The 55,492-nt window shown below is 46.4% G+C and overlaps 1 pseudogene; it reads left to right on the top strand.

Annotated features, from left to right (window-relative positions):
* Positions 1-44,579: 44,579 nt before the first annotated feature.
* Positions 44,580-53,766, top strand: LOC136318323 (histone-lysine N-methyltransferase PRDM9-like; annotated as a pseudogene).
* Positions 53,767-55,492: the final 1,726 nt, after the last annotated feature.

Here is a 55,492-nt window from a genome sequence, read left to right as displayed (position 1 = left end):
TACTGAACTCTGGCACACCTGATAGCAGCAAGTATTATTACATACACATGATGACATCAATACATATCATTCCTCATCTCGTGGCCAATGCCAAGAAACCTCAGGAACAACCCACCTAATATAAAGAATAGCACACAAGCAAGGTGTTGGTCAAATGAGTTTGTACATATGATATATATGTTTGCTCGCTTGTGATTTATGTTGGGTGTGGGGGACAGGCTATAAGCAGGCTAGGTCGCTGTAGCCTAAGGTTTGGTTTTAGGACTAAGCTTTTCCCCACACCCTTGACTGATTGTATGATCTGGGTGGTGAACTCTCATGAGGAATCCAATTATGCCTTGGATAAGTGACTTTGTATCAGAGAATTCCTTGTTAGTATATTGGATTAAGGGATTTTGGTTTTCTACACTATAAAGTGGGACAGACCAGGAACTCACACACAGTTCCTGCTATCACAATTGCAGGGGCTTCCCTGATCCCTTGCCCTTCATGGGAAAAGCTGGTTTTCTGCTTTTCCCTTGTCTTCTTTTGTGGTTTGCCTGTCTTGGTGAGACACCAATAAATAGGATGGCCCACCATCCTCATATTCCGCCATTTCTTTATTGTCTGTCCAAATCCAATGGAAACTTGCATGTGAATGGCCACAATGGCGATTCCTAGCCTTAAAACTGGCAGGATTCAGAGATTGGTATGGGGCCGCCACCCTTGATGGATGGGACAGAGTACTGGTTGCTGCTCTGGCTCCCCATGGCTGTCCTTTTAGGGGCCATGGGCTACGTGTTTTTTACTCAAGAGGAAACCAGGAATTCTGTGCGAGAAGCTGCCCTAGGTCAAAAGCTTCAGTGTGAATTGCAAATAGAATGGCAGAAAAGGCTGGAATTGGAGCGAGCACTGGAGAAGGAATTACAGGTTCGCGAGTTGCAGTTTACCCTGGAAGCTGAACGTTTTCACCGGCAGTTGTTGGAGAAACAACTGCAGATTCAAGAGCTCGAGTCTCAGCTTCTGGCCAAAAGCCAGGAGCCACAGGAGCCTAAATGTTCACCAAAGGAGCAGCAGCATCCGTGCCGGTTGTTGGTCAAATAAGTTTGTAAATATGATATATATGTTTGCTCGCTTGTGACTTATATTGGGTGTGGGGGACAGGCTATAAGCAGGCCAGGTCATTGTAGCCTAAGGTTTGGTTTTAGGACTAAGCTTTTCCCCACACCCTTGACTGATTGTATGATCTGGGTGGTGCACTCTCATGAGGAATCCAATTATGCCTTGGATCAGAGACTTCTTTGTTTGTATATTGGATTAAGGGATTTTGATTTTCTACACTATAAAGTGGGACAGACCAGGACCTGGCTCACACAGTTTCTGCTATCATGATTGCAGGGGCTTCCCTGATCCCTTGCCCTTCACAGAAAGAGCTGGTTTTCTGCTTTTACCTTGTCTTCTTTTGTGGTTGGTCTGTCTTGGTGAGACACCAATAAATAGAATGGCCCACCATCCTCTGACTCCGCAGTTCCTTTATCATCTGCCCAAATCCAATGGGAACCTGCATGGGCCAGGCGGCTGCTTTGATAGTGACAGCCATGGCTCCTGGCCTTACAACTGGCATAGTTTGCAGCAGGATTCAGAGATTGGTATGGGGCTGCCACCCTTGAGGGTTAACATAGAGTACTGGTTGCTGCTCTGTTTCCCCATGGCAGTCCTTTTGGGATCATGGGCTACATGTCTTTTACTCAAGAGGAAACCAGGAGTTCTGTGTGAGAAGCTGCCCGAGGTCAAAAGCTTCAGTGTAAATTGCAAATAGAATGGCAGAAAAGGCTGGAATTGGAGCGAGCACTGGAGAAGGAATTACGGGTACACGAGTTGCAGTTTACCCTGGAAGCTGAACGTTTTCACCGGCAGTTGTTGGAGAAACAACTGCGGATTCAAGAGCTTGAGTCTCAGCTTCAGCCAAAAGCCAGCAGCCACAGGAGCCTAAACAGTCACCAAAGGAGCAGCAGCATCCATGCTGGTGGATTGGCTTTGAGTCAGCGGGAGCAGGCGCTTGCAACTCCTCCTCTGAGGATGAGAATGCTCAGGCTGAAGCTGCCATACGCACACTGAGAGCCCGAGCAGTGGTTACAAAAAAGGTAAAAACCCAGCAGCAAAGAGTCCCTCAGGGGCAGCCACAGCCTCCTGCCCAGGTAATGGAACACACTGTGGTCCGGCCCTATACCCAGGCAGAGCTGATGAAGTTGGGGGCACAATTTAGACAGAAACCTACTGAATCCCTGGTAGCCTGGTTACTACGATTATGGGATATAGGTGTGGATGGCATCATGCTCTCTGGAACAGAGATGGAGAAATTGGCCACCATTACCACACACTCTTCCTTGAGGCACCATCTTCAGAACTGCCATGGCAATCCAGGAGACCATACCCTATTAGAATGGGTGATGGCTGCCATTCGTATGGTCTGGCAGAATGCTGGAGAATTGCTGGGGGCAATGAGTCAGTGGCAATGCTACAGTGAGTTAGTAAAGGTCCTTCAGGAACTAGGTATGAAGAATGCTGTTTTCAACCCTGGGTCTCGTGGGCCAGACGAGGAAGTGTTTACAGCAAAAATGAGGGAATTTGTCCTCGCTAGCACCCTGTCAGCCCTTTTTGGGTCACTTGTGGCTATATTGAGCCCCTATGTGGGGCAGCCCATCAATGCATTCACACAGATGGTAGCAGATTTGGGAGAGCTGGAGGCCACTCGGGATCATAAAGCAGTGAGGGCTGCTGCCTATATTGCCCCCCGAACTAGCAATGGAAACAGGCCTGTAAAGGTTACCCGAACGCAGATGTGGGTAGATTTGATTGCGGCTGGAGCAGATAAGGGGAAATTGGATGGCCAGTTTAAAAAAATTCTTTTGGAGCTTTGGCGGCATCTTAAACAAGAACAGAAGTTCCAGCCACTGAGATGAAAGGCCCCAGCAGCTACCAATAAAACTTTTGGTGCACACACAGCTCGGTTACAAGATTATATGTTAGAGACGGCAGAGGGAGAGGAGAACTCCCAAGACCCACTGTACCAGTTTGAATAGGAAAAGGGCCTAGGGACCCGTCTAATGGGGGTGGGCGGGGACTGGAGGCCACACGTGGAACTGGCTATCAACTGGTCTCCTTCCAACGTACAACGGGAGTTGGCCTTGTTGGATACAGGTGCAGAATGTTCCCTCCTCTATGGGAACCCAGAGTAGTTTGCTAGGACCCCAGTGGCCATTGACAGTTATGGGGGACAATCTGTTCAAGTGAAGCCAATAACTATTCCATTGGGGATAGGAAGACTGCCTCCTAAGTCATATAAGTTGTATCTATCTCCTACTCCTGAATATATTTGGGGGTAGATGTCTTGCAAGGACTGTGGTTGGAAACTACAGCTGGGGAGTTTCGGCTGTGGATCAGGGTCCTGAAGGCCCTATTGCGGGGACATACATCACATTCCCCTTTGCTATTACCCATCCCTCGGCGTGTGACTAACACCAAGCTGTACCGCCTGCCAGGTGGTTATGAAGAAGTCACAGGGACAATCCTCGAATTAGAAAAGGTGGGGATCATCTGGCCAGCACACAGTCCTTAAAAGTCCCCAGTATGGCCTGTGTGCAAAGCAGATGGAACCGGGAGAATGACAGATTACAGGGAACTTAATAAAGTTGTTCCCCCTTTGCACGCTGCTGTTCCTTCGATAGCTAACATGATGGATCGGCTGAGCCATGAGTTGGGGACATACCACTTTGTGGCAGGCTTGGCCAATGCTTTTTTCTCTATTGATATAGCCACAGAGAGTCAAGACCAATTTGCCTAAAGTTGGGAAGAGAGACAATGGACTTTTACAGTGTTACCCCAGGGCTATTTGCATAGCCCCACCTTGTGCCATGGGCTGGTGGCTGCTAACCTGGCTAAATGGAAACAGTCATAGGCAGTTCACATGTACCATTATATTGATGATATTATGCTAACTATTGATTCTCTTCCAGAATTGGAGCAAGCAGTCCCTACCCTGCTATCCCATTTGAAAGCATGTGGCTGGGCAGTTAACGTGAACAAATTACAAGGACCTGGGTTATCTGTTAAATACTTGGGAGTTGTCTGGTCTGGTAAGACAAAAGTTATCCCTGACACAGTTATAGATAAGATTCACACATACCCTGTGCCCACTACGGTAAAACAGTTACAGGGATTCTTAGGTTTGTTGGGGTATTGGCGAGCATTTATACCGCATTTGGCTCAGTTACTACGGCCCTTATACAACCTTATTCGAAAGGGGGTGCGTTGGGATTGGACTGAGCAGGTGCAAGGTTCATTTGCAGCTGCTAAGTGAGCTGTCAAGGTGGCACAGGCCTTGAATGTGTTTGACCCTGCCAGGCCCTGTGAGCTGGATGTTCATGTAACCTTGGAGGGGTTTGGATGGGGCTTGTGGCAGCGGATAGAGCGCCTACAGCAACCTATTGGATTTTGGTCCCAATTGTGGAAAGGTGCTGAAGTTCGTTACTCATTAGTAGAGAAGCAGCTGGCAGCTGTGTATGCTGCCCTCCTGGCAACTGAGAGTATTACAACCACAACCCCAGTTACAGTCAAAACAACATACCCTATAGCTGGATGGGTGAGAGATTGGGCAACTAAACCACGTATTGTTATGACCGAAATGTCTACCCTGGCCAAGTGGTGTGCCTATCTGCAACAACACTGTGCTCTTAGCACCAGCCCATTGAGGGCAGAACTGCAGGAAGTCTTGGGTCCAGTCACCTATGTGACCTTAGAGTCAGGTGCAACTGGGACTCAGGAGACAGAACCTGAGGTCAGTCCCTACCAAGAGGGGCGGGTGCCTATCCCCGAAGATGCCTGGTATACTGATGGTTCCAGCAGAGGCCAACCTGACAAATGGACAGCTATAGCCTTCCATCCGGCCACTGAGACTATTTGGATTTACACGAGTACAGGCCAAAGTAGCGAATGGGCAGAATTAAGAGCTGTTTGGCTAGTTGCCCATAATGAACCTTCATCTTTGGTGATCTGTACTGACAGTTGGGCTGTCTACCATGGACTGACCCTTTGGAATGCTACTTGGCACATTAACCAGTGAATGGTAGTGCACCATCCACTATGGGGTCAGGCCATTTGGCAGGACTTATGGGAAATAGGACACCAGAAGCAGGTGAAAGTATATCATGTCACAGGGCATGACCCTCTAGCCCATCCTGGGAATGATGAGGCAAATACATTGGCAAGGGTGCGATGGTTGGAGACTGCCCATGCAGGTGATGTGGCACAGTGGCTCCACCGGCGCCTGCTCCATGCAGGACAGAAAACGATGTGGGCTATGGTTAAAGCATGGAATTTGCCTGTGTCCGCCCCTCTTGGTAGGGACTGACCTCAGGTTCTGTTTCCTGAGCCCCAGTTGCACCTGACTCTAAGGTCGCATAGGTGACTGGACCCAAGACTTCCTGCAGTTCTGCCCTCAATAGGCTGGTGCTAAGAGGACAGCGTTGAGCACTTGCAGCCTGTGAGCAATGTGCATTATGTTCCAAGGAGCACCCTCGGAGACCACTGGTGTCACCTGGACAGATCCAGAGGGATCATGTTCCACTGACACGATGGCAGATAGACGTCATTGGACCCTTACCAAAGTCATAAGGGTACCAGTATGCAGTCACTTGTGTAGATATTGCCACTGGGCTGCTTGCTGCTTACCCACTCATAACCTTGACCAGAGGGCAGTCATACAGGCTCTGGACCGCCTGAGTGTTGCATACGGGCGACCGCTGGTCCTTGAAAGTGACAATGGTACCCACTTCACTGGTTCAATGGTGAGGCAATGGGCTCAAAAGCTGGGGGTGGACTGGACGTGTCCTGTTCCCTGCCACCCCCAGGCTGCTGGTATCATTGAGCGTTATAATGGACTCTTAAAGCAGGGACTGCAACAGGAGTGTGGCACCGGCTCTCTTACTGGATGGACACGCCGCTTATGGACAGTACTCCAGATTTTGAATGAGCGACCTTGACAGGGAAGTCCAGCTCCAGTAGAGGCCCTCCTGCATTGGACAGCTGCCCCCATTCAGTTGCAGATACGTACCAAGGACATTTTACTCAAGCCAGGTTTCAGATAGCAGGGCAACATGCTCTTGCCTGCTCCAACAGCCCTTCTTAAAAACAACGGCTTCAATGGACTTGGCCCTGGACTGTACAGGCTCTCCATCTGAGATGGGTGGCCTTGTTGACACCATAAGGAAAGGGGTTAGAGGTGGACCTCCAGTTAACTCCTCCGGCAACCAGCACCTGGCCACTTAAGGTGCCACTGACAGCTCTCTCATTTCGTCCATAGCTTTTGATCTGTTAATCGTATTGCTGTATTTGTACTATCTCTGTTTATGCAATGTATCCCACTCTTTGCACAGTGACCATCATGGAAGATACTTGTGGTTTAGATTGTAAAGTGAGCAAAAGGGGAGAATGTTGGTCAAATGAGTTTGTACATATGATATATATGTTTGCTCACTTCTGATTTATGTTGGGTGTGGGGGACAGGCTATAAGCAGGCTAGGTCACTGTAGCCTAAGGTTTGGTTTTAGGACTAAGCTTTTCCCCACACCCTTGACTGATTGTATGATCTGGGTGGTGCACTCTCATGAGGAATCCAATTATGCCTTGGATAAGTGACTTTGTATCAGAGACTTCCTTGTTTGTATATTGGATTAAGGGATTTTGGTTTTCAACACTATAAAGTGGGACAGACCAGGAACTTGCACACACACTTCCTGCTATCATGATTGCAGGTTCTTCCCTGATCCCTTGCCCTTCATGAGAAGAGCTGGTTTTCTGCTTTTTTCTTGTCTTCTTTTGTGGTTTGCCTGTCTTGGTAAGACACCAATAAATAGAATGGCCCACCATCCTCCGACTCCGCCATTTCTTTATCATCTGCCTGAATCCTATGGAAACCTGAATGTGAATGGCCATGATGGCGGTTCCTGGCCTTACACAAGGTAAAAATTCTTTGTTAACAAATGCCTGACCATGCAGTGGTGCATTGGATAGAGCAACAGACTGGGATGTGGAGGACCGAGTTTCAGGACACCAAGGTTCTCAGCTTGAGCACGGACTCAACAGGTTTCAGCAATGCTACCCAGCTTGATCTCAAGATCGCTGGCTTGAGTAGGGTATCACTCAGTCTGCTATAGCACTCCAGTCAAGGCACACATGGGAAAAAAATGAACAACTAAAAACCCGCATTGATGGAGCCACAATTGAGGATAAGAATTGATGTTTCTCGCCTGACCTGTGGTGGCGCAGTGGATAAAGCGTCGACCTGGAAATGCTGAGGTCGCCGGTTCGAAACCCTGGGCTTGCCTGGTCAAGGCACATGTGGGAGTTGATGCTTCCAGCTCCTACCCACTTCTCTCTCTCTGTCTCTTTATCCTCTCTCTCCCTCTCAGTCTCTCTCTCCTCTCTAAAAATGAATAAATAAAATAAAATAAAAATTAAAAACCATGCAAGAAAATTAGGCTTAAAAAAAAATTGATGTTTCTCATCTCTCTCTCTTCCTGTGTGTCTATCCCTACCTGTCCCTCTCTGTGCCTCTGACTCTGTTTAAAAAAAAAAATTTTTGCTGCCTTTCTTAACTATGGGAGTAACAGCCTCCCCTCCGAACTCATGTATATTGCTGATCCAGTTATATACAAAACCGAACACAAGACAGGAATCCACAGGATTCAAAGCAACACTGAGGAATCTATCACAAGGCAGTTCATAAAACAAACTCTGAAATGCCATAGGAAAGACACATCTACAGACAGAAATGCTCCTCTAAGCTGGAAGCCATCCTCTCATCACTGACAAAAGCTTCCTTTGAAATTTTCAGAATTCCTTCCAGAGGATAAGCCTACAAACCCTATCAAATGCTGCTCTTCCCAATGTTTCCACAGGAGGGCGGCAAAGATGTCAATGCTGTTCAGCCTGAAAGAGTCTGCTCAGAGGCTCACTCGCTTTATGGAGCTTTCGTAAAAATGTGAACATCACTGTCCAGCAAACCTTCCCCATGGGGAAATCTGTTCAGCCTCCTTTCTCACAAGCAATCTAAGAGGAAGGAATGCAAACAGATATCTGCATAACAGCCACAGCACCTCTCTCCACACTGTACACTAAAAACCTAACTGACCTCACTGTTTTCTGCATCAAGACCCTCCTTTTCTAAGGAACGTTTATACATAACCAGCACTCCTTGGTAAAAATCTCCTTCTCACTGAGCACTCATAGTATACTCCCTTCTCAAACAAAACTAACACATTATACTGCCAACTGTCTAAGACAAACAATGTTGCCAAAGATGGCCAAAGTCACCAATTGTAAGCACAGGGAAAAAGCAAGTGCTGACGGCACGACTAGGTTGAACAAGTCAGTATGACAATAAAATGACACTTCTTTATGGATCCCTTCCTTCTACTCTTTTAAATGAGAAATCATAAATGCCCCACAAACACAAGGACATCCTCCTGAGACTGGAGAGCTTTGCCACACACCTCTCAGTATGGCCCACACACGCATGACACTTATATTTCTAATAACTGCACAGAACGACTGTGACACCACACTATAACATAACCACATCACATTCTATGGTAGGACTCATGGAAACATCAAAGTCTATGTTACTCTATCAATCATACCCTCCCCCCCAAGAAATATTCAAAAATCCTCCCTGAGCTTTTGGGGTTATCATAAGGCTAACAGTAAGGGAGGAGTAAAAAATAATGGATGGTGATCACTGAATACAATGCAAACAATGATCCCTAAATTAGGACCCCATCTGACTGAAGAACAGCTGGAAAGGAGTCCATTGGAATACAAAGGAGGCATCATCACACACTCAGGGTGGGAAACAATACCTCCCCCTACAGCACATGCCTCACAGGCTGAGACCTCGAAATCAAGGTCTGGACTACCCTGAAAACAATGAGGACTCCTTTTCTGTGCTGATGTCACACTCGAATGACTGGATGATATCAAATAAGCACAGTCTCTTCAGACAGTACATGACACAATTATAAACCAGAGAAATAGGAAGAACATTACCTCTTTTCAAACCTCACATAGGACTCGGTGACACCGTTCCCACCATGCACCTTTCCATCACACCATTTCCATTGCACACCTCATTGGCTAAAGCATTTCTCCTCCAAACTTAAAACCTTAGCCATGTGGGCCACTGTGTAAGATCACCACCATGGACTACATCCTCTGTGACTAATCTTGCCATGACTTATGACACACCACACAACTAATTCCTAACTCTCTCTTTGGATTCCAAGCAGGAAACTGCATTTTAACTTAGGCATAGAAGGACTCACAACACCAACTTTCTTTCTCAAGTCACCTCACTTCTTCCTGTTTCCTTTGGACACCTCAGCATTCTGAAATCTCCAACACTCAATAGAATGCTCATGTCTTCACCCAACCAAAGCAACATATTCTCCTCTCCATTTTAGCTGCAGGAAATGGAACCTAGACTCAATATCAAGAAACCATGGAAACATACCTCACAACGCCCAGGCTTACTTTTCCTGGTAAGTACTGGAAAAGCTAGTAAAGCCTCCTGAACCCTTCCTCACAAATGCTGATAGGTACAGACTGACACTCCAAGACCAAGGAGAAAGTAACCTCACTCTAGTATCACACAGACCTTCACCATGAGCACTGTGGCCTCTACATAAGACTTCTACCCCATGCACAATACAGAAGCATGTCTGTTGCATCCACCACATTCCCCGGACTTAGCACCCTCTGACTATCAATCGTTTTTGTCCTTACTAAATTTCTTGAAAGGCAAAATATTCAAAAATGAAGAAGATATCAAACAAGCACTGGCTTGAGTTTTTGCATCAAAAGATAAAAAGATTTTTCAAAAATTGGAAACACAAATTGCCCTCATGCTGGCAAGAAATCATTAATAATAATGGCAATTATATTATGTAAAAAGTTTATTGACAGCAAGAAAAATTTGTATTTTGTTTTATACCAGAAACACACAGAACTTTCCATTAGAACTTATATTTTCCATTTCTTCTCCTAGCAGCCTATATGGCTAACCCGCGATGCTACTTAGAGCACCTAAAACTTCTCCATCCCTCCCTAGGTCAGCAACCTGGAATAGAAAAGCTGCATAAAAAGGACAGACAACAGAGCCAACCTAGGAGACATGCCGTTCTATCCAGAACTGTCTTTTTCAAGGTCCCATAACATTCACCCTACAGGAATCAGGGTGTTCAATGCACACAGTCTGGCTCAGTGTGCACACACTTCAAATAGCTCAGCCTAGTCCCTCTGTGTCATCCAATACCCATTCGATTCAAAATCAGATAGAACTACAAAACAACTGAAAACTTTGATAAATTCCTATTTTTAATCCTCAAGTCTTCCACCCCCATTTTCCCCATTACAAACTTAAAATACCAGCACATACTGGAAAGCACTGAAGTCCTCAAGTCTCCTTGAGGCACACACATCTCTACAGACACTCCCTGCTCTCAGCACCACCTCCAGATGGTTCACACGGGTAAACACCAACTGGCTCCCGGGCAAGACAATCCAGTCTCCACAAATTAGAAAAACCCCACAGCAGACACTCAATGGGAGTGATTGTAACTGGAGATGACAGGATTCATACTAATATGGCATAAGAGTGGGAGCCTGGGGTGAGGGCGTTTTCCCTCTATACACACAATGGACTCTGACAGCACCTGAGAGACTCTAACATGAATATTCAAAGCACTGTAATTCCTGCATCACCACAGTCCACATGCATTGTAGCACCAAACAGGTATGATCAAGACCATAGTGGGGGGGGGCATGCACCAGGCCTGGACACACTGAGAAATAGCAATAGAAGGCCCATAGAAGGGGAACCAAATAATATACTATTGTCTTCTCCCATACACCTTGCCTCACAGCAAGCCCCCATAAAACACACCCAAGCAACAAAGATACCACACTTAAATACGTTACTACTTTTTCCCGCCTAAACACAAACCTTGAGAAAGCATAAACTAGACTAACGCCAACCACTGTCACCTAAACGGAAACCATCCTGGAAGAAATGAAGTATCACAGGCAGGTGCCAGCAATGCCCCTTATGGACACAATAGTGGTGTCACTAGCAAACAGTCTCTCACTCATGGGTTTTCAAGCTTCAAAATACATTAGACCAGGAAAGTAGGGGGGGAGGCCCCAGATATACAACTTCCTAAATGAATTACCTATCCTACCTCTAACAGATAACCATCACCACTGATGTGAGTGCAATAGAACACACCTTCCAAAATCCACCTGTTAATCCCCAGCTCATAAGCTATCAAATCCAGCAATCCTCAATATTGTACACCCCACTTTAACACTGGCTCTTTCCCAGCCTCTTATGACCTCCTTTTTGATTCCTCCTCCATTCGCAAAACTTGAAATAACATGCCGGAAAGACAATCTCTCACTGTTGAGATATAAATCCCAAATGGCCTACCCTCACCTTGGCTCCCAGAATCCCTCCTAGACCTTGGGTACAGCCTTCCCAAGGACTCCCTTCTCTGTGACTTTTACAGGGAGACTCACTGCAATAACCAGTGACCCAGGAATCATGTCCTCATCACACCATCAGACATGGAGGCACCTCTGCACAGGAAATATAACTACAAACGAACTAAAACTCACTATGGGGACATGACCACGGGGCCGGAAACTGAGGATCCTGTCTTGACATGCATTCTGGGGAAACTGGAAACCTTAGAAAAAAGATAAACACAAAAGAACCCAATGTGAACACACACAAATGCACAATGTTGTATCCCTACACACAGCATCAAAGATACCATTTCATCAGACCTCCAAACAACCAGCTGACAACAGCCTCCCCAGGGGCTACCTCATTTCAATATTCTATGAGACTCCACCCCAGGACCCGCCCCAGAAACCCAGCCCCTTAATAACCCTCCTCACAGGGATGCACCGCTGCTCCCCTCCCAGGAACACTCACGGACTGCGCGGGTACCTCTCCTTTCCTCCGTCCCCACCTCCCCCTCTGCATCCTCTCTTTTTCCACAGCCCTTGCACCCAGGGCAGCACGGATCACGGAAACTGTGCTCCGGGCTCCCCCCTGACCTCGTTTCCGGGCTCCCTTCCCTGCGACTCCCCCACTCGGCCACGTCAGACCCCACAGACTTCTCCGGGGAAATCCCCCCCCACAACCTAAACCCTTCCTCGCTTCTCTCCCCCACAGGAACGCACTGAACAATGCCCGGGCTCCACCGCAAAGTTTCCACGAGGGGTCTACAACGCTGGCGGGAAACACGGACCCACTCAGACAAGCGGGAACCCATCCTTGTAGGCGAGTGAAGACGCCTGGAAAGGGCCCTTTCCCCCCAAATAAAAGTGAACGACCTCCCTGAAGACTCCATAGCTCCATAATTGAAGGTAAGAGTCCCCATTGTCATGTCAGGTGTTTTCACAGTCCAATCCACTGTAATATTCGTTCAAACAGACCTATTTACCTGAACTTAGACTAAGAACAGATTCTAAGAGCACTAACGGGCACCTCCTGCAACATAACAAATCTATGCCTTCATGTGCACACTGTACACCCTCACAGGCAGAGTGCGACAGATGGCGTCCACCCAGTGGGTTCCAACCGAACACAGATCACAGCTGACAGGAAACCTTGGAACACAGAATGGGAAAATAACAAAAAGTAAAATTGCAATGTTTCTCTCCCCTCACAACCTTCTTGTCTGAATCCGTGGCATGTTTTTTTTAAATACCTTGTCTCTGCCACTGAAGCATCCCCTATTTCTACATTCCAATTTCACTGAGGGGAGAAATTCTATTTCTTCCATCACAATAACCATGAGACATGAAATAAATTTTCTCTCACAGAAAGGCATGAGAAAGCTGTTCTCAAAACACTTCTGAATAGAGTTTCAGACTGGGTTGTGGAGGACCCAGGTTCGAGACACTGAGGTCGCCAGCTTGAGCACAGGCCCATCTGGTTTGAGCAAGGATCACCAGCTTGATACCAAGGTCACTGGCTCGAGCAAGGTATCACTCAGTCTGCTGTAGCCCCCCAGTCAAGGTACATATGAGAAAGCAATCAATGAACAACTAAGGAGCCACAACAAGGAATTGATATTTCTCATCTCTCTCCCTTCCTGTCTGTCTGTCCCTATCTGTCCCTCTCTCTGACTGTCTCTGTTTTTTAAAAAAAATGTCTGCTGCCTTTCTTACCTACTAGAGCAACAGCCACCTCTCCGGCCTCATGTTCTTGCTGATCCAGTTATAAACAAAATGGAACACAACAGAGCAATCCACAGGAATCAAAGCAACACTGAGGAATCTATGACAAGGCAATGCACAAAAGAAACTCTGAAATGCCATAGGAAAGACACATCTACAGACAGAAACGCTCCACAAACCTTGAAGCCATCCTCTCTCCTCACTGACAAAAGCTTCCTTTGAAAGTTCCAGAATTCCTTCCAAAGGAGAAGCCGACAAACCCTATCAAATGCTGCTCTTCCCAACGTGTCCACAAAAAGGCGGCAGAGACGTCAATGCTGTTCAGCCTGAAAAATCCTGCTCAGAGGCTCACTCGCTTTATGGAACTTTTGTAAAAATGTGAACATCAGTGTCCAGCAAACCTTCCTCATGGGGAAATCTGTTCAGCCCCCTTGCTCGCTAACGCTCTAACAGGAAGGAAGGCAGACAGATATCTGCATAACAGCCATAGCACCTCTCTCCACACTACACACTAAAAACCTAACTGACCTCACCATTTTCTGCATCAAGAGACTCCTTTTCTAAGGATCGTTTATACAGAAACAGCACTCCTCGGTAAAATCTCCTTCTCATTGAGCACACATAGAATACTCACTGCCATGAAGGATGAATCCACTTAAACAAGACTAACACATTCTACAGCCAGCTGTCTAAGACAAACAATGTTCTGAAGATGGCCAAAGTCACCAATTATTGGCACAGGGAAAAGGCAAGTGCTGACGGAATGACTAGATTTAACAAGTCAGTATGACAATAAAATGACACTTCTTTATGGATCCCTTCCTTCTACTCTTTGAAATGATGATGAGAAATCTTAAATCTGCGACAAACATGAGGACTTCCTCCTGGGACAGGAGGGCTTTGCCAAGCACCTCTCAGTACGGCCCACACACACCCATGACACCTACATTTCTAATAATAACTGCACAGAACCACAGTGACACCACAGGACAACATAACCACATCACGTCCTATGGTAGGAATCATGGAAACGTCAAAGTCTATGTTTCTCTATCAATCATGACTTTCCCCCAAGAAATAGTCAACACTCCACCCTGACCTTTTGGGGTTATCATAAGGCTAACATTAAGGGAGGAGACAGGAATAATGGATGATTATCACTGGATACAATGCAAACAATGATCTCTGAATTACAGCACCATCTGAGTGAAGAACAGCTGGAAAGGAGTCCATTAGAATAGGAAGGAGGCATCATCACACACTCATGATGGGAAACAATACCTCCCCCTACAGCACATGCCTCACATGCTGAGACCTGGAAAACAAGGTCTGGACTACCCTGAAAACAATGAGGACTCCTTTTCTGGGCTGATGTCACACTAGAATAACTGGATGATATCAGATAAGCACAGTCTCTTCAGACAGTATGTGACACAATGACAAACCAGAGACATTGGAAAATCACAGCCTCTTCTCAAACCTCACATAGGGCTCTGTGACACCTTTCCCAGCATACACCTTTCCATCACACCATTTCCATTGCACACCTTATTGACTAAAGCATTCCTTCTCCAAACTTCAAATCCTACCCAGGGGACCCACTCCTTAAGATTGCCTCCATGAGCTACATCCTCTGGGACAAATTTTAGCAGGACTTGTGAAACACGACACAACCAATTCCTACCTCTCTCTTTGAATTCCAAGAAAGTCACAACAAAATTTTAACTTAGGCATGAAAGGACTCACAACACCAACTTCCTTTCTCAAGACACCTCATTTCCTCCTGTTTCCTGTGAACACTTGATCGTTCTTCAATGCCACACAGTCAATAGAATGCTCTTTTCTTCACCCAACTGTACTCAAGCACTATACATTCTCCTGTCCATTTCAACAGCAGGAAATGGGGCCTACACTCAACATCAAAGAAGCATGACAACCTACTTCACAATGGCCAGGCTTACATTACATGGTAAGAACAGGAACAGCTGGTGAAGCCTCCTCAGGAATAATGACATGTAAAGATGGACAGTCCTAGACCAAGGAAAATGTACCCTCACTCTAGAATCACAGAGACCCTTACCATGAGCACTGTGATCTCTACAATATCAATGTACCCCATGTGTACTCGAAAAATCCCTCAACTCTTCACCTATATAGTCCATGTCCTTCTTTCCCCTAATTGACTCACCAAATAAAAACAAGGAACAATAGGAAGAAATATTCCATTCCTTGGCCTAACAGCCTGTATGGCTAACCCTACACATCTTAGAGGGCCTACAACTTCTCCTTCCCTCCCAAGCTCACCACTGGAATAGAAAACTGCAAAAAAAGAGAGAGCAAGAGAAACAACCTAGGAGACACCTGTTTGTTGGGCGGGTAAAATGTATTATGCTCACTTTGTTAAAGATTATGCTGCCCACGAGGAGGCCATTGCCCAGGTGATATTAATGTGTGTTGAGAATCCTTGTAGCCTGGGGCTTGGTTTTGGGATTAAGCCTTTCCCACCCTTTTTTGATGTGGGGTGGTACAATTCAATCATGCCTCAGAGAAGTGACTTTGTATTAGGGACTTCCCTGTTTTGTATATTGGATTAAGAGTTTGGATTTCTACACTATAAAATGGGGATGGAGCGGGAGCTTGCGCTCTTGGTTCCTGAGATTATCATTAGAGGATAGAGCAGAGCAGAGAGCAGAAGGAGGCCACGTGGAGTAGGCCAGGAGATGCAGCCAAGATGGCAGAGTACTGAGTGAGATGCTCAGTTTGTGTAGAGTTTGTATCTGGGATAAGGAAGGAGATGGGGAACTGAGGAGAATAAGGCTGGTGAGCTAGAAACCTTTGATTCTAGGAAACTCGGATAAGTCAGTGGCTTTGTGAGCACTGAATGTGAGTGGGTTTTGGAGCCCAGTGTGTATTTTTACTTGCCCGCCGGGTGCAAGCTAGAATTAAAGAAAATGGCCTATCAGTTTTTGGCTCCATTGTTTCTTTACTGACTGTCCGAATCCAATGCGAACCTGCATGGGCCAGGAGGCTGCTGTGATGGTGGTAGCCATGGCTTCTGGCTTTACACTGTTCTATCCTGAAATGTCTTCTTCAAGGTTCCACCACATGCCCCCTACAGGAATCATGGCGTTGGAAGCACACACGCTGGCTCAGGTTCCATGCAGTTTGAATAGCTCCACTGTCAGCCTAGTCCCTCTCAGTCAAACACTCTGCATTCAATTCAAAAGCCTATGCAAACCACCAAACAACTGAATACTTTGATAAATTCCTATTTTTACTCATGAAGTCTTCCACCTACATTCCACCCAGAGCAACAAGCTTAAAATACCAGTACATAGGTGAAAGCACTGAACTCTTCAAGTGTCCTTGAGGCACACACACCTCTCTGGATCCTCCCTGCTCTCAGCATCTCCTCAGGATGGTTCACAGGGGCAAAGGCCCACACGCTCCTGTCCAACAGAATCCAGTCTCCACAAATTAGGAAAACCCCACAGTCAGACACTCAATGGGGCTGATTCTGACTGGAGAGAACAGGATTCATCCAAACATGGAGCCTGTTTTGAGGGCGTATTTATTCACTACACAGAATGGGCTCTGACAGGACATGCAGGACTCAAAATGAATATTCAAATCACAGAAAGTCCTGCATCACCACACTCCACGTGCATTGTAGCACCAAACCCTATGATCAAAAACGGTGGGGGGGACAGACACCAGGTGCAGACACAGTGACAGAAACCAGTGAAGGCCCAAAAACCAGGCACAAAGCACTGTATTGTTGTGTTCTCACATACACCTTGCCTCACAACAGTCTCTTCCCCAAAAAGCACACACATGGCAACAGAGTTATCAAACCTAAATACATTACTTCTCTGTGCCACCCAAACACAAAGCTTGAGAAAGCATAAACTTGCCTAACGCCAACCATGGTCACTTGAACAGAGACCATCCTAAAAGAGATAAAGTATCAGAGGCAGGTGCCAGCAAAGCTCCGCTGTGCACACAAAAACAGTGTCGACAGCAAATAGTCTCTAGTTCATGAGATGCCGACCTTCAAAATCTGTCAATAGAAGTAGGCAGCCAGGCCCCAGACATACAATTTCCTAAATAAATTAGCTATCCTCCTTGTAACCGAGCCCTGTCGTCACTGTGGGACTGCAATAGAAAGCACCTAAGAAAATCCTCCTGAGAGTCCCAAGCTCATGAACCATTCACTCAAGCAATCCTCACTGCTCTGGACTCCACTTCAACACCTGCTCTCTCCCAGCCCCTGACAGTCTCCACCTTGCTTCCTCCTCCATTCCCAGGACATAAAATAACCCACCTGGAAGACAATCTCTCACTCTCAACTTCTGAATCCCAATGGCCTACCCTCACCTTGGCTCCCAGGAACCATCCTAGACCTTAGTTGCAGCCTTCTTAAGTTCTCCTTTCTATGTGACATTTACAAGGAGACAAACTGCAATGACCAGTGACCCAAGAATCACGGTGTCATTACACCATCAGACATGGAGGCACCACTGCACAGCAAATATGTCCTCAAATCTCCTAAGACTCACTATGGGGATATAGCCACAGGGCATCAAACTAAGGATCCTCTCTTGACATGCACACTGGGGAAACTTTGGGGAAACTTTTGAAAATAGGTAAATAGGAAAAAACCCACAGTGGACACCGAAATACACAATTCTCTATCCCCACAGACAGCATCAGAGATGCCATTTTATAATCCCGTGAAACAAGCAGCTGAGAACAGCCTCCCCAGGGCTACCTCATTTCAATACTCTATGAGACTCCAGCCTAAGAGCCACCCCCTTGATAGATACATGAATTCCAAACTGCCCTCTTGATGTTCTGCTTATCTGTCAGACCTCACCCTTACTGGACTAATGACCCTGAGACAGAGGAATTCCAAAAAGCTGAGAAGACATTCCAAGGAGGGGCTCTGGACATACCAGGTCTTTTGGTTCAACACCCACATGCTCAAAGCCCCCCAAGGAGGAGCATTCTGGACATACCAGGACTTTTGTCTCAGTATCCCCTCAGGCTCTCCCAAACTCTACATAATTCGCCCCTAGTCTGTAACCGGTGCTCTTCTCCCCCAGGAGGAGTGCCCGGCAGGGTTCCTTTCTTCCTTTCAATAAAGCCTGTTACTCTGGTCTTTCAGATTCCCATGGATTCCAACATTTGGTGCAGAAACACGGGACAGGGTACTAACTGCCTGGACGATCCCTCTTTGCCATTCAAACTTACAACCAGGGAAACAATGGGCAGCAGCAGCTCATCCCAGGATTACTCCCTGATTCTGTTTGGACGTGTAATTGTAGGTCGATTGGCCAGCAGTCTAACCCTGTCCTGAACTCCTACTGGACCAGAGAAAGGTAAGGACTTTCTCCCTCCCCTTCCCCGGTTGGCCTCTAAATTTCTCTCTACAAACACCCCTTCCTGGTCGGATGGTTTTCTCTGACACGCCTCACATTTTGAGGGGTTTGACTTTCAGTCTCAGTGGACTGCACGGAAGACTGGGTGCCTAGTTGGACTTCTTGTCCTTGGAGCTCCCTGACAGGTGGTGATGACCTCTATCAGGAATGACTCCCCCACACGAAGATTCTCTCCTCTTGCGACAGTGACAAAAGGAGGAGATGCCCCCTCTTGCTCACCTGTCTCCACTATGGCTCTTCAGAGTCTAAGCCTTCTGACCAGACCTCTCTAGGATGTTTCATAAAAAAACCTCACCAAACTCGGTCTCTCAGACCTCAAACCGAAGAAATTAATCTTCTTCTGTAACACAGCATGGCCTCAGTACAGACAATGACTCCCATTGGCCTGAAAACGGGGCATTAGATTATAATATCCTAAGAGATCTTGACAATTTCTGCCACCAGATGGAGAGGGCATGAGAAATTCCTTACATGAAGGCTTTTCTTCTCCCTTCTTTCCTGTTCTTAATTTTTGTACCCTCTGTTCTACATGCAGGCTGTTTTTGGCCAAAAAAACCTCACCTAAAACCTCTGATCCTAATCTTTTCTTCTCCATGGACTCTCAACTCTCTCCTTCTCCTGTCTGACCCCTGAGGGCACCCCTCTCTCGGGACCCTTCTCTGGTCCCTCTGAAAATTTTTTTTGCACTTGAGTCTCTCCCCTCCAGAAAGCCCCCTCCCTTTGCAGAAAACAGTTTTCTTATTCACCTACAATACCACACTCTCTCTTTCTCTTCCCCTGCTGGCCAGGGGCCCTTCCCTTCTCCACAGTGTTTTTAAACCCCTTCTCCCTCCTTAAAAGCTGTGCCTATCTCATCTCTGACCTCTCTTCCCTCCTCACAAACTGAAGTTCTGTCTCCTTTCTGACCCCTCTTCCTTCCTTACAAACTGTGACATGCCTCTTTCCTCCTCGCCCTCTCCTCTATCCTCAGAGCTCTAAATCCTTTTGACTCCTCTGACCATGTGGCACCACACCAATACTTTAACCTCCTCCTCCTCCTGCAGATTCTGACTTTCCTTCTTTCAATCCAGCTGCTCACACTGTCCATCCGTCTGCTTTCTCTCTTCCTCCCCTCTTTGCTGGCAACTCCCTGCCATCTCAAAAAATTTAAAAGCTAGAATTGCATATTAAGCTATGTGAATAAGTAGTCTGTCTTGTCTCATTGTTTGTCAGAAAATATTTCTAGTGAATTGAAACAAGTAAAGCATGCTCATTTAAATTTCTTTATTCATAATATGTGAAGTCTTTGTTTAATGTGTAACCGTGTCTGTTTCTAAGGCCTTAAACCAGTAGTTACCTCTATGCACCTCATAAACCAGGCTTACTCATCCCCATGGACTCTCCCTGCAATACCCTCATCCTTCCTGTTCAAAAACCTTCAGGGGCTTATCGCCTCCTACAAGCCTTACACCTAATCAATGAGGCCATAATTCCCCTCCATCCAGTAGTCCCTAATCTCTAGAAGTTACTGTCACACATTTTCTTAAACACCACTCACTTCAGGGTCCTAGACCTCAAGGATGCCTTCTTTACCATTCCTCTACACCCTGACTCTTACTTTCTGTTTGCATTTACCTTTATTTAAACTGACCGGACACTAATGCAGCCCAGCAATTTACACGGACTATTTTATCCCAGGGGATCAAAAACAGCCCACACCTGTTTGGGCAGGCACTAGCTCAGGATTTAGCAGCGTGCAATCATAAAACTAGTACTCTCTTACAATATGTAAATAACCTACTCCTCTGCAGCCCCTCCCTGCCTGCCTCAAGGAGACTCAACACCACCCTTCTTAACTTCCTTGCTATGAAGTGTTATCCTGTCTTCTCTGCTAAGGCTCAATTTTATTCTCAGTTCCACACACCATGATCCTGACAACTCCCACTGCTGCTAAAATAGGAAAACGGAATGCCTTACTCCAATCACAAACCTGAAGCTGGTTGGTCTTCGTATGGCAAATATATGAAAAAACTAAGAACTCTTTTAGTCAGGCTTTGGGAAGAGGGAATCTAGGATAAAAAGAATGTCAACATTATTGTCACTAGAGGTTAAAAATTTTTTAAATCAAGAGTTCTTCTGACTAGAAAGGAATTGTATGGTTTTGATAATAGAAGGTATAAGGTATGGAAATACTTTTGAAAGAAAAAAGAAAAGCAAGTTGTTATGAAGGCCAGTTATTTCTGGATAAGAAAGTGCATGAAAGTTGAAGGTTTATGTAAGTTGTAGAAGGTTTGTGCAGGTTGTAGTAGGTTTGTACCGAGAAAAAAGAATTTGTACAGTCAGAAAACTGGTTTTCGAAGAATGTTTAATCAGTCATTCTAGCTAACAATCCTCTACCCTCCCCACTTATTAGGATGACTCTTTCCTCCAACCTGATTATCTGGAGCTCAGAAACAGAGAAACAAAACCGACCCCTTGTCCTTCTATTCTCTATTCACCTCTTAGCCTGCCTCACCAAATCAGGAACTTTCTACTCATGTGGGACCAACACCCATCTGCGTCTCCATGCTAATTAGACAAAAACCTGTACCCTAATCTATCTCACCCTAAATATCAATCTAATCCCACCGCATGAGCCTCTTTCAGTTCCTAATACACTATCCATCAATGTAAGGAACAAACAAGCTATACAGGTAATTTCTCTTCTTATTGCTTTAGAAATCTCTACAAAAGTAGTTCTAGGGACAAGGGGACTAGCCCCACTGCCCTGTCTTATTCCTATTTACTCTCTCTCTCTCTCTCTCTCTCTCTCTCTCTCTCTGAAGCCCAGCAAATTCATAAACATGAAATCAGTGGTTTCACACAAACTGGGCATCTTACTATTGCCTTTCATTAGTTCACTCACTGTAAAGTCAGAAGCCGGGGCTACCATCACAGCAGCCCGGCTCTTGCAGGTTCGCATTGGATTCAGACAGTCAGTAAAGAAACAGTGGAGCCAAAAACTGATAGGCCATTTTCTTTAATTCTAGCTTGCACCCAGCAGGCAAGTAAAAATACACACTGGGCTCCAAAACCCACTCACATTCAGTGCTCACAAAGCCACTGACTTATCTGAGTTTCCTAGAATCAAAGGTTTCTAACTGTTGGGCAGATAAAATATATTATGCTCACTTTGTTTAAGATGACGTTGCCCACGTGAGGCCGTCGCCCAGGTGATATTAATGTGTATTGGGGATCGTTGTAGCCTGGGGCTTGGTTTTGGGATTAAGCCTTTCCCACCCTTTTTGATGTGGGGTGGTACAATCCAATCATGCCTCAGAGAAGTGACTCTACTAGAAACATCCCTATTTTGTATATTGGATTAGAGGTTGTGAAGCTACAATATAAAATGGGGGCAGAACAGAGTTTTTGTGCTTGGTTCCTGGGATGATTAGAGGAGAGAGCAGAGCAGAAGGAGGCCATGTGGAGTAAGCCAGGAAAAGCAGCTAAGGTGGCGGAGTGCTGAGTGAGGTGCCAGTTTGTGTAGAGTCTGTATCTGGGATAAGGAAGGAGATGGGGAACTGAGGAGAATAAGGCTAGTGAGCTAGAAACCTTTGATTCTAGGAAACTCGGATAAATCAGTAGCTTTGTGAGCACTGAATGTGATTGGGTTTTGGAGCCCAGTTTGTATTTTTTACTTGCCTGCCAGGTGCAAGCTAGAATTAAAGACTATGGCCCACCAGTTTGTGGCTCCATTGTTTTTTTACAGACTGTCCGAATCTAATGCTAACCTGCATATAAATGGCCATGATGGTGGCTTCTGGCTTTACACTAGCTCACCAGCCTTATTCTCCTCAGTTCCCCATCTCCTTCCTTCTCCCTGAATGAACTGCACACAAACTGGCATCTCATTCAGCACTCCACCATCTTGGCTGCTTCTCCTGGCCACATGGCCTCTTTCCACTGCTCTCTGCTCTTCTCCCTCTGCTCTCTGATGCTATCATCCCAGGAACCAAGAGTGCAAGCTCCCGTTCTGTCACCATTTTATAGTGTAGAAATCCAAACTCTTAATCCAATATACAAAATAAGGAAGTCTCTAATACAAAGTCACTTCTCTGAGGCATGATTGGATTGTACCACCACACATCAAAACGGGTGGGAAAGGCTGAATCCCAAAACCAAGCTACAAGGATTCTCAACACACATTAATATCACCTGGGCGACAGCCTCCTCGTGGGCAGCACCATCTTTAACAAAGTGAGCATAATATATTTTACCTGCCCAACACTCACTCTCCTATTTACTTTTCTAAATTTTAAACCCTGTCTCTTACATTTGTTTACTAGTTTCTTACAGAACTGCATGCAGACCTTCACCAATCAGAGAACTGGAAAAATCTACCTAACCCTACACATCAGCCATGAAACCTGCCCTCATGAAACATAAAAATTTGAAACCCTGTATCAGCAAACCTCCTAAATTCTATCTTTCAACCTCTACAGGTCCCCTAACCCTAAAGCTCTCCCATATTCCTGAAGAAATAGGAGAATGAGTAGCAACACCTCTTAACACTTCTCAGTCTTTTTCCCTTCACATAGTAAAAGGACAAGATCACTGAGTCTTCTTGGAGCCTACAAATGGACATGAAACATTTCTTTTAACTCAAGCTAACTGCTCTCTCCAGGTCTGCCAGGAAAAAACATCGTAACTTTACCATGGAAGAACTTTCACACACAAACCCTGTTGGTCAAATAAGTTTGTAAATATGATATATATATATATATATATATATATATATATATATATATATATGCTCGCTTGTGACTTATATTGGGTGTGGGGGACAGGCTATAAGCAGGCCAGGTCATTGTAGCCTAAGGTTTGGTTTTAGGACTAAGCTTTTCCCCACACCAATCATGCCTCAGAGAAGTGACTTTGTATTAGAGACTTCCCTATTTTGTATATTGGATTAAGAGTTTGGATTTCTACACTATAAAATAGGGGCAGAAAGGGAGATTGCGCTCTTGGTTCCTGGGATGATTAGCATGAGAGAGCAGAGGGAGCAGAGCAGAGAGCAGCAGAAAGAGGCCATGTGGCCAGGAGAAGCAGCCAAGATGGTGAAGTGCTGAGTGAGATGCCAGTTTGTGTGCAGTTTATTCAGGGAGAAGGAAGGAGATGGGGAACTGCGAAGAATAAGGATGGTGAGCTAGAAATATTTGATTCTAGGTTGACTGACTGTATGATCTGGGTGGTGCACTCTCATGAGGAATCCAATTATGCCTTGGATAAGTGACTTTGTATCAGAGACTTCCTGATTTGTATATTGGATTAAGGGATTTTGGTTTTCTACACTATAAAGTGGGACAGACCAGGACCAGGCTCACACAGTTCCTGCTATCATGATTGCAGAGGCTTCCCAGATCCCTTGCCGTTCATAGGAAGAGCTGGTTTTCTGCTTTTCCCTTGTCTTTTTTTGTGGTTTGCCTGTCTTGGTGAGACACCAATAAATAGGATGGCCCACCATCCTCCAACTCCACCATTTCTTACCATCTGCCCGAATCCAATGGGAACCTGCATGGGCCAGGCGGCTGCTTTGATAGTGACAGCCATGGCTCCTGGCCTTACAACTGGCATAGTTGGCAAGATTCAGAGATTGATATGGGGCCGCCACCCTTGATGGGTGGCATAGAGTACTGGTTGCTGCTCTGGTTTCCCATGGCTGTCCTTTTAGTGGCCATGGGCTACGTGTTTTTTACTCAAGAGGATACCAGGCATTCTGTGCGAGAAGCTGCCTGAGGTCAAAAGCTTCAGTGTGAATTGCAAATAGAATGGCAGAAAAGGATGGAATTGGAGTGAGCACTGGAGAAGGAATTACGGGTTCGTGAGTTGCAGTTTATTCTGGAAGCTGAACCTTTTCACCGGCAGTTGTTGGAGAAACAACTGCGGATTCAAGAGCTCGAGTCTCAGCTTCCAGCCAAAAGCCAGCAGCCACAGGAGCCTAAACGGTCACCAAAGGAGCAGCAGCATCCGTGCTGGTGGATTGGCTTTGATTCAGTGGGAGCAGGCGCTTGCGACTCCTCTTCTGAGAATGGGAATGTTCAGGCTGAAGCTGCCATATGCACACTGAGAGCCTGACCAGTGGTCACCAAAAAGGTAAAAACCCAGCAGCAAAGAGTCCCTCAGGGGCAGCCACAGCCTCCTGCCCAGGTAATGGAACACTCTGTGGTGTCGCCCTATACCCAGGCAGAGCTGATGGAGTTGGGGGCACAATTTAGACAGAAACCTACTGAATCCATGGTAGCCTGGTTACTACAATTATGGGATATAGGGGTGGATGGCATCATGCTCTCTGGAACAGAGATGAAGAAATTGGCCGCCATTACCACACACTCTTCCTTGAGGCAGCAACTTCAGAACTGCCATAGAAGTCCAGGAGACCATACCCTATTAGAATGGGTGATGGCTGCCATTCGTATGGTCTGGCAGAATGCTGGAGAATTGCCAGGGGCAATGAGTCAGTGGCAATGCTACAGTGAGTTAGTAAAGGTCCTTCAGGAACTAGGTATGAAGAATGCTGTTTTCAACCCTGGGTCTCGTGGGCCAGACGAGGAAGTGTTTACAGCAAAAATGAGGGAATTTGTTTTTGCTAGCACCCCGTCAGCCCTTTTTGGGTCACTTGTGGCTATATTGGGCCCCTATGTGGGGCAGCCCATCAATGCAGTCACACAGATGGTAGCAGATTTGGGAGAGCTGGAGGCCACTCGGGATCATAAAGCAGTGAGGGCTGCTGCCTATGTTGCCCCCCCAACCAGCAAGGGAAACGGGCCTGTAAAGGTTACCCGAATGCAGATGTGGGTAGATTTGATTGAGGCTGGAGCAGATAAGTGGAAATTGGATGGCCAGTCTAATAAAATTCTTTTGGAGCTTTGGCAGCATCTTAAACCAGAACAGAAGTTCCAGCCACTGAGACAAAAGGCCCCAGCAGCTACCAATAAAACGTTTGGTGCACGCACAGCTCGGTTACAAGATTATATGATAGAGACGGCTGAGGGAGAGAACTCCCAAGACCCACTGTACCAGTTTGAATAGGAAAAGGGCTGAGGAACCCATCTAATGGGGGTGGGCAGGAACCGGAGGCCACACGTGGAACTGGCTATCAACTGGTCCCCTTCCAATGTACAACGGGTGTTGGCCTTGGTGGATACAGGTGCAGAATGTTCCCTCCTCTATGGCAACCTCGAGCAGTTTACCTGGACCCCAGTGGCCATTGATGTTTACGGGGGACAAACTGTTCAAGTGAAGCCAATAACTATTCCATTGGGGATAGGAAGACTGCCTCCTAAGTCATATAAGTTGTATCTATCTCTTATTCCTGAATATATTTTGGGGGTAGATGTCTTGCAAGGACTGTGGTTGGAAACTACAGCTGGGGAGTTTCGGCTGCAGATCAGGGTCCTGAAGGCTGTATTGCGGAGACATGCATCACATTCCCCTTTGCTATTACCCATCCCTCAGCATGTGACTAACACCAAGCAATACCACATGCCAGGTGGTTATGAAGAAGTCACAGGGACAATCCTCGAATTAGAAAAGGTGGGGATCATCCGGCCAGCACACAGTACTTACAACTCCCCAGTATGGCCTGTGTGCAAAGCAGATGTAACCTGGAGAATGACAGTAGATTACAGGGAACTTAATAAAGTTGTTCCCCCTTTGCACGCTGCTGTTCCCTCAATAGCTAACATGATGGATCGGTTAAGCCATGAGTTGGGGACATACCACTTTGTGGCAGACTTGGCCAATGTTTTTTTCTCTATTGATATAGCTGCAGAGAGTCAAGACCAATTTGCCTTCAGTTGGGAAGGGAGACAATGGACCTTCACAGTGTTACCCCAGGGCTATTTGCATAGCCCCACCTTGTGCCATGGGCTGGTGTCTGCTGACCTGGCTAAATGGAAACAGCCAGAGGTAGTTCGCATATACCATTATATTGATGATATTATGCTAACTAGTGATTCTCTTCCAGAATTGGAGCAAGCAGTCCCTACCCTGCTATCCCATTTGAAAGCATGTGGCTGGGCAGTCAACGAGAACAAATTACAAGGACCTGGGTTATCTGTTAAATTCTTGGGAGTTGTCTGGTCGGGTAAGACAAAAGTTATCCCTGATGCAGTTATAGATAAGATTCAAGCATACCCTGTGCCCTGTCAGGAGCCAATCCACTAATGCTGGCTAACAAGGTCACAGCAGAAGAAGATCCACATGTTAGAAACAATAGGTTGTGACTTATGAATAGGTAGGAAACAGTAACTATACACAGAGTACTTTTCAGCCTTCACTTAATTCATCACTTTACCTCCCTGAGCCTTTTCATGTAGTAGAGTAAAGAAACTTTCCTTTCTTCTTGCATACCTGACCTGCAGGTGGTGGAACACTCTGAGAAAAATAGAGTTAGAACGTAACTAGTGTATGAATATAGTAATAAATAAAATTTGACTAGACAATAGCATCATAGGTAAGGTAGAGTTGTTATTCAGTACTGACCTTTTAGAATTTTGTACCAACATTGTTAAACATTGTTATTGCTGTTCAAGTTATTGTATAACTGTACTTTGAATTACTTATGACCTGATTTATAGTTACCCAAAAAATGTAAGCATAGTGATACAAAAACAATAATTAATCTATGTACTCTGAATATCATGTGATTGTAACTTAGTGTGTGTGCATAAAAAGAAAGCTAGACCAGCATTTGGCAGAGATTCCTGGCAGTAAATGCTAACTAGAGAATAAAGAGAAAGAAAAGAATTCGGCTCTCTCACTCGATCACTCGATTCGTGCCAACGCTGTCTCTTTCTGTGGGACCCCTGGTTTCCCCGTGGGGCTGGACCCCGGCAGTACCTATACGGTAAAACAGTTACAGGAATTCTTAGGTTTGTTGGAGTACTGGTGAGCATTTATACCCCATTTGGCTCAGTTACTACACCCACTGTACAACCTTATTCGAAAGGGGGTTCGGTGGGATTGGACTGAGCAGGCGCAAGGTTCATTTGCAGCTGCTAAGAGAGCTGTCAAGGTGGCACAGGCCTTAAAGGTGTTTGATCCTGCCAGGCCCTGTGAGCTGGATGTTCATGTAACCTCAGAGGGGTTTGGATGGGGCTTGTAGCAGCAGACAGAGCACCTACGGCAAACTATTGGGTTTTGGTCCCAATTGTGGAAAGGTGCTGAAGTTTGTTACTCATTAGTGGAGAAGCAGCTGGCAGCTGTGTATGCTGCCCTGCTGGCAACTGAGAGTATTACAACCACAACACCAGTTACAGTCAAGATATCATACCCTATTGCTGGATGGGTGAGAGATTGGGCAACTAAACCATGCAGTGGTATGGCCCAAATGTCCACCCTGGCCAAGTGGGGTGCCTACCTGCAGCAACGCTGTGCTCTTAGCACCAGCCCAATGAGGGCAGAACTGCAGGAAGTCTTGGGTCTAGTCACCTATGCGACCTTAGAGTCAGGTGCAACTGGGGTTCAGGAGGCAGAACCTGAAGTCAGTCCCTACCAGGAGGGGTGGGTGCCCATCCCCGAGGATGCCTGGTATACTGATGGTTCCAGCAGGGGCCAACCTGCCAAATGGACAGCTATAGCATTCCATCCAGCCACTGAGACTATTTGGATGGACACTGGTATAGGGCAAAGCAGCCAATGGGCAGAATTAAGAGCTGTTTGGCTAGTTGCCCATAATGAACCTTCACCTCTGGTAATCTGTACTGACAGCTGGGCCGTCTATCGTGGACTGACCCTTTGGATTGCTATTTGGCACATTAACCAGTGGATGGTAATGCACCATCCACTATGGGGTCAGGCTATGTGGCAGGACTTATGGGAAATAGGACACCAGAAGCAGGTGACAGTATATCATGTCACAGGGCATGCCCCTCTAGCCCATCTTGGGAATGATGAGGCAGATATGTTGGCAAGGGTGCGATGGTTGGAGACTGCCCCTGCAGGTGATGTGGCACAGTGGCTTCACCAGCGCCTGCTCCATGCAGGACAGAAAACTATGTGGGCTACGGTTAAAATGTGGAATTTGCCTGTGTCCTATGCAGAGGTACTTGCAGCCTGTGAGCAATGTGCATTATGTTCCAAGGAACACCCTCGGAGACCACTGGTGTTACCTGGACAGATCCAGAGGGATCATGTTCCACTGACACGATGGCAGATAGATGTCATTGGATCCTTACCAAAGTCAGAAGGGTACCAGTATGCAGTCACTTGTGTTGATACTGCTACCGGGCTGCTTCCTGCTTACCCTGCTGCTTGTAACCCTGTCCAGAGGGCAGTCATACAGGCTCTGGAGTGCTGCATACGGGCGACCGCTGGTCCTTGAAAGTGACAATGGTACCCACTTCACTGGTTCAATGGTGAGGCAGTGGGCACAAAAGATGAGGGTGGACTGGAAGTACCATGTTCTTTACCACCCCCAGGCTGCTGGTATCATTGAGCGTTATAATGGACTCTTAAAGCAGGGACTGCAACATGAGGGGGGCACTGGCTCTCTTACTGGATGGACACGCCACCTATGGACAGTACTCTGAATTTTGAATGAGCGACCTCAATGGGGGAGCCCAGCTCCTGCATTGGACAGCTGCCCCCATTCAGTTGCAGATATGCACCAAGGACATTTTACTCAAGCCAGGTTTTGGACAGCAGGGCAACATGCTCTTACCTGCTCCAACAGCCCTTCTTAAAGAACAACGGCTTCAATGGACTTGGCCCTGGACTGTACAGGCCCCCCATCTGAGATGGGTGGCCTTGTTGGCACCATGGGGAAAGGGGCTAGAGGTGGACCTCCAGTTAACTCCTTGGGCAACCAGCACCTGGCCACCTAAGGTAGAAGTGTATTATCCCTTGAGTGCTCAAGGGGACAGCATTTTGAAGGGCACCTTTGTAATTTCTTTATGGCCAATAATGAATTCTTTTATTTTACTACAAATAGAACCAGGGATGCTGGTGTATTGGCCAATAAGGTTTGGTATGCCCGCTCAGGGTGGCCTCTGGTTCCAGCTATGGTGCTGTCTGCAGACAAAACTCTGGCTTGTATTCTGCTAGAGGAAAAGGATTTGCCTCTCTTGGTGCCACTGACAGCTCTCTCATTTCGCCCATAGTTTTTGATCTGTTAATCCTATTGCTGTAGTTGGTACTATTTCTGTTTATGCAATGTATCCCACTCCTTGCACAGTGACCATCATGGAAGATGCCTGTGGTTTAGATTGTATATGCACAAGTACTTTCTTTTTTTTTTTTATACTCTTTATTTTTATTTTATTTATTCATTTTAGAGAGGAGAGAGAGAGGGAAAGAGAGAGACAGAGAGAGAGGAGAGAGAGACAGGGGGGAGGAGCTGGAAGCATCAACTCCCATATGTGCCTTGACCAGGCAAGCCCAGGGTTTTGAACCGGCAACCTCAGCATTTCCAGGTCGACGCTTTATCCACTGTGCCACCACAGGTCAGGTCTGGTTTAGATTGTAAAGCAAGAAAAAGGGGTGGAATGTTGGTCAAATAAGTTTGTAAATATGATATATATGTTTGCTCACTTTTGACTTATATTGGGTGTGGGGGACAGGCTATAAGCAGGCCAGGTTGTTGTAGCCTAAGGTTTGGTTTTAGGACTAAGCTTTTCCCCACACCCTTGACTGATTGTATGATCTGGGTGGTGCACTCTCATGAGGAATCCAATTATGCCTTGGATAAGTGACTTTGTATCAGAGACTTCCTTGTTTGTATATAGGATTAAGGGATTTTGGTTTTCTACACTATACAGTGGGACAGACCAGGAGCTTGCACACACAGTTCCTGCTATCATGATTGCAAGGGCTTCCCTGGTCCCTTGCCCTTCATGGGAAGAGCTGGTTTTCTGCTTTTCCCTTGTCTTCTTTTGTGGTTTGCCTGTCTTGGTGAGACACCAATAAATAGGATGGCCCACCATCCTCCAACTCTACCGTTTCTTTACCATCTGCCCAAATCCAATGGGAACCTGCATGGGTCAGGTGGCTCCTTTGATAGTGACAGCTATGGCTCCTCACCTTACACACCCCTATACAACCCTCCTTATATTTGCATTGCTAATCTCCAAATACATGCCTCTTTCTTTATTAAATTCCTAACAGGCCGGTATGAGAGAAATCTCTAAGATTACCTACAATCAAATGCTCCTACACTCCTATTCTCCAGTACCCCAAGGAGAACTTCATAAGGGAAATATCAAATAGGTAGGGATGACAGCAGGAAGAAGCTGCCCCTCAGCCCGAGAAGTTCCCTCCTGAATGTTCTCCAAACCCTCTTTCTTTTAACCACATATATTCAATTCTTCTAAAAAACTTAAACCAACAAATTTCCTGTCTCTTAAAATCTCCACATGTTCTCTCATTTGAGAGGAACCAGACCAGCATGACTCATGAGGCTCATCCAGGAGACCATGCATCACCATGTCACTCTGTCCACTTGGCACTGACAGCAAGCAACTGAAAATTATTATCCCGCAAAAATTTTTTACTTCCTCACTCAGGTTTTCAGAGACATCACCTGGTTCAGACCTTACAGCATGTAAATTAAAGACCTCCTTAACTGGATGAGGGACTTGGCTTGGCAAGGTTCCCTTCTCGAGTTCTCTTCAGAAGAAGCAAATATTTTCCAATTTTTTCTCCTCTTTCTCCTCATTACCCCTTACCATATATTATCAAATTAATAACTGCCTTTCTTTTATATGTAAACACAGAGTTGAGTAATGATAGATACGTGAATTCCAAACTGCCCTCTTGATGTTCTGCTTATCTGTCAGACCTCACCCTTACTGGACTAATGACCCTGAGACAGAGGAATTCCAAAAAGCTGAGAAGCTGCCGCAAGGAGGGACTCTGGACATACCAGGACTTTTGGTTCAACACCCACATGCTCAAAGCCCCCCAAGGAGGAGCATTCCGGACACACCAGGACTTTTGCCTCAGTATCCACTCAGGCTCTCCCAAACACTACATAACTCGCCCCTAGTCTGTAACCGGTGCTCTTTTCCCCCAGGAGGAGTGCCTGGCAGGGTTCCTTTCTTCCTTTCAATAAAGCCTGTTACTCTGGTCTTTCGGGCTCCCATAGATTCCAACACCCCTGACCTCTTAATAATCCTCCTCAAAGCTGCTCCCCTCCAGGGAACACTCACAGACTGAGCGGTGCCTCTCTTCTCCTCCCTTCCCACCCCCCCTCCACACCATCTCCCTTCCCACAGGACCTGTGCCCAGGGCGGCAGCGGGCACAGGCACCGCGCTCTGGACTCCCCCTTGAACCCATCTCTGAGCCCCCTTCCATGTGACTCCCCCACTTGGCCACAATGGCACCCACAGACTCCCCCAAGACCTCCCCCAACCTAAACCCTTTCTCGCTTCTGTCTCCCCACAGGGACGCCCTGGACACCGCCCGGACTCACTGCAAAGTTTCCACGGGTCTATGACGCCAGCGGGAACCATGGGCCCTAGTCAGACTGGCTGGAACGCATCCCCATAGGCTGATGACTGAAGACTCCACGAAAGGGCACCATTCCTCCCAAATGAAAGTGAACGACCACCTCCCGGAAGACTCCATAGCTTCATAACGAAAGGTAAAAGCCCCCATTTACATGTAAAGTTTTTTCAGAGCCAAATACACTTTCATCCTCGTTCCCACAGAGCTATTTACCTCAACTTAGACTAAGAACTGGTTCTAAGAACACCAACAGGCACCTCCTGCGACAAGACAAATCTGTCTTCATGTGCACAGTGTGCGCCCTCACAGACAGGGAGCCGGCAGAAAGCGTCCACCCAGTGGGCTCCAACCAAACACAGACCACAGCTGACAGAAAACCTCGGAACATAGAATGGAAAAATCACAGAAAATAAATGGCATGAGGTTTCTCTCCCCTCACAGCCTTCTCATCCTAATCCAGGGCACATTTTTATTACAAAAATAACCTATCTTTGCCACTGAAGGATACCATTTCTACATTCAAAGTTCACTGAGGGGAGAAATACTATTTCTTCCATTACGACGACAATGAGACATGAAATAAATTTTCTTTCACAGAAAATGCATGACCAGGCTCTTCTCTGAACACTTCTTTCTAACATACCAAACAGCCACTACCCATTGCAGAAAGTCTGCCTTAAGAAACCCTCAGCTCAGTCTCCAATCCCTATTCCCTCTCCTTCACTCTTACTTACCTGAAACCACCTTCACATCCCTTTACTCCACTCTCTTCTCCCAGCACCCACGACAATGAGTCTCCAAGGCAAACAAGACCCATCATGAACAGCATCACCTCCATTTTGACCTCTTCACAACCATTTACCCACAGGAATATACTCAGAGGAAAGCTATGAGACAGGCTTCCTTTCTTCCTATGAGACAGGATCAGGTGAGCTGTGACCCAATGATCACTTCACTGCTCCATGACTCTAACCCTCTTCCTTCCTTGATACACCCCAGCCCCCTGCTCGAATGGCCTCAGCTTCCACATGGGCTGCTTTGTCCTCCTCCCTCTACCAGGAACCCAACTCACTAGACACTGCAATAATTGACTTCCCTGCATTGTAGAAAGCTTCCACCATGCTGGGTCACTGCAATTCTATGTCCTGCCCTCTCAGGACATATTTGCACATCACTTCACTGCTCCCCTGTCAGACCACCCATTCCGGGGCTCCTCTTCTCCTCAGAACCTCAGGGATCCAGTCTGGGGGGCACCATTTTTTCCAACATGCTAAACCCTCCTGCCCTCTGTGTTCAGTCGTAGAAAGGATGAACACTGACTCTATCTACCTTGGATTCACACTACTAAATCTCTCCCTCACAAACTCAACAGCACTCCAACACTCCGCACACCCACAACACACGGGAAAGAACAGGTAACCTGAATAACATTTCCTGACAACATAGGTGAACAGCTTTTTTTTCCCCCACGATGCAACCAAGTTATTCACTGGCCATGGAGTGTTGGCAGAGACCACCCGACACTACTTGGCAGATCACACCCACCCATATAGACTCGCTAAAGTTGGTGGGCCCTGCTTTCCCACGGACTCCTCCACTGCCCCTGCAATGGACTCTGTGATTTCCCTTTAAATTATGGACCAACCTCCCAGCTACAGGGTAACCCAGTGATCGCTGACCCCCTCCTCAGTGGGTGAGATAAAACCCCCTCTGTTTCCTCTTCACTTTTCCTGCACTGATGCCTGTCTATCCTATCTAACGATAGCACGCCTTTGAAATTTGAAATGTAAGGGTAATTTTTTCCTGCAGTCCTCAGAGCAAGCATATCAGCAGAGCAGAAGCCAACCACCCACACCGTTGTTACTATCACGGTCATTGTTACCTATCTTATTCCTGCCCACGTAAAAGAAATTTCAGTATATACAGTATATACATTTTTACTTTAAATCAGTCCCACAGATTTCCCCAGTTTGCGTTCTTGTTCTAGGCCTCCCTAATCTATCACCAATCAATTTCATGTAACCTCCATGTCTTCAACTTTGATTCTGATGTACAAAACACTGGGCAAAATGCCATTTGCCAGATCATTTTTTCAGTCGCTGAGACTTTGATTACCAGCAATTGTCAACAGTTTGGCTACAATAAACTCATAAATATTCTACAGGTCTGGACGTTGCTTAAGTTGACAAGGGAGACATGGGGCGGAAAGGCTCCCTCCCCTTACTAAGCATCTCCAGGGAGATGCCGCCCCTCCATGGAATCAGAGCCACTCTATAGAGGGAGGGCCCCTCACTCGGAAGGTCACCTAATCCAAGGAGGGAGATCCTCTCCAGGGAGTTATCCCCTCTCCCGACAAAAAGCTCCTGTCTAAGGCGAGGCTGGAGTTCTTTTCCAGGTAATGACCCAACCACAAGGAAGTATCCTGCCCTCGCAGTCCACGCCAGGCTCCTTGGAGCCCCGGGCCATCCCCACCCCGCGCTGTTGGCGTGCCTTGCTAGCCCTGCAGGGCGCCACCCCGAACAACATCACCCCTGCACCGCGGGAACCCTGCCTGTCTCTTCATCGCATCGCCATCCACCCTGCCCAGCGCAGCTTGGCCCCAGCCGCCCCACTTCTCACAGTCTCTGCCCCTCACAGCCAGGCCCCACACCTTCCCAGGCAGTGCTCCCCACCCTGTTTGCACCCCCAGCCCCAGGCTGTAAGCCTCGCCCCACGCCTTCTGCACCTCAGGCCGTCTGCAAGCCTTGCCGCCCCACCCACCGCTCCCCCATAGTCCCCGCCCCCATCCATCACTGCACCACACCATCCCCACGCCTGGCCCCACACCAACCCCGCCCCGTGCTGTCCCCGCCTCTCGCCGTTTCTGCCCCATGCCATGCCTAAAGCAGAAGCATGAAAAGAAATTCAAAGTGAAAAAAGGGGAAAAGACACATTGGTGATGCAGAAGTAGGTTGACAGTTTTTTGGTTACATGCACCCAGATAGCAGCAGAGGAAAACACTTTCTGGTGACTTTTACCTAGCTGTTATTTTCAAGATGCACAGGAGGTGGCAGCAAAAACATAGTTGTGGGATTTTTTTCCTAGACAGGTCCACTGTGATGTTGATCCAAATATGTGCAAAACAGAGTAGCATACATACCCCCTGGTTGGATGGCTCGGTTGGTTGGAGCATCGTGCTGAGATGCAGAGGTGGCTGGTTCATTCCTTGGCTGGAGCACATACAGGAACAGATTGATGCTTCTGTCTCACTCTCTCCCCTTCTCCTATCTGGATTCAATGAAAGAGAAAAAAAGAAAAATAATAAAAATTAGACAATGGCACTGCCCACAGCATTAAATGAGAATCCAGACCTGGTAATGATTCCTATTTTAAGACCCTCACATGCCTCACCTTATCTGTTGCTTCCATTTGCTGAATAAGATAGGGATGATTGTTATCTCCATTTCACAGATATTTGAACTAAAGACTGATTATAACATAGTTCAAAGTCCAGAACCAATGGTTCAAGATTGGCCAGAAGAGTGCACACTCACATTGTCCTGGACAATTTGAGCAATCCAAGTACTCCTTGCAGCCTTGTGTTGAATATTGTACTTTTTAAAATTTTTTATATTTTTAAGAAAACCTGCACATAAACTGATGGTTTAGTGTTGGGCAGATAAAATATATTATGCTCACTTTGTTAAAGATGGCACTGCCTATGTGGAAGGCCATCACCCAGGTGATGGTATTGGTTGCCCTTCTTGCTTGGGATGGGCATGATTATATTAATGTGTGTTGGGGTTGGGCTCTGGGCAGGTAGAATCCTTGTAGCCTGGGGCTTTGGTGTTGGGACTATGCCTTTCCCACCCTTTTTGATGTGGGGTGGTGCACTCTCATAAGGAATCTCATAATGCCTCAGATAAGTGACTTTGTATTAGAGACTTCCTTGTTTGTATATTGGATTAAAAGTTTTGGTTTCTACACTATAAAGTGGGGCAGACCGGGAGCTTGCTCTCTCTCAGTTCCTGAGATTAGCATTAGAGAGGAAAGCAGAGAAAGGCCAGTGGAGGAGGCCAGGAGAAGCAGCCAAGATGGTGGAGTGCTGAGGAGAAGCTAGTTTGTGCAGAGAGAAGGAGATGGGGAACAGAGGTGAATAAGGCTAGTGAGCTAGAAACCTTTGATTCTAGGAAACTCAAATAAGTCAGTGGCTTTGGGAGCCCTGAATAGAAAGGAAGTGTTTTCCTACTGTGTGTATTTCTTGCCTGCTGGGTGCAAGCTAAAATTAAAGGCAATGGCCCACCAGTTCTTGGTTCCATTGTTTCATTACTGTTGGGCAGATAAAATATATTATGCTCACTTTGTTAAAGACAGCGCTGCCCATGAGGAAGCCGTCGCCCAGGTGATATCAATGTGTGTATCTGTGGGCAGGTAGAATCCTTATAGCCTGGGGCTTGGTTTTGGGATTAAGCCTTTCCCACCCATTTTGATGTGGGGTGGTACAATCCAATCATGCCTCAGAGAAGTGATTTGTATTAGAGACTTCCCTGTTTTGTATATTGGATTAAAGGTTTGGATTTCTACACTATAAAATGGGAGCAGAAGGAGAGCTTGCTCTCTTGGTTCCTGGGATGATTAGCATGAGAGAGCAGAGGGAGCAGAGCAGAGAGCAGAAAGAGGCCATGTGGAGGAGGCCAGGAGAAGCAGCCAAGATGGCAGAGTATTGAGTGAGAGGCCAGTTTGTGCAGTTTGATGCTGGAGAAGGAAGGAGATGGTGAACTGAGGAGAATAAGGCTGGTGAGCTAGAAACCTTTGATTCTAGGAAACTCGAATAAGTCAGTGGCTTTGTGAGCACTGAATGTGAGTGGGTTTTGGAGCCCAGTGTGTATTTTTACTTGCCCACTGGGTGCAATGTAGGAATAAAGACTAATACCCACCAGTTTTTGGCTCCATTGTTTCTTTACCGACTGTCTGAATCCAATGCGAACCTGCATGAGCTAGGCTGCTCTGATGGTAGACTTGGCTTCCCGCTTTACAATTACCATCTGTCCGAATCTAATGCATACCTGCATGGGCCAAGTGGCTGTGTTGGTGGCCATTGCTACTGGCTTTACAACACCTATGGATAGAGTTTTGTGTGGGCCCCACACTGAAAACCAGGACATGGAGACACACACAGAGGGACCCCACACAGATGCCACACAGCTCAACACAGATTCAACCACAGATGGCACAGACTGAATCCACATCTGTACCTGAAACCCCACAGCCAAACTCCAGACATGGAGCCAGACAACAGACCCAAGTTTCCACACAGACACAGGATCTGAGCCAAATTCTTACAATGTAAACACTGCTGGGACTCAATACAGAAAACTCAGGACTCTCTGAGTCCAAGCACCTAGCTTCTTAGATGTGTCTTCATGCCAGTGTAAATGAGAAAGCAATACATAATTTCACCAAACTCTGCAAAAATTAACCCAAACAGCTAACAGTGAACAAACAGAACAGTAACCCCAGCTGGCAGAGGTCCACATCTCAGCTGCAGCACTTCCCTGAAGTTGGTTTCTCATCCTTTATCTTCACATGTCCAGCTCACATATCCCTCACAGGATGAGGGAAAAAAACAAACACATTTTACCACTGGGAGGGAAAAGCAGAGGAGAGACGAGCAAAGGCTGGGAGAGGCTGAGATATGAGAAGTGCTTCTGGAACCTGGCCGGCTGGGAGTGGCTTCAGGACCAGTGAGCCCTGACCTGAGCTGAGCAGCTGGGGCAGGGCTGCCCGGCAGTGGCCTGGCCTGACTCATGCTGGCTGAAGTGCACCCCTCACCCCAGAAACCCCACTACCTCTCACAGGCTGGTGAGAAGCCATGTCCAGGTCTCTCCTTGCTCTTGACCTCAGGACAGCCCTCTGCCCAGCACAGACCTGCTGGCGCCAGAAAGAAAGAAGTAGCTCCAGGTCTCTCCTCACCTGTTTCTGGAGGCTCCAGCTGCCCATGAGATGCTGGGCTGGAGTCTGGAGAAACAATTCTCCTCCAGGCCTCTCCTGGCCCCTTCCTACAGAAACCTCTCCTGCCCATCATTCTGGCTAAAGCAGGGGTGGAAATTCAGCCCAGATGACCCCTTTCACCACACAAGCTACTGCAGCTAGGGATGCAGAATCCTGCTCACGGTCTTTCCTGGCCTGGTGAACTGAAGACTCACTGTGCTCTTCACACCCTGGCCTGAGAAAGGAGGGAGAATTAACCAGCCAGTATCCTCTTCCAGTTTTCCCATAACCCCCTCCAAGAGATACATGCAGAGGAGATAAATATTCATCTCTGGGTCTCTCCTCATCTCTTAGCTAAAACATCTGCTCTGCCCTCACACACTGACCTCAAGCCTCCATGAAAAACTCGCCACAAGGTCAGCTGCCTCCTTCTCCAGACGTCCCCTCTTCTCCTCCATGGTTGCTGGGAATCAGGGATAGAAAGACTACCTTCAGGTGTTACCTCACTCCTCACCCCAGGACACCAGATGTCAGACATGTGGATCCAGAGAACAAACCTCTCAGGGTCTTTCTCCTATAGCTTATAAAATTTATTTTTCTGGAGCTTGCAACATGCATCTAGGCTCTGGATTTGGCTCTGCTGCCTGGAAGCCTGTGAGGTTAGACCTCGACATACACAATAAACTGAGACCACAACAGTGTGTTTCTGAATCTGCTTTGCATCTATAGGAAGGGGCTCACAAAAAGTGGTCCCATGGAATAGTTCATCTAATTTGGGACATGAGGCATGTACCTCAGAAATAGTCTGGGTACCCTTTTTGGGTCCTCACAAGCTGCCTGTAGCTGTTCCCCACTCTCTCTCGCCTCATCCCCTCCACTTACCTAGTATCCCCTGAACCACACTGCTCACTTTCACATTTGGATTCTGATATGTGAACAGAAATAGAGCCCATATCTACTAAGAGAGAGCACACCTAAAGTGTACAAAACAGCTGGAAGAACAGCTATTCTGCTACAGACTGGATTTCCTCATCTTCCCTCTTGTTCCACCCCATGCACTCACTAGGTCCACATGGGGGGGGACTGGAGGACAATAACTACCTGCTCGTAGCAGGCTACATGGGAAACCAAGCTTCCTCAGAGCCCTACACCTTTTTCCTTGCTCCCTATCTCACCTGGCCATTGGGGAAGTTGATGGGGAGGTTTCACATTCAACCAAACAGAAGAGATGATCATTCCAGAGCTTGACTTATTCAACATGTCTGCACTATAAACCCCAGAATGTGAGCAAATATTTCCCCCATAACAGTACACTGAGACATGAAGAACAGCACAGAAAGCACTGTGACCCTATGTAATCATCAATGGATAACATTCTAGATTACTCCTCAATTCTCAGAGTTTAACTCACTGCATTAATAGGGTGTGGTTTCTACATTCCCAGGCCAATCATTCAGGTTCCAGAATGATCTTTGAACACGTGTTTCTCACCCAGGTCGAATGGTGGCCCCAGGGACAACCAGCAATGTATGCAGACACTTTGGATTGTCATGAGCCTGGGCTGAGGGTGGGTCATAACGGCAGGCAGTGAGTGCACAGAACAAAGGCCGATAAGCACCCACAATGCACAGGACAATTCTGAAAAGCAAAATAAAACACAGGAGCTTGCACAACTAGATACACACATGCATTCCAGTATGAAGGTACAAAAATTAAAACTTTGGGGTAATGACATGTCAATAGACAAAATGACAGAACAGAATAAAATGCCCAGTAATACCTGCACATCCATGTAAAAATTTTGTCTGAGATATCTTTTTAGTTGCATGAAAACAATATGCATTATATAATAAATACTTGAGAAAAGTAAATACAAAAAAAAATTAGAGCCTTATATCATAGCCTTGACCAAACTCCATTCCTTATAGATTTTAATAACCAGCAGTTTGGTGGAGAAACCCCGTTCTGGTAGGCCATCAGTCAGTGATGAGTCTGTAGAGGCTACACGGGATAGCTCCCTAAGGAGCACTACAAAATCTGTGCATGAGCCCACATCGAACTGCACTGAATAGGTATGAAACTGGGAGGGTTTTTCTTTTATTTGGTGCAGATTTCACATTTCTATCATCTTTTGTTGCTTTCCTGTGACTGGTCAAAAGTTCACCATGACTTTACAGGACACACTGTATTCATTACTAATATAGGACATGAAGTCACCTAAAACATAAAGGTCAGAGATTGACTAAGATCAGGTTGAGGCCCCGGGGCACAAGAAAATATTGGGCCTCTTGAGACTAGAAAAAAGTGTCAAGTTGGGGTTTTGCGAGGCCCTTCAATACTCAGGGCCCAGGGTGCACACCCTGTGTGCCCACCATTAAATCCACCTCTGATCAAAGTACAAAGAGATTGAAAATGAAAGAATGAGGTAAAGGCACACAGGTGGTACAAAAGTAGGTTTACATTTTTTAGTATGTCAAACAGTTATTTGTGGAATTACTATTTATGAACAATTGTGTTGTTTCCATATGAACAAATGTAAACCTCCTTTCGCAGTTATCTGTATTACATGCAAAATTATATAATAGCATACACACTTGAGGGCAAAATGCATTAATAGAAATGAACAGCACTTCATATCAGTGACTTTAATTAACTAGGGAGTTCCAAATTGTTCTGTGCTCAATAACATAAATTCTTCTATACAGAACAGACCTACAAGGAAAAATGAGCAAATGTATAATCATAACAGATTTAACCCAACACCTCTCCCTTCTAGACTGAGCATGCCTCTTTCAGAAACAATAGGTTCTGCCTAACCAGACAGTGGTAGAGTAGATATAGAGTCACACTGGGAAGCAGAGGACCCAGATTTGAATCCCGAGTTCACTGGCATGAGTGTGGGCTCACCAGCTTGAGTGTGCAGAGTCGTTGGATTGAGCATGGGATGGATCATACACATGACCCCCATGGTCGCTGGCTTAAGCCAGGGGTCACTCTCTCTGCTGGAGTCCCCCCCACCCCCATCAAGGCACATATGAGAAAGAAGTAAAAATACTAGAATGGGAAGTAATTGAGTGCAGGGACATGAGTTCCTAGCACAGGGCCTGGTATATGATGGGCACTTTCAAAGGCTTTAGGAAAGCATGGCAGAAAGGAAAGAAGAAAAACAAATGAAAAGAATGGTGATAGAAAAATCCAGGGAGGGAAAGAGGAGGAGAGGAAGAAATAAAGAGAAAAACAAATCATAGCTAGAGAGAAAAAAATGGGGGAGGAAAAAGAGAGATTCATTACAATTATACACATTCACATTCTTTGAGATTCAAAGTTGATGATAAAAGTTCTCCGCATTTACCAAGCATTCAGAAAATATTTTTAGAACATTAAAGAATACATGGAACTTACTGGCTCCACGATGTTGAATTTCTTGGACTCCTGAACTTCCTGGATTTGATAAATGTAATCAAGGGAGGACTCAAAAAAATGTGCCTCTCTTTGTCCACCTGCAGGTCAACCTGTAGAATGGTAGCAAATCTCACAAATTGGCACTGTCATTCACACAAGTTAGTGCTTATGGAATGAACAGAATGCTGGAGCTAGAGGAGAGTTTCGGCACCAGGGAGTGATCTGGTCCCTTTATTTTACAAATAGGAAACACGAAGCCAAGAGATAAAAAGCTACTAAAGCAAGACTCCTGGTTTCTGGTCCTACAAGTAAGAAGCTTGGCAGTTATCATGCCCATCCTCACAGGAGAATAAAACTAAACAAGGTGAAAATAAACTACTCCTCCTGGATCCAACAACTAATTGAAGTCAGAGAAAAAAACCAATGTCTCAAAAATTGTATAGAAATTTGAATATGGGGAATAAGAATGATCAGAGCAGAAGCCTGCTGCTGCAGCCAATATCAGACTTTATTTTAGAACTCTCCAGTGGGTCCAACATAATGGCACATGTGGATGCTGGACTTGCAGCCTCCAAAAACCCATCCAATGTATCCCTTTGCTTAGAAAAATTACTCCTGAAAGACAACTGAAAAACAATTAAACAGCTTCTGCACAACAAGCTAGAGAGAGAGAGACAGAGAGAGAGAGAGAAAGAGAAAGAGAAAGAGAGAGAGAGAGCAGCATAGAGAAGGCTGAGGAACCATGAGAGCTCTGCAGGAGGTGAAGGAACAGCTCAGGACCGAAGAGACCAGTGAGCACCACTGTTTACACATCCTGGGCATGTGGATAGAAGACAGTAGCTCCATTCAGGCTCTATGGCCACCCGCAGGGCGCTGCAGCAAACCGCCACCCACCCCTCCTGGAGCTAAATACAATAGAATCATGAGGGCAGCTTAGCTTGTATAAAGAGAGCTCCTCTTCCCAGATATCGACCCAGCAGGTAGGTATGGGGAAGTGGCAACACTTTGCCCACTGAGCTGCATGTGAATGTGGGGCACCCCCACCTAGAGAGAGGGCAGAGCTAGCAAAACACTCCAGTACCAGTTGCACAACTATTCGACCCAGAGAATAGTGCAGCCATAGTGGGTCACTACAGGCATTACTCCTCCTGAAAAATATGGAGCTGGCAAATGGTCTATGGTCTGCACACAGGACTCCCTGATCAGAGAAAGTGCAGAGAATGGGGGGTGCGGCTGCACACACTGGTCGGGCGGCTCTACCCTCCAAAAAGCACAAAGCTACCAAAACCTTGTGGCCCAGTGTGGAGTGAGGGGGGCAATGCTGTGCATGTGCACAGGGCTGCCAAGCCCCAAGAAGGTGAAGAATGTGGGGTAAGGCTATGTGTGAACCCAGGTTACCCCACCAGGACAAAGGATGGATCTAATGGAAGGGGGGTGAGATACAAGAAAGCAATCAGGTAACCCAGAGAGACTGTGCTCTGACAACAAATAATTAAAACAGAACACGCAGAGCATACACCGTGCAGCCCCTTTTACACCAGGCAGCCCTGCCCAGATTATAAGGACAATGAGGCTCACACACCCCAGGTGGCCCATTCAGAACCCACTCCTTCAGGCCAGGTGACAGGACAGGCACTGCATGCACCTCCCCCCAACTACAACTGGCAGGCTGAAACTATTCAACACACAATGTAAAAAGACAACTTTTTCAAGATTGGGTGAGATGACTATTCCATCCAACTCAAAGAAACAAAAACAGACAGTCAAACAAAATGTGGAGACAGAAGAATATACCCCAAATGAAGGAACAAGGAAAAAACTCTGGAGAAATATTCTAGTGAAATGGAAATGGTTAATCAGACAGATAAAGACTTCCAAGCAAACAGTCATAACAATGTTCAATAAACTTGAGAGTAGAAGAGGGGAACTCAAGAGAGCGCTTGAACAACAAAAAAATGTAATAATCTTATCCGGCTTGAGCGCAGATTCACCGGTTTGAGTGCGGGATCATAGACATGATCCCATAGTCGCTGGCTGAGCCCAAAGGTCGCTGGCTTAAAGCCCAAATTGCTGGCTTGAGCAAGGGAGTCACTGACTTGGCTGGAGTCCCCAGTCTGGCCCGTCCTTGCATCCCTGGCTGGTCCCAAGTGAGCCCCGTGGGCCAATCAGTCAGCCTCAGCGGCGTCTCCCAGGCAGGCACGTCAGGGCTGGACCTGCAGGGTGGACGCAGAGGGAATCCCGCGGGGCGGCGTGGAGGGAGCGGCGGGGAGGGCGTGGGCTGCGCTGCAGGTGAGCACAGGGCGGCAGGTGGGGGAGAGCCCCGACCCAGCGGGCGAGGGGCGGTTCCTTCCAGCCTCTGCGCGGGGTCACGTGGCCGCGTTTGTCCAACTCCCCCCCCCGCCCCCTCAGGCCCCCGGCGCCTTCAGGAAAATATGCGCCTACATCTCCCGGTTGGGTGGCCGCCATGGTTGACTGGGAGAAGGCGCGTGCCCCCAACGTGGAGAAAAACCTGTACGCGCTGCTGCGCAAAGGTGAAGGTGCCCGGGGCGGGAATCGCGGGCTGCATGAGGGCCGGTAAGTGTCGGGGCTGCTCCTACAAGCACTTCGCTTTCGGGACCACGATTTTGTTTCTCCCCAGGGCTCGGCGCCCATCGGCCTGCTTTCATGGTTCACCGCTGGCAGGCCACCAGACCCCCAGCGGACGACACTGAGGACTCGCAGGAAGAATGGACTCAGAGGCAGCTGAGGTGAGGGGCTGCAGGCACGCGCTGTCCATTTGAAATGGACCCAGGGTCAGGTCCCCAGCCTCTAAACAGATAATGAGGGACAGAGCTTGCGTTTAGCAAACAAGCGAGATGCATACAGTGCATTGTGAAGTAAGGGGGGATTTGCTACTCTGCTTCAATGTGTAAATAATTACACATGTTTATAGATGTGTTAATGAGCAGGAATGGTATAAAAGTATAAAAGCACATAAGAAATAACTCATTCAGAACACTTCTCATCACAAGAGGAGAATGAAGGTCTGGCCAGTGATCAGTGCTCCAGGACAGGGCTCCCTGGGCAGCGCCGGACACATTGCAGATGGGAAAGGATTAATCGTGGTGATTAAGGCAGCTGGGGTTATGAGCCAGGGTAGGGACCATTGTATCAGGCCCTGTGTCAGCCATCTCTTCAGTGCATCTGGTTTTATGAGGGTGTGGTCAGTAAGGTCCTTCTGCTTTCATGGTCTAGCATTGAAACAGATGAAGCACAGGTGTGATCTCAAGCTTGACCCAATGGTTTCTGTGGTCCACGGAATCTGATGATTAAGGAAGGGCAAGAACAGCCAAATGTGTAAAGGTGAAAGGATAAGAAGGAAAGCAGGCAAGGTGGTCACTGTACCATTAGACTGAACAAGGCTACTCTGAAACACGAAGACGGAAAGGAACCCTGGCCAAGTTGTTTACTTCGTTAGAGAGTCATCCCCATACACCAATGTTCTGAGTTTGATGTCCAGTCAGGGCCCATATAAGAATCAACCAGGCCCTGGCCGGTTGGCTCAGCGGTAGAACGTTGGCCTAGCATGTGCGGAGGACCCGGGTTCGATTCCTGGCCAGGGCACACAGGAGAAGTGCCCATTTGCTTCTCCACCCCTCCGCCGCGCTTTCCTCTCTGTCTCTCTCTTCCCCTCCCGCAGCCGAGGCTCCATTGGAGCAAAGATGGCCCGGGCGCTGGGGATGGCTCTGTGGCCTCTGCCTCAGGCACTAGAGTGGCTCTGGTCACAACATGGTGATGCCCAGGATGGACAGAGCATTGCCCCCTGTGGGCAGAGCATCGCCCAATGGTAGGCATGCCGGGTGGATCCTGGTCGGGCGCATGCGGGAGTCTGTCTGACTGTCTCTCCCTGTTTCCAGCTTCAGAAAAATGAAAAAAAAAAAAGAATCAACCATTTGAGCCTGACCAGGTGGTAGCACAGAGGATAGAGCATCAACCTGGGATGATGAGGACCCAGGTTCCAAACCCCAAGGTTGTGGCTTGAGGATGGGTTCACCAGCTTGAGTGTGGGGTCGCTGGCTAGAGCATGCGATCGTAAATGTGACCCCATGGTCACTGGCTTCAAGTCCAATGTTGCTGGCTTGAGCCCAAGGTTGCAGGTTTGAGCAAGGGGTCACTGACTAAGCTGGAGTCCCCTGGTCAAGGCATGTATGAGAAAGCAATCAATGAACAACTAAGGTACCGCAGCTATAAGTTGATGCTTCTCATCCCTCTCCTTTCCTGTCTGTCTCTCTAGCTAAACAAAAAGAAAAAAGAAAGAATAATTAACCACTAAATGCATAAAAGAGTGGAACAAGAAATCAATGTTTCTCTCTCACTCTCTCTCTAAAATCAATAAATAATTTAATTTATTGATTTTAGAGAGAAGAGTAAGAAAGAAAGAATGGGGAGGCAGACAAGAGCAGGAAGCACCAACTTGTAGTAGTTGCTTCTTATATGTGTCTTGACCAGGCAAGCCTGGGGTTACAAACTGGTGACCTCAGTGTTCCAGGTCATTGCTTTATCCACTGTGCCACCACAGGTCAGGTAGACAGAAAAGAGAAAGTTTTATGTTAAAGAAATGGATTTTCTGTCCACTTAAGTGACCTTTATTATATTTTTGACATGATCGGCTTTTTTTCTTTTTCTTTTTTATTTTAGTGAGAAAGGAAGAGGGAGGGACAGATAGAAATAGACTGGCTAAAGGGGAAAGAGATGAGAAGTATCAATTCTTCATTGCAGCTCCTTAGTTGCTCATTGACTGCTTTATCATATGTGTCTTGACTGGGGGGCTACAGCACAGTAAGTAACCCCTTGCTCAAGCCAGCTACCTTGGACATGAGCCACCAATCATGGGGTCATGCCTATGATCCCACGCTCAAGCCTATGACCCTGTGCTCAAGCTGGTGAGCATGCACTCAAGCCAGATTAGGCCGCACTAAAGCCGGCAGCCTAAGGGTTTCAAACGTGTGTCCTCAGTATCACAGTCCATCCTGAAAAAGCAAGACCCTCTGGACCACACTTTAGATGAAAATTGGATAAGAGAAAACCATTTGTAGATTTCAGTTCCTCTGAGTCCTCTAGAAAGGCTAATAAGTATGACCTAGGTATGTGGGGTAGATTTTGGATAGGCCTGGATTTAAGCTCTACTAAACTAAGAGTGAATTTAGCACTGGAGCTTTGGGCAAATCTTACAAATTCTCTGAGCTCTTGAATGCCAATGTGTAAGGTGAGGATACGTGCATATATGCTTTGATAGAATTCAATTCAATTTACTTATTTGTGTATATATTTATTTATTTTTTAGATAAGAGGAGGTGAGATAATGAGGCTGACTCTCATATGCACCCTTACCAGGATCTACCGGCAACCCTAATTCTCGAGTACTGAGCTGGATTTTAGCACCTCAGGGTGATGTGCTCTAGCTAATCAAGCCATCCTTAGCACCCAGGGCCAATGCCCAAACCAATTGAGCCACTGACTGCAGGAAAGGAAGAGAGAGAGAAGAGGGAGAGGGAGGAGTGGAAAAAGAGATGGTCAGTTTTCCTATGTACCCTGACTGGAATCAAACCTGGGATATACACTGGGCCGATGCTCTATACTGGCTAGGGCTTAAATTCAATGTAAAAGAACTGACACACATTGTCCAGTAAATACATCTCTGATAATAGCAACCATATGCTGCTGGTGTTGTATACCTGCCTTTCCTAAATGCCTTACAAATACTGTGCCCTTAATAAATATTTTATGAATAACTAAATTATGGAAATTAAACCTCACAAAGGATATATCTAGAAACAAAAATTGAATTGGCCATTTGTAGTCAGTGTAGAGGTTTACTATTATAGAGGCTCTCTGAGCCAATAGTTGACAAAAGAAAATACCAGAGTATGTAGAAAAAGAGGTGATACTTTGATGGAAGGAAATTGTATGTTTTCTGACAAAATAGGGACTAACACTTCTAACTTTACCAAACTCACTCTTCTCCAACTTAGAACTCAGGAGAAAGGAGACTGAAGTAAAGATGTATAGCCTACGAGAAAGAAAAGGCCATGTGCACCAAGAGATCAGCAGGCCCCAGGATGATAACTACCTCTGTAAGTGACCCTCACAAAGCATGTTATGTCTTCATACAATAATTTCATCTGGTCATTTGCCCCTTAGAGCATTCCGATCCCCTAGGGACTTGCACTACAGAATTGGGTTCAATGATGTGAGTGCCTGGGCTCTTTCTGAAGCTCTATATGTCCAGAAACATGCACCAAACTTTCCCTAATCCCTATTGCTGTCACCCCCAGATTGTGAGAAGTGTCAGAACTTCTTCATTGACAGTTGTGACATGCATGGGCCCCCTACATTTGTAAAAGACAGTGCAGTGGATAAGGGGCATCGAAACCACGCAGCCCTCACTCTGCCCCCTGGGTTGAGAATTGGACCATCAGGCATCCCTGAAGCTGGTCTTGGAATGTGGAATGAGGCATCTGCTCTGCCAGTGGGTCTGCACTTTGGCCCTTATAAGGGCCAGATCACATAAGATGAAGAGGCAGGCAACAACGGATACTCCTGGCAGGTGAGAAGTATTTACCTCTTCCCCTGTCTTGTGGCTTCCCACATCTTTCCCATAGCTTGGTGGGACCTGCCCTTCTAATGCTAGGACATGGATGGAGACAATATGGTTAGCTCTGGGTACTGAGTGGACTCTGCAGACCATAGAGCTTCTGTTGAGGATCACAGGTTAAGTGGGAGCAAATTGGTACAGACACAAAGGAAAGCCTCCTCCCAGCCCTGAGTGAACAGGTCAACTCAGATGTGATGAGTAAGAAAGTATCATGTGGTCACGAGTGGCAATGCATGCAAGCTGAAAGAGTTTTGTTGATAGTAGGGTAAAATAATTTCTCTATTAATTCCTCAACCAAAAAAAATCTTTATATTTTCTTCCAGAAATGCAGAATACCAAAGGGAGAAACTGCTATATGCATGTGAATGGAAAAGATGAATCCTGCACCAACTGGATGAGGTAAGGCCAAGAACTCTGGGAGTCATGAGAACAGTCATCCTTCTCAGGCCCATACATCTTTCCTTCTCATCATGCCTCCCTCAGTGGTCTCCCTCAATCCTCTCTTCCTCTTTTTTCTCCATTTGGTGCTCTTTCAAAGCAAGAGGTATTTAGAGAAAAAAGTGGGATAAAAATATAGCATATGTTCTCAAAATATAAATCTCTATGCTAGACAAAATTTAGGCACTAGAAAAAAACTTTGAGGGTCTGAATTACACTTTAATTGATCTAATGAACATTATTTAAGCCCTTCCTATATTCCAGTTTAGATGAAGGTATTCATTACCTAAGCAGATCATATAACCCATCTTCTTATGGAGGAGTAATTGCAGACACAGTGAAACAATTGATATTACAAATATTTAACAATAAATTTTTTTGATAATTTCACAGTGCCAGCATACTTAAACCAAGGATAGCCTAAACCAGTGATCAGCAAACTGCAGCTCATGAGCCACATGCAGCTCTTTGGTCCCTTGAATGTGGCTCTTCCACAAAATACCATGTGCAGGCACTACCTCAATAAGGAATGTACCTACCTATATAGTATAAGTTTAAAAAAATTTGGCTCTCTTGGCCTGACCTGTGATGGCACAGTGGATAAATCGTTGACCTGGAAATGCTGAGGTTGTCGGTTTGAAACCCTGGGCTTGCCTTGTCAAGGCACATATGGGAGTTGATGCTTCCAGCTTCTCCCCCCTTCTCTCTCTGTTTCTCTCTCTCCCTCTCTCTCTCTCCTCTCTAAAAATGAATAAATAAAATTAAAAAAAATTGGCTCTCAAAAGATATTTCAATCATTGTAGTGTTAATATTTGGCTCTGTTGAATAATGAGATTGCCAACCACTGGCCTAAACCTGTGAGGGCAGCAAATATCCCAGCCTCCCTTCTAACTAGAACTGAGTTCTGAAGCCTGCAGAGCAATGATCATGGGACACTTGCCTGAGAGGATCTTTTATGATGGGTTACAAAATGTGAATAAGCTATTATTGTTCTTTAAGATTTTGCTAAGACAAAGAGACCTCCAAGTCCTGGCAGGTTGGTTCAGTGGTAGAGCATCAGCTTGGCCTGTGGAAGTCCAGAGTTTGATTCCCTGCCAGGGCACACAGAAGCACCCATCTGCTCCACTCTTCCCCCTCTCCTCTACCTCTGTCTCTTTCTTCCCCTCCCCAGCCAAAGCTCCATTGGAGCAAAGTTGGCCCTGGCTCTGAGGATGGCTTCATGGCCTCCACCTCAGGCACTAGAATTGCTTTGGTTACAGCATAGCAGTGCCTCAGATGGGTAGATCATCGCCCCCTGGTGGGCATGCCGGGTGGATCCTGGTAAGGGGCATGTGGGAGTCTGTCTATTTCCCTGCTTCTCATTTCTGGGGGTGGGGGAGACCTCCAGGTTTTTATGGGAACCTGGTTGAAGCTACCTAAATAAAATGTGAGGAGAATGGAGAAAGGCCTCTCAAGAAAAGATGGACTTGGTCTGAGTGTTGAATGATGTGAACTAATCTAGACACAGAGTCCAACATCAAGTAGCAAGTTCTGTGATATAAACAGGACCTGAGTTAGTTTAGAGAAGCTACAGTTCACTGTGTTTAATGGCCAATCAGGGTGGAGGTTACATCTGCAATTGGCTTTGGAAAATGGTATTAGGCAGGATGAGCACAGTAAGCAGGACATGGACATTGGAAGTCATATGACATTGTGACATGCTCAGAAATTGAACAGAAGATTCTCCGGGAGCACTGTGGGAGTGGGCGACATCAGAGCCCGAGTGTCAGTTGCAGAGCTGGACATGGATCTGAGAGGTTGTAAGAACTCATCACCAGTGGGTTTCTTTTCTTTCATCTGCCTCAATCCCAGGTATGTGAACTGTGCCTGGGATGATGAAGAGCAGAACCTGGTGGCCTTTCAGTATCATGGGCAGATTTTCTACCGAACCTGCCAGGTCATCAGGGCAGACTGTGAGCTGCTAGTCTGGCATGGTGACAAGTATGGCCAGAAGCTGGGCATCAAGTGCAGCAGCAAGTGGAAGAGAGAGCTCACAGGAGCTGGAAGTGGGCACAACTGTTCTTCAAAATGGAAAGAAAAGAGAAAACTCACCTTAGAAATTTTCATGGTACACTCTAAAGTCAGTAAGATTTCAAATCAGATGCTTCAGAAATGAAGAATTCATTTCATATGCCTTTGATTCTTAGGAAAAATCTTTATATTTTTTACATTTGATTTAATTTTTTTATGTGAGAGGAGGGGAGATAGACAGATTTCTTCATGTGCCCCAACCAGTATCCACCCAGCAACCCCAGTATGAAGTCCATGCTCAGACTAGCTGAGCTATCCTCAGTGCCGGAGGTCAACACTTGAACCAACTGAGTTATCGGGCTGATGCTCAAACCAATTGAGGCACTGGCTCTAGCAGGGGAAGAGAGAGATAAGGGAGAGAGGGAGGGGAAGAGAAACAGATAGTCACTTCTCATTTGTGCCCTGACCGAGGATTCAACCTAGAACTTCCACATACCAGGCCAACACTCTGTCCACTGAGAAACTGTCCAGGGCTTTTTTTCTGAGGGCCTCTCATGTTTAGCATACAAGGTAAGAGCAGATGTCGGATAGATGCCCAGCAGCCTGGAAATGCAGTGCTGTGATCCAAGCTGAGACACTGGAGACAATCCTGAGTGAGGTGGGACAATGGTGTTATTTTCAGCTACAGGGAGACTTATTCTCTTATTTGCTTTGTTAATTTTTGTAAAATACACTTCAGTGGGGAATCCTCTCAGAGATTACTTCATCTCCAAGTGGGAGAGGATGGTGGATTACCTAGAGAGAAATAGGAGTCAGGCATATAAGAAGTATGGTTGGGGGCCCTGGCTGGCAGTCGGTTACAGCATCATCCTGTAATACCAAGGTTGAGCCCGGTTCAGGGTACATATGAGAAATGACCAATGACTGCATGCCTAGGTAGAAAAATGAATAAATGCCTTTATCTCTCTCTCTCTCCTTTTTTTTCTTCTATTTCTTCTTCCTCCTCCTCTCTGTCTCTCTAAAATCAATCAATTTTTAAAAAGTATGGTTGGGGAAATATTTTGAAACAGGACTTCCCATTGTATATGAAATGGGCTGACACTAAATGAAATCATGTATGAATATTTGGTGTGAGGCTTGAGGAAGGACATATTTTCAGTTTATCATCTATGGGAAACTATGAGGGAATCAGTTCCTAATTAGGGCCAGTGGTCTTTCTAAACAACTGTGTTAAAATCTACGTGTATATAAGAAAGGTCAGTATTGTTCCACCCATACAAGGGGTGAAACAGCCCCTGATGCTACTTGACAGTTCCCTCATCTGGTAATATGTACAAAGGACCCTTGATATGGGCTTTCTGGATTTCTAAAGATACAGTACATAAAAATTAAAAGATAAAACAGACTATAAAGAAAAAAAACAGACAATAAAGAAACAGTTTGTGGAAGACAGAGATTATACTGTCAAACCCGTAAGAATGACTCATGGGAGATGTCTTAACATCAGACAAAACATATGAATCATGTAGCCTTATCAACCTCTACCCTGACCAAAATTTTCTCTTTCAGCAGAACCACAGCCAGAGATACACCCGTGTCCTTCCTGCTCTCTGGTCTTCTCCAGTCAGAAATTCCTCACTCAACATGTGGGATGCAATCACTCCCCTCAGATTCTCCCAGGAACATCTACAAGAAAACAGCTCCAATCAGAGGATTCCTGCCCAGAGGATCCAAGTCAGCAGCAGCAACATACTGATACACACAATGGGGATGACAAAGCTGAATGTCAAGAGGACAAAGAAAAGTCCAGCCTTTTTCCTAAAAGGACCAAGCAGAGGAGGATTTCAAGGGCCTTTTTCAAACCTTGTAAAGGACACATGGGAAGCTCTAGTGAACAAGAGAGAATGATACAGGAAGTGTCCAGCACAGGCCAGAAAGTAAATTCAGTGGACACAGACAAAGTATCTATGGGAGTAGGAATGTCAAGTATTGTAGCTGTCAAGTATGGAGAGTGTGGGCAAGGCTTTGAAGATAAGTCACATATTCTCAGACAACACAGGGCACACTCAGAGGAGAAGCCCTATGTTTGCAGTGAGTGTGAGCGAGGCTTTACACGGAAGTCAAACCTCCTCAAACACCAGAGGACACACTCAGGGAAGAAGCCCTATATTAGTAGGGAGTGTGAACAAGGCTTTAAACAGAAGGCAGATTTCCTCATACAGCAGAGTACACAATCAGGGGAAAAGCCCTATATTTGCAGGGAGTTTAAGCAAGGTTTTTCATGGAAGGCAGATCTCCTCATACACCAGAGAACACACTCAGGGGAGAAGCCATATGTTTTCAGTGCATGTGAGCGAGGCTTTACATGGAAGTCCCATCTCCTCATAAACCAGAGGACACACTCAGGGGAGAAGCCCTATATTTGCAAGAAGTGTGAATGAGGCTTTGCATGGAAGTCACATCTCCTCATACACCAGAGGACACATTCATGGGAAAAAACCTATGTTTGCAGGGAGTGTGAACGAGGCTTTGTATGGAAGTCAGATCTCCTCCTACACCAGAGGACACACTCAGGGCAGAAGCCCTATGTTTGCAGGGAATGTGAGCGAGGCTTTGCACGGAAGTCACATCTCCTCATACACCAGAGGACACATTCAGGGGAGAAACCCTATGTTAGCAGGGAGTGTGAACAAGGCTTTGCATGGAAGTCTCATCTCCTCATACACCAGAGGACACACTCAGGGGAAAAACCCTATGTTTGCAGGGTGTGTGAGCGAGGCTTTGCACAGAAGTCACATCTCCTCATACACCAAAGGACACATTCAGGGAAGAAACCCTATGTTTGCAGGGTGTGTGAGCGAGGCTTTGCACAGAAGTCACATCTCCTCATACACCAGAGGACACACTCAGGGGAGAAACCTTATGTTTGCAGGGTGTGTGAGCGAGGCTTTGTACAGAAGGCACATCTCCTCATACACCAGAGGACACACTCAGGGGAGAAACCCTATGTTTGCAGGGTGTGTGAGCGAGGTTTTGCACAGAAGTCACATCTCAGACACCAGAGAAAACACTCAGGGGAGAAGCCTTATGTTTGCAAAGAGTTTAGGGAGTTATTAGCATAAAATTGCATCTCCACAGCCATAGCTTTTACATGGGTCATATCCCACCTCTGAAAAGACTTCAGAAGGAGTCTACTGACCACTTCCCTCCCAAGAGTGTAATTAATAAAAAAGTAACTCGTTAAACAAATTCTTCACTTTCATAACAAGAGATGAGCTAGACAAACAGTTCCTTAAGTGCTATGGGAATGTCAACACCAATCTCCTCCATGGTATCTTGGCCTCCTGTTCTAATAAATCTTTTCATAAAATTTTGAAGCTCACATACTCATTCCCCCTGTCACTGGATCCAGAGTTCCAGGAGAGCCACAGAGAACTCACACTGTCATGCATACAAACTCAGCAACTGGAAATGTGAAAGCCTGAAGTCAATCTACTTAGCTTACTGCCCAGGGAGAGAGATTTGAGACAGACTCACCAGGAAAGGAATTTCCTTGACTCCCAGGAAGTGGAGCCTTTTCTCCTAGTAGGCTCACAACCCTCCTCCCTGGGCTTCTCTTGGCTCCTGTCATGATTTCCTCTGACCTCTGTGTCTCAGTGGTGCAAACCAGGGAAGAACATGTGCATGTGCATGTCTATGTACCTGGCTCAGTCTGGGCACCTGGTCTCCCTCACTCTGTCTTCACTGGCCTCTACAGGGTGAGCATCTCATGGTGCATACCACATGGACTACAGATCATTCAGTAGTTGCTTTGAATCTCAGCTCTGCCCTCACCAGCTGTGCGACCTAAGGCAAGATTCTCAACTTCCATTTTTCTGTATTTTAATCTATAAAATGAGAATGGTGACTGACCAGGCAGTTTTTCAGTTCATAAAGCCCTAAACTGGACTTCAGAGGACCCAGGTTAAAAACCACAAGGTTGCCATCTTGAACACAGGCTCACCAGCTTGATTGAGTGTGGGGTTGGAGGCTTTAGTGTGGATCATAGACATTACCCCAGGATCACTGGCTTGAGCCTAAGGTTGCTGGATTAAGCAAGAGGTCATTCACTGTGCTGTAGCCTCCTGGTCAAGGCACATATGATAGCAATGAACAACTAAGATGCCCTAACAAAGAATTGATGCTTCTCATCTTTCTCCCTTCATGTCTTTCCGTATCTGTCCCTCTCTCTGTCTCACAAAAAAAAAAAAGGAAAAAAGTGCTTCTCTCTCTGCACTATCTAAAACGAATTAAATTTAAAAAAGTCTGGACTTGCCTGATCAAGGCACATATGAAAGTTGTTGCTTTCTACTCCTACCTTCTCCCTCCCTCCCTCTCTACACTGTCTAAAATAATTTTTTTTCTGAGGTTGGAAACAGGGAGGCAGTCAGACAGACTCCCACACGTGCCTGTCCAGAATTTACCTGGCATGCCCACCAGGGGGTGATGCTCCACCCATATGGGGCACCGCTCTGTTGCTACCAGAGCCATTCTGGCACCTGAGGCATAGGTCATGGAGCCATCCTCAGTGCCCGGGACAAGTTTGCTCCAATGGAGCCTTGGCTGCAGGAGGGGAAGAGAGAGACAGAGAGGAAGGAGAGGAAAGGGTGGAAAAGCAGATGGGTGCTTCTCCTGTGTGCCCTGGCTGGGAATCAAACCCAGGACTCCTGCACATCAGGTCGACGCTCTACCACTGAGCCAACAGGCCACGGCCTAAAATAATTTTTTAAGGAGAGTCCTTTAATTAATGTATGTATTTTTTATTCATTTTTATTAGAGAGAGAGGAGAGAGAGAGAGAGAAAAGATAT

This window comes from Saccopteryx bilineata, unplaced genomic scaffold, assembly GCF_036850765.1.
Source record: "Saccopteryx bilineata isolate mSacBil1 unplaced genomic scaffold, mSacBil1_pri_phased_curated manual_scaffold_35, whole genome shotgun sequence".
NCBI lineage: Eukaryota > Metazoa > Chordata > Mammalia > Chiroptera > Emballonuridae > Saccopteryx > Saccopteryx bilineata.
The sequence above is the reverse complement of the archived record's forward strand: the minus strand, read 5'-3'. Positions and strand labels throughout refer to the sequence as shown.